Source organism: Lycorma delicatula, chromosome 3, assembly GCF_047948215.1.
Source record: "Lycorma delicatula isolate Av1 chromosome 3, ASM4794821v1, whole genome shotgun sequence".
Classification (NCBI taxonomy): domain Eukaryota; kingdom Metazoa; phylum Arthropoda; class Insecta; order Hemiptera; family Fulgoridae; genus Lycorma; species Lycorma delicatula.
The window spans coordinates 52,692,623-52,764,711 of NC_134457.1; positions in this window are offsets into that span (position 1 = coordinate 52,692,623).

The window sequence follows — 72,089 nt, forward strand, 5'->3', positions numbered from 1 at the left end:
GCTATATATAATTTTGAATCTTTAAGTGTGCAATTACATCTTTTCACCGATTCATCGACAACAATTTCAATTTTAAATATTTCTTTAAAAGTTATTGTTTAATTAAATTAAGTGTATTTTATGTATCCGAATAAAAATAAGAAAAACATAGAAGCACGAGAACCTTTATTGTAAGAATAAAACAAGATTTAAGGTGCTGATCTCACGTATAATAAGTTTATTTTGAATCGCAAGGTATAACTAACGTAAGTTTAAATTTTCTAAAGGTTAGGTTATGTTATAAATGGACTAATAGCCGGGTGAATGTAATTATTAGATTACAGTTTATTAGCTTATTTGAAGGTGATTAATCGCTTTTCTGTTGTTGCTGTTGTAAATGGATTGTGAAAAGGAAAGAACAGCTGTGATGTTGGCGGGTTATTTGGTTAGAAGTAAACGTTTCTTCACAGACGCAAAGTGGGAAATAATTTAGAAGCTGTAGGTGAGGGGTGAACCGGCGAAGAGGCAGGGGCGGGAAGACCGTAAATCTCTAACTCGCCTCGACTCAGCAAATTGTGTCCGGGACAAAGCAGCCGCCCGGTCAGGTGTGGATGCTGTCCGCTTGCTCGTACTCTCTCTACCTTTCTCCGTCTCTATCTTTCTTTCTCTCTCGATACAAATCTTATTTGTGGCTTTTTTAAATACACAATATATGTATAGTTTTTAAAAGGAATTTTAATGAGTTTCTTCCTAGTCATTTTACATGTCTTTCTAACACCATATAACTTAGACATGTCTGTCGGTATACGTTAGTCCAACTGCACTTAAAATATCGACAACAATTGCTGTAAAAATATTTTTGTTATTATATATATATATGAGACTATAAAGTTATTGTGTTCTCAAATATTATATTATAAGACAGTACAATTTTTACTGTGTTGCATTGTCGATCTTATGTAGAATTAATTACATATTAATTTTAATGTCTTGTTCAATAAATGTAGCTGTATTTATTGCTTAAAAATCAAGTATATTTAAATATTTAATAATTATCGAATAGTTTGTATTTGTTTGTTCTTATGTTATTACAGTCGAATGCTAATGTACCTTTCATATAAATTAAACTACAATATGAGAAAAACTAAATAGCTGCAGAAGAAACATAATTGGTAAAAGTATATTTTTGGTTTCCATCCCTTAAGATATAAAAATTCATTGCAAAACAATTTGTGTTGAGTATATAATTAATTATCTTTTATTTTAATATCGATAGTTCTTATTGTAGAATAAATATTGTAGAATAACTTATTGTAGGAAAGTATATACTGAAAAAATTACAGAAGAAAACCGAATTCATAGAAGATTAATGGAGGGATAAAAATGAAATATTTAAGTCATAAATAGTTTTAATAAAAATCTTATCAAATTTCTTTTTAGTCAATACTTTTATTAAAAATAATTATAAATGAATTGTTACATAAATGAATTATCTGATATGTAATTAAGTGTAAATGTGTAACATTTATTATCGTTACTGGATCTACTTATAATTTTCTTGTCGCATTAACTGATGGTATTTGATAGAGGAGTAACGCCATGTCATTCCACGGTCAGATCAGACAGCATGGCGCTCTTCATAATGGTCTACTAGTCGATCCTGTCCTTTTTTATGGTAGGCTCTTGCCAAGCTCTTCTTAATTAACTTTACATTATTGACACTGGCATCTCTCTGTCTACACTGAATCACTAACTGACCCTTTATTCTGCTACTTACTTATAAACTTATTTGTAATCATGTTGACTTCATTTTAACCTGTCATATTAATATATTCTTTGTGTTTGTGTGTGTGTGTGTGTGTGTGTATATATATATATATATATATATATATATATATATGTATTACCACAGTATGGATTTTATTACTTTTTTTTTAATATCTTATTACTTTATGCTCATTACCGTGTCTAATTAAAGTCGTCATAATTAATTTCATTTGATTTCATTTAACAGCGTGAACTCAGTTTTTTTTTGGAAGGTATCGAAATACATTTTTTTGATTTTATCGAAATAATAATTTTACATATGGTAATTAATTTATTTTTAAATATTAGCTTCATATCTTGTGAGAATCAAATCTAAACTGACCTTCACGTTTGAGAGAACTTTTTTTATAAAAATTAAGCTGTAAAATAAATGATTAAAGTAAATTAATTTTTGATAATCTTATTAATTACTTTTTTATTTTTGTTTTGTTTCGGTTAGTCGGAGGAACCCCATTTACAGGCAAAGTGTTGGACTATGTTCCGGCCCCGGTGCTGACGGACCACCACCCCCAATGAATTCAAGAACAGAGTAAAGTCCTCAACTCTGATGTTTGGGGAGTGTTAGCACGACACTACCAGATCCGCTCACATATACCCGTCACCAGAGCCACTACTGAACAACGGGTCCCCTGCAACCCGGGAAGCCGATAGCTGCCTTTATCCTATGATCTACCAACCACGACGTTCCGGCTACAGAGCTGCGTGCGGCTCAGACAGCAAGACGACTTGGACATCATCCCGGAGACCCACCTTCCAAACCAAGTCCGCCGATTGCCTGCACCTGTTACAATTCATTTGAAGAAACTTAATTGTTTTTTCCGCAATCAACAGTTCTATGGCCCTCCGCACCACATATAACACATGTTCTTGGATACGCACACTGCGCCCTTTGATGTTCAGGTCACCCGCAGTTGAAGCACATTTGGGTCCTGTCTGTGCCCTTACACACTACCGAGACATGTCCAGCGCCCCAACACCTGTAACATCGTTCTTCTGTCTCCCTAAGTTGGGTCTTGCAGTGCACCCAACCTACTCTGATACGCTGCTCAACCAGCTTCCTACTCGCATGCATGTTCGTGATCACCGTCGCATTCATTACTTGAACGTAATTAATTAATTATTACTTGAACATTCCAAAATTAATTTTACAACTTCTCAAGTTTGAAATGATTAATGACTGTTTGTTTGAACAAAATTTTATTGTGGAAATAGATACAAAAAAAATTAAAAATTTTTTTTTTTCATTTTAGATTTAAAGACGTAACCTAACCGCTCCATTGTCCCATTTTAGGAAATAGCGGTTTAATTAGTAACTATTTTTTTATCACTAAAGATTCCAAATGAAAAGATTTCTTTACATTTCTAACGAAAGAAGCCAAGATCTGCACAACTAACTTGAGAAGCAAGGTTTGTTGTTTCTTTCTTGTCATTGTACAAATTTTATCGTATAACCTTTATATTAATGACAAGCTTTAAATTGTTTAATTTAAAAATAATATCCTTATTATTCAAGGTTGCCTGAGCTTATTCAGCTTCATAAAACTTTTGTATATGAATCTTATTCTGTTCAAAATAAACTGAATTTTAATGAATCTAAATGCGGAGGGATGGGCAGGTATTACATTCTGTAGCTTCAGGAAGTTTTTGGATCCAAAAATCTTTTGTCTATCTACTTTTTGAAAACTAATTTACAAATCAATTTTAATCGAAATATTCTCAAGTTAAAAATTCTTTTCATAGCGTAACTTATAACTTCTTTTTACAAATTTCATTTCATTCATCGCTCTGATATACGTAACCTAATTTATTTGGTTAATTAAACTTTTAAATAATATAATATAATCTGATTTGATGTACTAATCAGCGTTTTAGCTTCTGAATCAGCTGCTGTTGAGTTCAATTTAGGTCTAGTAAAGACCGAAATTTTGTTACTTTTATATCGTCTTTATGTTATGAGCAGATATACTCGTATAGGTTATGATAGTATAAATATATAGTTGTTTTGTTTGGTTTTAAAAATAATGTTTGCAGAAATGTTCTACAATTTAAATCTTGTTATCGTTTAAGTTTTCTTTCCAAAATGTAAAATTAATTCAGAAAATTTCATTTATAGTTACGGATCACAAAATAATAGCATGCATTGAAGAAACATCGATCCACGGTACACACAAATTTCAGGTTCACATATTTAATTAATTTTCGAAAATGTGCTTTATTAATTTTTTATTAGAATATATTTTCTCTAGTGAACTCTTTATTTTAACGACCGTACTGTATTTTTAGTTTACGAACTCTGATTTGCGAATATCCCATTTCATTTCTCACTATTACTTTTCTCTAATAACCAAATTTTGGATGCTGATTCCACATTAAATTTATATAACAAGTGGTCTAGCGTTTTGTCTGACGTTACGTATTTCCACTTTTCTAATACATTAACGTCTGGTTAAATTAAATAATTACGAAAATTTACTTGTGAATAAAAAATAGATATGAAACAAAATCTTATTATAAATGGTGTTATGATCTGACTTTGGAGTCAGATAATAACAGGAGTTGAAAATCCACTGTACCAACAGGGAACGTACCAACGCTGTTCTTTACCTGTAAAATGATCTAGAGCATTACTGGCTCCACCATCTACTGAAAGTCCTTGAGGATTAGCCAGTTTTCAAGCGGAAGTAAATAGAAATGACACCGAGAGAAGATAAGACTGATAAAACAAGTTTGATGTAGTTACCAAATATACCTAAGGTGAATTTCTGTAGCAGTTCCTTGACATGTTTTCATTTGTAAAAGGTATTTTCAAATTCACCGGTAACATCAAAAATTCTTAATCACTGTTCCTACCGGTATGTATATTACACAGGAATAGTTCTTCCTGGGCTTTGAATCTTAGCTGTTTTTTACACCATTATACCGTACAGTTACCTATAAGACATCCTTACCTCTTTCACTCAGGTAATCGTTTTTCAAAATACTGTTATTTTTCAGCATCATCTGCCCTGACGAGTCACACGTATATAATTTTTATAAGGGTGTTTCTTGATGTAGGCAGAATACACTAACCTATTAATATAAAGTTATGCAGAGAACTGTCTATTAATTATTATTATTATTAAGTGGATAAACAAAGTTTAATATAAATAATATGTTATTTATTCTTAACACACTGGTTTACTAATTTAATTTCTAGCAAGTTGTATAAATTTATAATAAAAAGTGGGTTGATGTGAAGAATTATCACGAAATAAAAGCATTAAATGGGAATCAATGTCATTAGAAAATTACTAGGTATTACTAGGGTATGTGCGGATAGTGACCTCCAACATCAAATACACAGCTGAGCAGTTACGCCGGCAAATAATGGACAAAGTGGAGAGAACTACAGCTACGGCCGGTAGGGATGTTCGGCGAGTCCTTCTGTTGATTAAGGATGTCGACGCCCTTACTTCCGAGGAAGAACTTGTGCGTGATATGCGAAAGACGGCGGGGGAATCGGTCATGATTGATATCCTTTCCCTAAGGCCCTCGTTTCTGGATACAAAAGTGACGACGGTGGCGGTTCCTCCGCTGCTGGCCGACAAACTGCTGAAGGACGGCCGCATTCAATGCCATTAGAAAATTACTAGGTATTACTAGGGTATGTGCGGATAGAGACCTCCAACATCAAATACACAGCTGAGCAGTTACGCCGGCAAATAATGGACAAAGTGGAGGGAACTACAGCTACGGCCGGTAGGGATGTTCGGCGAGTCCTTCTGTTGATTAAGGATGTCGACGCCCTACTTCCGAGGAAGAACTTGTGCGTGATATGCGAAAGACGGCGGGGGAATCGGTCATGATTGATATCCTTTCCCTAAGGCCCTCGTTTCTGGATACAAAAGTGACGACGGTGGCGGTTCCTCCGCTGCTGGCCGACAAACTGCTGAAGGACGGCCGCATTCGCGTAGGGTGTGTGTCTTGCCGAGTTCTGAGGAGGTCCGCGGAAAAACGTTATTATCGATGCTGGGAGATCCGGACCGGGCTGGGTCTTGTAGCGGTCCCGATAAACGAGGTCATCGTTTCGATTGCGGGATTGCGGGTCATCTTCGAGCGAATTGTCCGACAGAGGCTAAGTGTAATGTTCGGGGTAACTCTTTGGGTTGACGTGGCTACAGGGCCAACTCCGGCAAATGAGACCCGTCGCCTGTGCCTTGGAGAAGAGCTGCGTAGTGACAGCCCTGTTTAGGAGGGGTGGGCCGCTTAGGTGTCCCACTGCCGATGATTGGGCTGACCCTCCTGTGGGATTCTGCTGGAAGTTCATATTGGGGAGGGTGGTAATTTAAGACCGTAGTCCCGGTGGGGATGCCTTTGGAGTTCCTTACGTGAGGCATGCGTAAAGATCGAGTCCCGGTAGAGGATACCTTTGGGATCCCCTCATTAGAGGCATGACGCATAACTTACTGACCGAGTCCCAGCTACCTGAGGCCAGCTATGGTTCTCGACGAGATAGCTGGAGGTGATGGCACCCCCTGCAGCTCTGTTAATGCTTAGGTGCTGTTCCGGCTCCAGGGGAGGGTCTAAAAAATGAATTCAAAAGAAAACACGAAATACGAAGAGGTGCATTTTCAAATTTTACTAATTATTATTTTAGTATAATTTGCAAATATTTGTTTTTTAAATTAATATTTTATTTTTTTAACAACTTTTCTAATTAATTTACTGTAATCTTGGAATCTGGAGTTTTTTATAATTTTATATTGTCTCAAATAAAATTAATCACTAGAATGATTCCTTATAGTAAATCTAACGGAACTGGTACAAATCGAATATTTAGTAATTCATCTGTTATCATTAGTTGTAGAATATAATAGGCCATGCGACAAAGAAGTTTTTTGTACGTAGAATTAAAAGTATTAAGGTAAGATATCAAGGAACGATTTTTTTGTTATTATTTCTCTGGCTATTATTATGTAAATATTATTTACAAGATTATAACTAAGCCTTTATAATATTTGCATTACAACATGAAAAAAATCATTTTCTTGTACTGTTTTTTTTTTGCATATTTACTTTAAAAATGTGGTTAAGGTAGGTTTAAATGTTATTAGTAGGTAATAGCTTACAACATTAACATCGGACACATTGATGTGATGACGTGATGTAACAACAAAACAAGACTGGTCTTATATACTAACTGGTTTTTTTTTTTGAATTGTACGTGTTGGAAATTGAAGGTAAATGATAGGAATTAAATACCACCATATAATTTAAACAAATATTATTTTAATAGCAGGTAAATACTAAAAAGTAATAATAATATTAATAATAACAATACTAATATTAAAGACGCCGGCACAACTGTTTAATTACCTGACCTTCCGACCGCTTTTCATATAAGCTAATATTTATTTTGCATTTTTAATGTATTAAGTTAAGAGACTGCTGGGATAATTACATAGGTTTGGTTAAATATAGGCAGAAAGGAACTAGTCAAACAACATTTCTTCTTCTTCTTCTTCTTCTATTTCTTCTTATTTTCTTAATATTGTTATGTTCTTCTTTTTGTGTTTCTGCCTTATCGTTATCATAGCGCCCTACCCAGAATACGTACATATTACGGGTTACGCATAAAATATACTAATATTGCATGCCTACAATAGATATTGTGTATTATTTAAATACAAGCTACCCTTAAGCTTTCTAGAATTGGTAGTCACGTCTATTTTCGGACTTCTATCAAAACCTAAATTACGAGTAAATTAAATATTTATTGTTACGGTTTTTTATTAGCACAGTAAGGTCTTTACACAATTAATTTATATACCTTGCGCGCGCGCGTGTGTTTGTAAGCGTACACAATGAGTTTTATTTTAATCTAAACATAAATATTGATTAGTTAAGACGATGCATTAAATATGGAAATACAAGGTATATCTAAATGCGATTATCTACATAGACTAATTTATTTTTTCTTTATTTAAATATTATGTAGGTATTAAAACAATATTAATTATTCATGCTATGAAATCATTAAATTTGTATACATTAAATAAGGAGTTGTATGTTATTTAAACTCGGTTCAACTAATTTTTTTTGACCGTCTATTAATTTAAAATATATTGTAGACAAGGTGATACCTGATTAATAAACTGTCAATTTGTATTAACTAATGGTATCCGTTTAATTAAATGTAGCTTATCTGTCTATTCTAAAAGAAAGAGGAAATTGGTTACCTATTTCAATGAATTCATGAACAACTTACACACTCCAGAGTTACCAGTTCAAGATATATATTTTTAATATAATGCGAGCGTGTGCCTATGTGTGAGTGATATGCACGTTTAGAAGCATACGTGTTCAGTTTTTTCTTTCACAGGTGTTCTTAATATTTCGATTACGATTATTTCTTACGGCGTTGTTTACTCTTTTACTAGCTTGCATGTAGTAAAACATGTATAATTAAGTATAGTATTACAATGCAGTAGAATGTTTAATATTTTATTACACTAGCTATATGCTTGGCTTCGCTTGGGTTATGCTTCATCAGCCAATAAAGAGGATGTCTGTTAAATTTTTTAAATAAAATTTTGCGAAAGTTTAAACTAGTATTACGGTATCTGCTGAACTGATGAAATTAATAACCGAAAAAATTTCTTTAGTAGAATTTGTCAAACTTCCAGTTAGAACTTCACAAGTAATTCGCCCGTAGACCCGTCCTAATAGGAGATTATAATTACATTAAACTGAAAGAAGACATCATGTACACAAATGTACTGTGGAATGTAAATATAAATATAAGAACTATGTGCTTTATGGAATAGGCCTAAGCGAAAAAAAAAAGTGTAGGGAAAATATAAACATATTTTTACCAAAAATCGGTTAAAAGAATTTAAGGAAAGAATCGTATTAGCAAGGTGGTGCTGAATGTATCAACAGTCTCGTAGCAACAAACGGATATATACATATTACGATTGAAAGAGAGTGAGTAAAGTATGACGAATGGTAGGGGAATAGATATAAAACTATATATACATTTTACACATCCTGTTAATGAAATCCAGAATACAGCAAAAAAAAAAAAGTTTTAATAAAGAAATGTAAAAAAGAAAACGACAGAAGAATATTTTTGACTAATGTAGAGCAACTTAGGATCTTTTCTTACCAGTATTGTACAAACTGATTTTATATTACTCAAACGAATTTCACTAAAACAGATCAACCGTTTAAGCGTGATGCCTTCACCTGTAGACTTTCTTTTTTACACATGTATACTCGTCTATATTATTATTCATAATAGATTACACCTCTTCATCAAGAATTCATAATTTTTAGACACGTCGCAAATTTTTTAGTTATTTTATAAATGTAACAACTTTTGAAGCTAGCTAGAACTTGTTGCTGCTAGTTATTTGTAATGAAAAAATCTGATATGGACACCACATGACTTCCTTGTACGTCTGTTAAACTACATATATACATTTTTTCTGCACTTCATTTAAAATTATTTCATTTGGAAGTGGGATACGAACCTCCAATTCTTTAATAAAAGTCGAGAGTTACACAATTGCTAAAATATCAGTTTTTATTAACATATTTATACAATTATTAATTCAGCAATCTTACCTGAAATATTAGGTTAGAGTAAAAGTCCCTTAATTACTCTTTAAATAAATTTTTTACTGAGTAATCCACCAATAAAAACTGATTATTCTATACCGTAAGGTCAAAATTAATATTTGTAACCAGTATATAGGAATTCACTAAACGGAATAGTTTAATTATTATTAACTTTTATTTATACAACATACCAGAAATCTGAAATGTACACCAAAAATCTTGTACACATTACGCACAAGTGAAAAAATTTTCAACAATCTCTTTAAATTGAATACATACATAAAATACATTTCAAAAATGTATTTTATTTTTCTGTCGAATAATTATATAAAATGTTTTCTTTTTTTAAAATAAATATACAATTTTTATAAGAATTTTCTAAGAAAACCCAAAAATAATACGATTCTAACTTATAATTTTCAATTAATATTAAATAATCAGATGTTTCACCAACTCTGTTACATATACATATATGTAATAATGTCTATTAAATTACATATACACGTTTTTAAAAGTGCATAAAATTTTATTTCACTAATAACTTCTGATTTTTTTCAATTTTTTTTTATTCTTATTGAATAATTGTTATAATTTTTTTTTACACTCAGGGGTTAATAATTATTAAAAAATCTATAAATTTAATTTTAAAAAAATGTTAAAAATAATAAATCAAAAAAAGGTTAAAAAAATAAAAAAGGAGAAGTCTGATTCGTACCGATGTGCCTTCCTTCCCTTGTAAGATCTAAATATTTCATTAATTAAACTTTTATTAGGCTATAACTCTGGAACTAATGAAAACAAGTACCACTTATGATAGGTCGCTGAAAAGCTCTCAATGAGGGCTTATTACTGAAGTTAAGAAAAAGTCCAAAATCCTAATTTTTTTTATTTTGATCGTAGTTGGACAATTTTGGTTCAGTTGATTGCAATCAAAAGGAGGAGGTGCACAACTAGATGTTACAACAGTGCAAAATCCAAAATTTCAACATCCTACAGCTTACCGTTTTTGAGTTATGCGAGATACAGATATACATACGTACAGATGTCACGCCGAAACTAGTCAAAATGGATTCAAGGATGGTCAAAACGGATATTTCCACTGAAAACTGAAAACCGAAATTTTTTGCGATCATAATACTTCCTTTACTTCGTACAAGGAAGTAAAAAGTAAAATCTTATTTACAGTTTCTAAAATTAGGAATCGAATAAAAGGGGTAGTTAAGTTGCTGACATTTTAAATTTTCATTTTAAGTTTCTCTTTTTAAATTCAATAATGCAAAAGAAGAAAATGTAAAAAAAGTACTTATTGTATTTTACCTCTAATGATTTACATTTGTTTCCGTTCTAAAATAACGATTAAAGAATCGACACGTTATGTTAAACAGTGATGAAAAATCGTCTCTATTTCTCGTTAAGTGCTTTACGTCTGAATGCTTATTTTTTTCACACCTCTACTTCACGCATGGGTGGTCTCTGCCCCGCCTTCTCGCCTAATTCCTAACCTCTGATATTGTCATTTATGTATGAATTATCGCTCATGTTGGAATGATATGCTATTAGGGAATTCTCTAATAATATATTTTATTTAATATTTTATCTGCAATTGATTGATTCATTAAAAAGGAAATTATTTTGGTCGACAAAATAATTATGCAACTTTTGAAAGATCCATTTTAATCTCAAAAATTATTCAGATTATTTTCGTTCGAAGTTCATTCATAATTTAATTTTATATAGTTAAAGATTGTTTCTAGGGATATGGTGATCGTTTTATATCCTGTTACAAAAAAAAGTCACAAGTATTTTTCAGTGAGATATATGTTGCAATTGCCAATAGCTGGTATTATTTTACTACTTGTATATTACTCGAAATGCAGCACAGTTTATCTTAATATTTATTGTATATCCTATTAAACCTTGTTATTGTAGATCTATAAATTTTATTATTGTATTGCCATTACCAACTTAAGTGCCATATCGCTAACGGCTCATGTTTATTCGTCGAAATACTTTTCCACTTAAATCTGTACTTCAGAGAAAAATTATGTTACTAAATTAATAATCAATTAATAAAATATGTTGGGAAATATGATAGACTTCGCTTTCAGAAGGAGGCTATTGATTTACTTTAGATATAAAGTTGGGTACTAATCGGTTGATAGTGGTTTCCCAAACATTTGTATTAAAAACGATTTATCATTAGCTAATCGATTACTCGTATGTTTTATACGATGAAATAACGGTTCGATAATGTTTTAGTCGTTACACAGTCTGCTTTAAATGAAGCAATTATCCGCTCTCTGATCCCATTATTGATCATATGCACCTAAACCCGTTAGCTTTGAGCTGTCAAGGTTTTTGTGGTATCGACTGATTCATTGTCGAAAAGGTCACGAGTATTGCTTATATGTAAGTATAAATAAACATGAATGTAAATGGAGCTTAGCTGATTCATCTGTTTAAAATATAATGGTTAAATAACGAATAAGGTTGTAAAGTACTACCGATTGTACAAGAATAGCTGAAATATTGCTTAAAAGTTTGAATATTAAGGTATTTAATAGTCTAGCTTATACACCATGTGTTCATATTTTAATGCACATTATTTAATTTTTTACATTAATGTTATGTGGCGTGTATATACAGGATGTCCCATATAAAACGCAACCCAACCTTATATTGGTAGGTATTGAAATAATAAAAAGGCATGTGTAAATGTAATTTTTATTATTACCATCCATTACCTTACATTTAGAGTAAATGTTGAAAGTGACCGCCATCTTCTTGAATACAAGCTTCAATTCTTTTTACAGCGTTTCTTGCAGCTTTTTTCAAAGTTTGTGGCTGGATATTTAATACAGCTTGTTCAATATTGACTTTCACTCGTTCAAGTGTTTGTGGTTTGTTGCTGTAGGCTTATTCTTTGAGGTAACCCCGTAGAAAAAACCCCCCGCAGTCAAATCTGGAGATCTTGGTGGCCACAAGCCTCGACCGATAACACGATTACCGAAGAATTCCTCGACGAAATCAGAAGTTGAACCCGCGTAGTGCGATCTCGCACCGTCATGTTGTAGCCAGCAGTGTGTCTGTCTTCCTCTTCCAAGAGCGCGATGAACTGAAATAAAATATCCTGATATCGTTCTGCATTAATGGTGTACTCGAAAAAAATAGGACCGATTATTTTCTTCCGTGATATCGCGCAAGGGTTATGGCTGTTTACGTAGCCATCCAAATGAAACCGTGTTTCATCTGTGAAAAATAACGAATCCATAACGTTAATTCCCTCACTCAGAAATCGACGGAACCGTTGACAATATTGTAGCCGTTTTTCTTTGTCGGGCTCAAGAAGTCGATGAACTTTTTGAATGCGATAAGGTCGTAATTTTAATCGTTTGGTCGCCCGATGAACAGTCGATTTAGACAAATTAATTTCAGCAGACAAACGTCTGATCGATTTATTTGGCGAGGCGAGTAATCGGTCTTTGATTTCAGTGACTGTATCTATATTCAACAGTGACGCAGATCTTTTGTGTTCCTTGTTATTAACAGAACCGGTCTCTCTAAATTTTGTGACTGACCTTAATACTGATGTTTTGTTAGGAGCTGGTTTATCTGGGTACTTATGGCGAAACAAATCCTGCACTGCAACCGCCGATTTCGTACTGAAGTACGACTCGACAATGAAAACACGTTCATCTTGTGAAAACACCATCTTGTGTCTAGCGATACACTGAACGTTATGATTGCATTGTTGTTACTATCGGTAGTGTTCTTCTGCGTCGCGCGATGCTCAGATGTTGAACGAGTCCATTTCAGTAACGAGTAGGGGAGTAAGCTTGAATTTTGAAATTTCATGGATGAGTGATTGATGGGTTGCGTTTTATATGGGACACTCTGTATATATACATACACGTTATACGTAATGTATATATACATAGTGTATTCTGTCATCTATCATATTTACAGCCTACAATTTACTTGGATTATCTCTACACATTTTTCATATATTCATTCATTTATGCTCCTTTTTATAGAAGTATTAACATTTTTTGTTAGATACCTCAAAATATATTTTATTCGGGATTTTATATATATTACATACATAAATTTAATTATTTTCCTTTTTTTATTATTCCAATGAAAATTAATTTCCTGCAAACGTTATCCTATGCTTAGAGAGGGAGAATGATAAAAGATAATATAAATTATTAATAATAATAAAAAAATAATAAAAATAATTTTAAAAATAATAAAAAAATAAGATTTAAGTATTAACCAACATAAATAAAAGACTATCTTTGCGTGTGTTCGAATAACTAAAAAACTACTTAACCGATTTCGCTGAAAATTTGACAATTTATTATTTGTCCCGGTATGTTTACTTGTTTTTAGTTCCATAATGTTTAATAATATAATAATTTAATATTTTAATTAAATAATTGTCTGAGGAAATCGATATTGAGATAGACAACGATCTATATAGGCAGTGACAATCAATATAGACGATATCTCTTGATATATACAACGACATTCATTTAGTAAAAGAAGATTCAAGTTATTTCTTTATACGTTTTTTTATGATTTATAAAGTAGTGAGATTGGTGAGGTTTGAACTGCGGTAAAATGTATGCTTTAAAAATGGGTCATATTCCAAAAATAAACAAAAATGCATGATCATTTAAAAAATTTTTTTTCGAAATAGGGAACCAGTATTTATCTGCCAGTGCGTACGTGCTAATTTGAAACAAACTGTACTGTAAAATCACTGTAGAAAATAAAAATTAAAAAAACATTGCCGAAAACACTGAAGCCCTTTATATATTAATTTAGTAAATATTTTAAAATCATGTTTACTATAATTAATTATTCCATCGATAGATCTAATTTTAATTTAAATAAATAAAAATAAAGTTATTATTTTTATAGTTTATTTTATTCCGTTTAACGTATTATTGTATTTATAAAAGTTTGTCGTTGTTAATGTTAAGCTTTCAGTTATTGCTGTAATTTAAATAATAAAACGTATCGATTTTTCTCTCGACCTTCGTTTAAAAGTAGAATTCTATTAATAAATACAATATTAAATACATGTTTCGGTAATGAAATTTTAAAATTTTTTCTTTGATAAAAGACCGTTGGGTGTAAATAGTTGACTGAGAGGAGAAGAGTAAAGTTAGAGTATTATTTATGAAGCGAGTGTTGTATTTAAGTGTTACAAGTGTAAGTTAAAGTGTGTGTAGCGGTGTGAAGAGGCGGGCTGTTGCAGCTAGAAGCGGAACATTTCAACCGGTCTGACAGAAGATTAGTATAATACAAGAGGTTATTAAAAACGTGGACAGGTTTGGGTAGGTCTTCACACGTATACATTCACACACATACGGATGTAGAGGCACGACACTAGAGCCCTACGGCGGCAGAACAATTGATTAGGACAAAGAAGTGGCCGGTGGCAGACAGAGGTCGAACTAGAAAGAAAGAGAAGGCCGGGTACAAACAAATAAATAGTTTCCAATTTGAGAATGCGTCAAAACCCACGCACTGTACCGGACACCGGTACGCGTATAATTACAGGGTAGTCAAACAAATCATTATTACTCTCCATCTACATATACCGATACGATACGATACGATGAGATGCTGGCTCGCTCTATATGTTATCAATCTAAATCGGGAAGCAAAGCGAATCACTGACTCTGGGACGAGCTTTAAGAGTACCATTTCACATGAAATTGATAGGTATCTGTCAGAAAACACCTGGCCTTAACTACCTATCATTAAAGTAACTAACTGTATACAACTGCCTTCTAGATTTATTGCTTACATTTATATTTATTTAACATAACATCATTTGGTGGTAGATTATTATTAATTTTTTGGCATTTTCTCTTTTAAAATTCATTAATATCGTCTGACATAAAGCTAATTGAATTACTAGAAGAAAAAAGAAACTCATCATCACCGGATATCACGAAACGAGAAAATATTTTTATACGTTTAATTTTTTGTTTTGTTTTATAAAAATTGTTATTTATCTCCTAAGGCGAAATGTTCTAAATTTACTGTAATTAATAATAAATTACGTATTAAAATTTTTAACCTCCCTGTGTTAGATTTATTATTTATAATAACCATTTTTAAAATAAAATATCGTTTTTAAAATTATCATTATTATATTTTTATACGTGAATGTTCCATTTTTGCTGTTTGACTCTGATTTTGAAATATTAACTAGAAATTCTAGTCGAGTTTCATATAACCATGACATCACAGGGGAAAATATGCTATAATGTGCAAATCTCCGTTTGGGAGAATGTGGAACATGTACAAAGGGATTATTTACCACAGACAATGGTACATTAATTTTTTGTTTTATAATATCTCATCTACCCAGTTTTCAATAGATATATCAAGAATGTAGGAGTGGCCCTAGTCGACGTTTTTTTTTTTGAGGGGAAAGATGTACACTACACAGCTAATCCAGGTGGTGAAAATAATGAAATTTTAATTGTATGAACAATTTTCATTCCTCATTTTCTCTTTTAATTCTGTCATATGATATTTGGTCTTAGGAATAGCTAAAAAGTTTTAGGAGGAACTTAAATTCATGTCGGGTCACCTGCAATCTTTCTAATTGTGTCAACAAACTTCAATAGACTAGGTCAAATATTTCTTTTTTAAGAGATACAGATCTCATCAAAACTAAACTTGCGTTGTAAAAAGTAGGCTGTTCATGATACTTGCTAGTGGGCAGTTCATACTTCAAGAAAATCTTTATAATACCTGAACTTTGTAAATAGAAGTACATATCTGCACACTATTTTAAAATCGGCCGAAATACTAATTTATTCTAATAATTCGAGCCCTGTTATAGTGAGCATATGCTGACTATAATAGTAGGTGTTCACATTCATTTGTTTTTTTTGTCCTCTTGCTTAAATGTAAAGATCTTCTTTCTTCTTATTTGCTAATGAACCAGCTAGTCTTAATCTTTGTTAGAATTACTAATTGTATGAATCTTTACTTTCCTTTATAATGTTGAAGAAATAACATTACTAAATTCTATATCTGTTCTAGCTAGACAACATATTTAATACATATTTAAAAATGTGAACTTAACTAAAAGTATGAAATTATTGCACAATAATGTAACGATTAATTCAATGTAAATTTAAAGTAAATAAAGGAAGGAAGTGTTTACACTACTAACGAATTACTCAGCGGCTGGAATTTTTGTACAGTAAGAAATCAGGAAAATGTTAAATGTTACTTCAAAATAAATATGTAATTGTTAAGCGCAGAATTCCACTATGTTTGTACTTGTAATTTAATTTAAATACTTATTATTCAAATCAAAAATAAAATGATCGCGTATTATTGTACAAAAGGCTATGATTTTTTTACACTTATTTCTAGACTTTTATATTTAATTATTGTGACCAAAATCTTTTCTTGAGTGTATTTCTCATAGTACCGTTTGTAAATCCGCTTTTTTTTTTAGAAAAACCTACTTATAACTAACCTGTTGAAGATATGAAACTGAGATCTTTTTTTAATCTCAATTTTTTTTTTTAGCTGGAAAATTATGTTAAAAAGTAAATTTGTAGAATTTGAAGCAGACACCTTTTATAAAAGTGTTTTGAATTGGTAATGAGCGCCAGTTTATTGTTTCTATTTATAAATTTAAACGCCCTTTGTAAATTAAATGAATCATATCGATCAATCCCAATCATTTTAGCCAAAGGCAAGAAATTTTATTCCGGTCAAGCCGCTGTTAACTTAAAAATCAAATTGTATTTAGTTTCGTTCATTCAATTTCGCTAGATATATTACCAAAAGCTTCAGTTCATTTCAGAACTTTATCTTTCGTTTAATCTCATTATTTTCTAAAAACAAGAAACAGTTCGGATTTTCCATGAATCAGAGGAAGACAAATTAGTTTTTGAATCAAACAACATTTTTACAATAATAAAAAAATAAAGAACTATTTCAATGTATACTTCTGATTTGTAAACAATTTTATAAGAAAAACGATACATGTTAAACAATATTAATAAACGAACAAAGTGTTTTAAACCCATAAAAACTGAAACTGTAAGGCAAAAGAATATGGACCAAACACGAGAAAGGATCCATGTTCCTTTCTCTGGGAGGATTATTCTATAGCCTGCAAACGATCCTCCTCCTATAAATAATAAACGAAATTACCGCCAACCTTTAGTAGAACTTAGTTTTATTTTCAGCTACGAGTTTTATTTCTAGTAAATAAATATATTCATGTAACTGAAATTCTGTTCAATCACATAATACGAGTATGTTGATGATATACGAACAGAATCGTATTCATTATATTGTCTCCTCTGCATTATGCTTATCCAGCTTTGTTACAATCCGCATTAGTACCTATATAAGAAATTCTTAACTAATCCGTCTTGAGTTTTACATCTCTTCCTGAATTCCTTTTTTAAACTAAAAACCAATTCTTTGAATGCTATTATCCGTAGGAATTAATTCACGCATAACTTTCGTCGCCATACATTCTTCATCATGCATTTAAAGAATCAGTTTATACATTAATCAAAAGGCTGTAAGATTAAGGTCATAATTGCAGGAACATTATTTATTGTCACCTGGTCAGATAAAGTCAAAAACCGCTCAAAATTAGCGTATTTGTTTAAGTTAGTGATTCTGTAGATCTCCGGACAAAATTACCTTTCCGATCCGAAACCAACGCTTATTTATTCAGACCATCATACAACTCCTCGTGAAAGTATTCTTTTCTTACGTTGAGTCTTTCACTTAAACTTAACAGACTTTGGTGCCGTATACTAACACCTTTAGAGTAACGGAACATCATTGCTTTATGAGCCTCGTAGTATGAATTTAAAAAAAATGAAATTTACTTTTTTACCATTCATATAAATACTTACACGAGCGTGTTAAAGGTTTAAAAAAAAATTTTCTGATTTTTTCTTCATCAAATAATTATGGTATAGTTGGATCTTAAAGATTCCACTGGAGTATTCAACTACACACTATAAAATTGGTTATTAGTTCAATTAAATTTAGGTTAATTAATTTAAAACAATTTAAAAACATGTATTAATTTAAGAATATAATTAAATTAAATGTTTTCTGTGAAGAAAAAATAATACAATATACCGATAGAAAATCTCTCACGTACTGTAGAGATAAATCAGTATGCTAATTGTTTATGGTAATGAAAGGTTTATTTCATGATGTTAATTAAAATTAAAGACTTAAGTAAATCGATGTAAAATATTTCCAGTGAAAGTATTCTACCTGCACAACCTAAGAATTAGCCACTGTAACACAATAGTTTATTTTATTAATTAAATAAGTAATCTCCTAAACGATAAAATTTCTTTAAATTTTATATATTGACATATAATTTAATAAAAATTGTTTCTTATAAGTTGTTAATTCAATAAATTCATTTATTACTAGCCGCAGTTCCCGGTTTCAGTCGAGTAATGCTCACTGTACCATTAAGCTCCTCTTACACGGAGGATGGTATAAAGTTAATCTCACAAAAAAATATTTAGATTCAAGTCGATTTAAGATACGTTTTACCATTTTGATTGTCCATATCAGATTTTTAAAATTAAAGAATTTAAATAAATTCTGAGATATGAATTTTCCATTTAATAACACTGATAGACAAAAAAAAATTAATGTTTCTCTAAGTGTGATACTATCTCTACAATTACTTTTTTGCGTGCATTACAGATCTATAAATACAATTTTTCTATAACCCTTAGTTTTAAATAAATTACGCTTCAAAAAAAAATTAAGGGAAAATATAGTTAAAATCTGTAAAATGTATAATTTTGCATGGCTATACCTCTGTTAGAATGATTTCGCTGATGCTTTTCTTTTATAAATAGCCTCAGGCCCATTCCGAATTAATATCTAAGAGTAATCGGCTAGCATGGTAGTATTCCATTTCCCTTTATAGCGGCTTTCCATCACCGAAATGTCTTGGTGGAAACGTTCACATTGTTCGTCACTTATGTCTCCGAGGTTGTCCGGGAAAAATCCAGATGTGAGTGGAGGAAATGTATTTTCAAAGACTTATTACATCCTATAGCTCTGTATTAAGTAAGAAGTTGATTAACAATGTCGCGGTAATTATCGGATTGTAGTTTGCAGATAACATTTTTGCAAACATCTTTAAATGAAGCCCAAGCTGCACTTTCTACATTATTTAACATTGAGTTAAATACATCATTTTTGACCAACTCTCTTATTTGAGGACCAACAAACAGTCCTTCTTTAATTTTTCCTTCACTTACATTTAGAAATTTCTACCTGATGTACAAAAATCTGGAACTTTCCTTCTTCGTTGCTTTAACAAAATTTTTCATTAGTCCTAGCTTGATATGGAGAGGCGTTAAACATTTTTTTTTTTTTGGGTTCGACTAAGGGCTCATTAATAATATTTTTCTCATTTGGAGTTAAGTTGTCTCGTTTCTTCCACACTTAGGTAACATAATGTTTATCTCTAGCTCGGCTGTTCCATTCGAAAAGATAACACATATACTTCGTATAGCCTAAATGCATATCTAACAAAATAGCTATAACTTTAAAATCACCACATATGTTCCAGCTATGTTTGATGTAATTTATTTTTTCAAGAACGTCTTTCATCATATCATATGTCTCTTTCAAATTAATACCAAACGATTGGTATTGAAGGATATTTGTTACCGTTGTGTAGTAGAACGACTTTTAAAATATACTTGGACGGATCTATGAAAAGGCGCCAGTCCTCAGATTTATGTATTTGACCTAAGTGCAACATAAGCTCATCAATATTTGTTCTATAAACCAAATTATTCTCATCAATAAATTACTGAGAAAGTTCTTTTTGACGGCTGCGAAAGCCCGAAATGTTTGTATTTTTTGAAGTAAATTCCAACCTTGCAGTCTTGATCCTAACAGTTCAGCGATTTTTTGATAAATTTAAATTCCTGACCAAGTCATTTAATTCACCTTGTGATATAAGATGTGGCTTATTGGAAGATAATTCAAAATCAAAATCATTGTTGTCTTCTTCCGTACTGCCTGATTCTTCATCGCTGCTTTCGAAACATACATTCACAGGTGGCTCAGGAACTGGAATAATTCCACTGTGAGGTACAGGGCTGATTGCAGATTGCAATGAAGGTTATTTTACAGTATGTTTAGAAATTCCAGACACACTTGTTAAACAAGAGTAACAGTCGGTTACATGATCCTTTGTTGGTTCCCGCCAAACCATAGAGACATATGTCATAATATGTGACTATGATATTATTTAATTCTTTGTTTAATATTGTTTATTTGTAGCTTACAAATTATGTTAACAAATGAGCTAACAGAATACAATATAGGAGCTTAAAATGCTAACTATACGTTGAAAAATTAATAAAAAATCCTTTAATTAAAATTGAAAAGTTTTCAAAAATGGTGGGTGACAGAAAGATTCTGAGTTCATTTTCGTTTTCAGCATCAAAAAAAAAAAGATTAAAATCAGGTATCGCATATTAGGAAACAAAAATTATGTTTATCAGTAATAATTAAAGGTTTATTAGTTAAATAATACCTTACTCAGGACGGTACATAATTTTATTCACTTTATATAACACATTTTAGTGGATAGGAGTGCTACTTCAGAGAAATTAAATTGAGTTTCCTAGCATTTGCATGAGAAGATGAAGGTAAATCGCGAAAAACCTTGATCAGACCATCAAAAAATGCAAAATAAAAAAAAACTTGTTTAAAGATATTAATACTTAAATAAGATAATACTCTCTGAAGTAGCAATGACGAAATTTTTTTCAAATTATAAATAGATTTAATCTGTATACAATAAAATTTCAAATTCGAAGATTTTAAATGAAATATTTTAAATACATGTTACAGAATGGAGCAAAACAATCATAATATTTAATTGTTAATATTTAAGAATTCATTAACATAGATTTTATTTTTTGGAAGATGAAGCAACTTAATCTCTCTCAAAAGTAATTCGTTGAAAAGTTTTTTATATCGATATCTAACAACAAGGCTTATACTATACCTTTTAGGCATAAGTATTATGCTTTGTAACAGAAATTGTTCTGCGTGTGTAGAGTTGTGGATTGTTACATTTTTGAGAATCAGTCATTAATTAATATAGTAGATTTCATTCCCAATTAAAAATTGTAGATTAAGCTTTAAATGTGGTGGGGTGGAAGGAATTCTAATTATTTTTCAACACAATCACCGTTAAGATTAAACCGCCCTATATTACGCTAAACCTGATGCGATCCGTTTTGAATCAGAGGTTTAAATGGAAATACACTAATAGTTAATACAATGTGAGCATTGAACATTAATATACGGCGTGTCCGAAAAAGATTGTACCCTTTTCTTTATTTTTTCTAGGTGCGCAGTGTGTAGAGAGAGGTGTATGGTACACTGATTGTTATTAGGTACTCTAAGTTTTGATTCAAATACCCGCCGTTTTCATGAGCAAAAACTTTTCAAAATGGCGCCCACGAAACAACAAAAGGCATTTTGTGCTGTGGAATACGCAAAGACAACGTCTGTTATCTAAGTTCAACGCAACATTTAGCGACAGTTTGGGGTTGATCCACCTGAAAAGAACTCCATTAAGCGTTAGCATACACAATTCATGAAGACAGGTTGCCTATGTAAAGGCAAAAGCATTGGCCGTCTTTCGCATTTACTGGAAACAGTGGGTAGAGTTCGGCGATACTTCCAACGCAGCCTCATGAAGTCAGTTCAGAAAGTGAGTTGTCACACTCAATTGCCCCACTCAACAGTTTGGAATTTTTTTCGTAAGCGTTTGAAATTCAAGGCTTACAAGCTGAAACTTTTGCAGGCACTCATTGAAAATGACAAACAACTTCGCATTGTCTTCAGTGTAGGCATGTTGGGATTCCTGGAAAATGATAATTTTGGGAACAGGGTAGTCTTCAGTGATGAAGCGATCTTCCATATCAACGGCAAAGTCAAGAGGCATAAAGTACGAATCTGTGGTTCAGAACACCCTCGGTGAATCATTGAGCATGTCAGAGATTCTCCAATGTTGAACGTTTTTGCTACATGCAGAAGGAAGCTTTACGGGCCATTTTTCTTTGTAAAAAGAACTTTAAAATAACACTCGTATCTTGACATGTACTAGATTTGGTTGATGCCACAACCTGAAGATGACTCCCAAGGTTTCATTTACCAAAAGGGGTGTAAAGCTAGTTCGCCTCCACGTGGTGCATCCTGGGTAATGCTAAATGAGCTAGCAGATACTGGCGGTCAGACAAACCAACAAGATAGGTTCTCCTGACCACGCAGACACAACAGTATTACGAACTGCAAGCCATGTCGCTAGATATACCCAACAGTCCTTTTTAGGACTTGCCGACAAGAAATCTCGGACCTTCGGTCCGAATTTTCCAAATAAACATGGAAAGCATAAGTTATTCTAAGAGCCAGTGTTTATCGAAACTACTGAAGAACGATAATGTTCATCTGGTCGCAATCCAGGAAACACATTGTAACACTGAAGAACAATTGCGGAAAAGGAGCAAAATACCTGGATACGAATTACTTGGTGCCACATACCATGATGCATACGGCGTCGCTACTTACGTTAGATATGATTTAGAAAACGCCACTCTCGTCTCTACTTCTATGGGCAATGAAATTCATAATGTTGTAATTAAAATCGGAGGTATAACAGTGTCCAATATCTATAAATCACCATCTGTCTCGTGGCCAACCTCAGTAATCCAAATACAACCTCACCCTGTGGTCTACTTGGGTGATTTTAATAGCCACCACGAGCAGAGGAAACATAAGGATTGTGATGCTAACGGTGAGGCTCTGGTGAGATGGGCTGAGGATGAAAATCTTAGTTTTGTCTTTGATGCTAAAGACAGATTCACTTTTATATCAGCGGCTTGAAAGCGGGAATATAACTCGGATCTATGTTTTACTGACAGCAAAACTGACAGCAAAAGCCGGCTGCTGCTAGTCACCCGAAATGTTCTCTGCGACTTTCCCGACAGCCAGCACCGTCCAGTTATTGCAGAGGCAGGTAGCCAAATTTCACTGGTGACCGCTCTACCCCGACCTAGATGGAACTTCAAAGAGGCTAATTGGGAAAGTTTTTCTAGGGATCTGGATAAATGCCTAGGCTGGATACCACCAATCAGCAAAAAATATAGCAGATTTATTGATGCAGTAACAAGACCGCTAAAAAGTGCTTCTCTAGAGGGTTTCGCAGGGAATATATCCCAGGTTGATTCCAAAAAAGCGAAGTTCTCTACCGAAACTTTCTTGAGACGGGCGATAAAGAGCTGGCAGACGAGATTCTCCGTAGCCTCGATCCTGCAAGACAACAGAAATGGCCAGAAACGGTGAAAAGCCTGAACTTTCAGACCTTGAGTAGTCATGCATGGATTCTGCTAAGAAAATTAGGAAGCGGAGCCCCTATTCAGAAACAAAAAGCAAATGTCTCCCCAAAAACCGTAGCGTCCCACATAGTGGCAACGTCCACAGCACCAAGAGACAGGACGCACACAATTGAGATAAAACGCGAACTAAGAAACTTGAGGAAAGAGGCGGAAGAGACTAAGTACGCTCACCCTTTTACACTTGAAGAGATTGAGTCGGCGTTCGAAAATGTCGCTCCAGGGAAAGCACTAGGGTTCGAAGGCATCAATCCGGAATTCTTATTAAACTGCGGAAAATACGCAAAATTTTGGCCTTGCCAGATTCTTCACTGACATGATGCAGACCGGTAACATACCCAGAGAGGTCAAGCAATCGAAGGCAATAGCCATCTTAAAACCAGCAAACATACCTAAGAGCTATATAGCGTTGCTATCAGTGACATATAAAATTACTAGAAAGGCTTATCTACAACAGAATCTGTCAGAGAATATTTGATGTTATACTAATTGAACAAACAGGCTTTAGGCCAAAACGAAGTTGCACCGACCAAGTTCTCTCGCCCACAACGTACATTGAAGCGGGGTTCCAAAGAAATCTTAAAACCTCTGCTGCATTTATTGGTTTATCAGCCGCTTACAACACTGTCTGGAGAGAAGGCATGATTTGTAAGGTCCTCCGTGTAATCCCATGTAAACTAACAGCTCGCCTCCTTAATAACATGTTGAACGACAGAATGTTCCAAGTTATCATGAGATGCGATATAAGCTCACCAAGGAAACTCAAGAATGACCTGCCACAAGGGTCACTACTTGCGCCTCTCCTTTTCAGCCTGTATGTTGCAGACATGCCAGAGACAAGATCTAAAAAGCATGACTACGCCGATGACTGGGTGTTAACAACAAAGTGTCGAAGGAGGTCCTGCTGGCCGATCTGGGGAAACTGGGAAGGTACTTCCGATGATGGCGCCTCCAACCAAAAGCTAGTAAAACAGAAGTGTCTTGCTTCCATCTTAGTAACAAGTTCGCTAAATACAGAGCTTAAAATTCTATTCGAGAATATATTGCTCTTTCACAATAAGACACTAAAATACCTAGGCGTGATACTTGATATAACGCTTTCATTTAAGGAGTACCTAATGAAAACTGTAGAGAAATTGAAAGTGAGAAACCACATTATACATAAGCTCTGTGGAACAACGTGGAGAGCATTAGCTTCCACTTTGGACATATCGGCTCTGAACCTCGTCTTCTCAGCTGCAGAATATTGTGTGCCAGTGTGGCTTAGCCTTATGTTCATAGAATTGATGCTTAACTTAATAATACTGTGAGAATGATTGCCGGGGTTATCAGATCTACTCCTGTGGAATGACTCCCAGGATTGAGCTACATACCACCCCCAAACCTGCGCCGTATGAACGCTCTTATAAGAGAATACAAGAAGATTTTGGACAATCGAAACCTACCAATACATGAGGACATTGAAGATGCCAATCATGGCCTTCTTTGATCTAGAAAACCACCTATCAAAACAGCAATTGCTGCTACAGAGAAAGGATTAAACCTGACGCCTGGCGTCAAGAATGGACCACAAAGCAGAATAACCAAATCCCATGTATTACTCAAAAGCCGCCGGGTTTTGACTTGCCACGTATCACATGGTCAATGCTAAACAGAGAACTCAGCATGGTATGTGCGCCTATTTCCTGTATAAATGGGGTAAATCACCGACGCTCCTTTGTGAGAGTGGTGAAAATCTAACTGTTAAACACGTCACAGACGTTTGCGCTAGGACAGCTTATGAAGGGAATCCTGAAGATTTCTAGATAGTGACTCCAGAATCAGTAGCTTATATTAATTTGTTAAATGTTTGTTTGTAATTTTTGACTGTAATTGGTGTTGTGTTTTGGTGCCATACGCTAAATAAATAAATTTTCCAACAGGATGGAGCTTCACTCCACTTCCATAATGAAGATAGAAGGTATCTGAGTGAACATCTCCCACAGTGTTGGATAGGTCACACTGGTCCTGTTGATGAAACGTTGCTGAGATGGCTCCCGAGGTCTCCGGACACGACACCATGAAACTTCTTTTTGCGGAGCTTTGTCAAAGATAGTATCTTTGTCCCACCATTTCCTCGAGATCTGATGGAGCTGCAAGAGCGGATCTATTGTTTTGAAATATAAAATCATTGAACTGGTAGAACATTAATTCTAACAAAAAACATCCCTAAGGATTTTGTAAAAGCAAAATTGAAGAAAAATTAAATGATAGCATTGAATGAAAAGTCCGGTCAAATGATTCTGTTAGTAGTGTAATAAAAGCAATGTGCTATGTTTGTCAACTCAGGACGAAGATCTTACAGTTGAGGTAAGAATAAAAGGGCAAAATGTCACCATTCCTTCAATTATAAATGATTACAACATTTAAATTTGGGGGGGGGGGGAGATGATAAAATAGATCCTATTCTGATAGACAGTTACTTAAGTAATCATTGTAGGTGTGAGGGGGGGGAATGTTAGTTGTAATCTGAGATACTGAAGAGTGAATATCTGTTGTCATTGGTTTAATTTTTATCAACTTTCCTATTTTGACACATAGTTACTTAAGTAATCACTTAGGGCGGTGAATGTTAGCCTTCGCTGCCGTTACAAGATACATGTTGATTCGAATTTGGGAGGAAATGGACTATCGACTAGAATCTGTCGTGTCACGAAGGACGCCCATATTGAATCTTTGCAAGGTAGAAAAATATCTTTGATATATTACGTTACTTTCTGTATATAAAGGATCCTAATATTACATCAGGGGGCCAAGGATATTTTTTTGAGAAGGTAGATTCTTTTTCGGAAAACTGAATTATGTCAATTTTATATCAGTTTAAGGATATACCAAAGAATCGTAGTTAATTATTTTTTAAATTTTAGCTGCTGCTGAATTTTTAGGCTTAACATTGTTAAAGACGTTTACCTTTTTTTTCATACACTTTTACGCAGTGAGAACAATTTGTGTGTCACACAAGATCTCCTGCATCAGCGAAAGAAAAAAATTAAAAGTGTGAAATTTCGTAATGTAGAGTAAGGTTACATGATAATAGAAGGTTTTTCTAACGACACGTCACCATAAAGTCATATAAGCTTATGACTACGACGAATCTTGATTTCCTTCCAGAAAAATATTGCTAGCTAATTTTTTGAACCGCTTATCAATTTTCTGGGTCAGGAAATGAAGCGTTCAACTCTTAAGTAAACAAGAGTAGGAGTAGTACAGTTATTAATTTGTAGAAAAGTAGGAGTGTGTGTGAGTGAAGACATATCTACATTACCAGGTAACCGAATAGGCAGAAAAACAAATCCTCTCCATTAAACCAATATTAATATAAAATTCTCAAAGATAACGTTAACGTACTAATATCAAATCAGTATTACATTTGCATAAAATGCATAAAGTTTGCACAAAACAAGCCAGCAAAATGAGCCCACCGGGCTGGTCTAGTGGTTAACTCGTCATCGCAAATCAGCTGATTTCGAAGTCAAGAGTTCTAAAGGTCAAATCCTAGTAAAGGTTAAGATTTTACGGATTTGAATACTACATCATGGACACCGATGTTCTTTGGTGGTTGGGTTTCAATTAACCACACTTCTCAGGAGTAGTCGACCTGAGAATGTACAAGACTACACTTCATTCACAGTCACATATATCATCCTCATTTATCCTCTAAATACCTTACGGTGGTTCCGGAGGCTAAACAGAATAAGTCACTAAAATGAAAAAAGAAATTCGAATTTCAAATTTTTAATAATCGAAACGTATTTTTTTAAATAAAGTCACCAAAATAATTTAATACCCCTCCCCTAATGGAGAAGCTCCCAAATTAAAAAAATCTAAAGATCGTTTAAAAAATGTCGATTTTAATTTATTTAAAATCAACTTAATGAATATTTTAGTGAATAAAAAGCCCCCCGATTCATAAGTCCACAAACTTAAAAAAAACGAAACATTTTTTTTAAAAGTAAATAATGCTAATATTAAAAAGTTTGGTTATTGCTTTATTTTCATGTAGAACTTGACTTCAAAAATTGAAAAAACTCTCTGACTACGCCAGCAATGAATTTCAGTCGTTTTTATTTAGTAAAAATAAAAAAAAATTAGAGTGCGTCAAAGCACAAAGAAATTCCTAAAAAAATTTATTTTTAACTGGTCGACCCCGGCAGTGCTTTGTTATTGCTATTGTATGAATTAAATAAAATTAATGTATATTATTTAACGTATGAATTAAATAAATTTTGTTTTATATTTGACAAATTATATTAAGAAAATATAAAATGCATAATATTAATTCACTATTAATTTTCTTTCTTCTTATGACCCCCGGAATATTTACCGCAGTTCAACCTTACCAATCTCACTACTATATAAATCATAAAAAAATTTGATGTCGACACCACAAAACTTCTTTGTACGCCTATTAAATTACATATACACATTTTTTCTGCACTTCATTTAAACTTATTTCATTTGAAAGTGAGATACGATCCTCCAATTCTTTAATAAAGTGGACAGTTACACAATTGCATTGTGGAGGGGCTTCACATTGCATCACAGTTTTGTGGTGTCCGTATCAGGATTTTATATTAGTTTATATATAATTTTTTTTCTCGTCGTTCAAGTAGTTATGTGGTGTAAGTAAGTTCTTGTCGAATTCTTAACCATGCAGACATCGGTTTGAATCCGATTTCATGTACATATATATATATATATATATTTTTTTTTTTTTTAAATTTAAATTATTGATTTATTAATAATTATTAATCTCTTTATAAGATTTTTGAATTAAAATCAAAAGTTCATCAAATTTTATTTCACTAGTAACTTCCGACTTTTTTTTAATATTTTTTTTAGGTAGATTTCATAAGAAAGCTGCTTATTGTAATGGATACCATGATTCGACTTCTGGAAAATGTCGACATATCTTCGCGTTTCACATCTCCCAGACCCAAAAACCACAGTCAATTCAAGATTATATATACATTTCACTTTCTTGTGGACACGATAACTGCTGTAATTTTGCGTCATTCACTTTCAAATCGATACATAAAATATAACGACCCAAAATCTCGGTCGAGTTCGTTAATGGGAAAAATCGGACCATGAGGGTGGAAATGGGGGAACTTTTTCGAAAAAACAAAATATCGCTATAACTTTCTTATTAAGTAAAATATAAAATTCTTTTACAGTCCACTATTCTTTGGATAAGGGCCCAAAACTTATCTAAGTAAAGACTTTTGATATCATCAACCATTGGCCCATGGGGTAGCAAAAATGGGGTTTCACAGACAAAAAAAAAAATCATACCTCCCTTGATAGGCACAGTGTCGAATCCGTTTAAAGTGGTTGTTAATCCTCTAAACATTACCTAAAACTTTTGTCTGAAACAAATTTTAATATGACCAACCCTTAGGGCAAGGGAAGATCAAAATATTGCTGGAATTGTAAGAAGATATGTCTTGTCGTATGTTAAACTTTTTTTCACATGCAGCCATTATCGTATTGAGTAAATTTGAAGGTTTTCTATACTTTAAGGTGGAAATCTTTTTTATCCCCTGCTTAGCACCGGTGAAATCTACCTCCGCCTTCCGGCGTGCCGAAAGGTTTTTTTATTGTTATTATTGAATTATTATTTATTGTAAAACGCTTTTTACAATCAGAGGTTAATAATTATTAACAATTCAATATATTTAAATTAAACAAAAAAAAACCGTAAAAAGAAAATATATGGATAAGTATATGTGACTACATATACTGGATTCGAACCGCGATGTGCTTTCTTGTAAGATCCAAATATTTTATTAGTTAAAATTCTATTTGTCTATACATCTGAAACCAATGAAAGTAAGTACCACTTATGATATGTCATTGAAAGTATCTCAATGAGGGTTTGTTATTACAGTTAAGAAAAAGTCCAAAATCTAATTTTTTTGGGTTTTGGGCTTTTTTGGATACTTTTGATTTGATAAGATTGCAATCAAAAGGGGAGGTGCACAACTACATGTTACAATAGTCCGTAATCCAAAATTTCAACATTCTACGGCTAATCGTTTTTGAGTTATGCGTGATACATACGTAAGTACGTCAGGCGTCACCCCGAAACTAGTCAAAGTACATTCAGGGATGGTCAAAATGGATATCTCCGTTGAAATCTGAAAACCGAAATTTTTCACAACCACAATACTTCCTTTACTTCGTACAAGGAAGTAAAGAAAGTATAAATAAATTACCATAACCACCGGGTTAGGCTAGTGGTGAACGTGTCTTTTGGATACTTTTGATTTGATAAGATTGCAATCAAAAGGGGAGGTGCACAACTACATGTTACAATAGTCCGTAATCCAAAATTTCAACATTCTACGGCTAATCGTTTTTGAGTTATGCGTGATACATACGTAAGTACGTCAGGCGTCACCCCGAAACTAGTCAAAGTACATTCAGGGATGGTCAAAATGGATATCTCCGTTGAAATCTGAAAACCGAAATTTTTCACAACCACAATACTTCCTTTACTTCGTACAAGGAAGTAAAGAAAGTATAAATAAATTACCATAACCACCGGGTTAGGCTAGTGGTGAACGTGTCTTTTGGATACTTTTGATTTGATAAGATTGCAATCAAAAGGGGAGGTGCACAACTACATGTTACAATAGTCCGTAATCCAAAATTTCAACATTCTACGGCTAATCGTTTTTGAGTTATGCGTGATACATACGTACGTACGTCAGGCGTCACCCCGAAACTAGTCAAAGTACATTCAGGGATGGTCAAAATGGATATCTCCGTTGAAATCTGAAAACCGAAATTTTTCACAACCACAATACTTCCTTTACTTCGTACAAGGAAGTAAAGAAAGTATAAATAAATTACCATAACCACCGGGTTAGGCTAGTGGTGAACGTGTCTTCCCAAATCAGCTGATTTGGAAGTCGAGAGTTCCAGCGTTCAAGTCCTTGTAAAACCAGATATTTTTACACGGATTTGAATATAGATCGTGGATACCGGTGTTCTTTGGTGGTTGGGTATCAATTAACCACACATCTCAGGAATGGTCGAACTGAGAATGTACAAGACTACACTTCATTTACACTCATACATATCATCCTCATTCATCCTCTGAAGAATTATCTTAACGGTAGTTACCGGAGGCTAAACAGGAAAAAAATAAAAATAAATAAATAAATTACCTAAATTTCTTTTACTAAATTTAATGTCGTATATATCGAAAGATTACGTTTATATCGATTGTTATTGTCTATATCGATCTTGTCTGTGTCAATATCGACTTCCTTAGACAATTTAATTTAAATATTAAATGATTATATTATTAAGTATTATGGAACTAATAACATGTAAACACTTTCGGGAAAAATAATAATAAATTGTGAAATTTTCAGTGAAATCGGTTAAGTAGTTTTTGTGTTATTAGGATACACATAAAACGAAGATTGTTTTTTATTTATCTAATTTAATGTTTAGGGCTTAATGTTCTAGGACTGATTTCCCACAAAAAAAAAATAGAATAAAAATAATATCCCTTCGATTCTAAATATATATCTATATTTTATATCCTATAAAATATTACAATTGCTAAAAACATATCTAAATTATAATAAATTTGAAAGAGGTTTTTATATTATGAATAATTATTTTTTTTGGAAGGAGAAAGAGGTTCAATGAGGTTGTTGCCCTTATCATATTCTACCCTTCTAATTTTATTGATTTTGAACTGAGAAAAAGATTTGAAAATATAAACTGTTTCGGTAAAGAGTAAAGAGTATTGAATTGCATCAAACAATAATTTCGAACTGTGAATATTAAAATAACCACATGAACTGTTTTTAATATTGCCCACTAATTAAATGAATAAAATTGAAAGAATTTTTTTAATTTATTTGCAGTGCAATAATTTTTTTTCGCTAATGTCTTTTCGTGTAGAAGATGAATTTTTCACATATTTTTAATTGATTTCATTTCATAATATAAGGTAAAGAAAAAATTCAATTAGCTAAAAATTTATTCATAATTTAAAAACAAAAAAGTAATGGAATCTGATTATAAAATTTAGAATAATTATTTGGCAGATTCATTTTTGTTACAATAAGCATACGTATAACCTGTACTTTTTTATTATTCACGTTTATAATTTACATACCATATATTTTTCAGCGTCTTTTTCAAGCCGTCACCGCATATTTTTCATGACATCATTGCGTTACGTGATTATATCTGTGTGAGTAATTTATAATATGATAAGTCGGGACGTGTATGTGAAGTGCAAATCAGTTTACACATTTAACCCGATATATAGTTAGTTACTCATTGTGATGTCGTTTTCACCCGATGCAATAAAATATTTATGTATATGCATGTATGTAATGCGTGTTTGTGTGTGTGTGTGTTTGTGTTTATACATAGTACATGAATCCTATATAGGCTATGTAATGTACTCCGCCTTTTAAAAGAGTACAGTCGGTGTAATAAATATTTTATTATAAGTTAAGGCTCTGTGTTGTCTGTACAAATACTTAATGTGAGAACATTCAATAAATCTATTGCCAGATATGAAATAACAGGTGAGATATGAATAACTGCAGCATAGAGTCGTATGAACACCTGGTGGTGTCGCACCTCTTAAAACATGTTTTATCCCAATACGTTTAATTATTTTCTTTAAGTTTTTACTGCTTTAAAATTCCACAAATAATTTAATTTCTTTTCTACATATGTATATATATTTTTTTTTTGTTGAAGATAAATGTTTTATGATGTTAATATTACGAACGTTGTAAATATTATTAAAAGTAACAGGCTATTTTGATTTATATTAAATCATTTTAATTTATATAATACCTAATAAAAATACGTATTAATTGTTGATTCCATTTAGATTTGGAACTGAGTGAAATACAGTTATAACTGTTATTGGCATACCCTTGAGGTGACAGAAAATACTTAACGCTGGTCACCCCAGTATTTTAAAAATATAAATATAAATATTAAACTGTTCATTTATAAATTTATTATTATTGTTTTTTCTTATCCCTGCTGATTCTTAGTTGTGGAGTAACAATTTTACTCTCCCTACCTTGCGCTTTAACGGTTTATTTACATTGATTCCAAAGATAAGTGAAATTAATTATATCTCAAAAACAATATATCCCTAAATTAGATAAGGGAATGGAGTTAAATTAAATTTATAACTACATATTAATATAAATTAGACTAATCCGCCGAGTTAGTCTAGTAGTTGAAACTCGTCATCGCAAAATAAGTTGATTTTTGAAGTCGAAGTTTTAAGGTTAAAGTACCCTTGTAAAGGCATTTTAATGCTAAACTGTAGATATCGGTGTTCTTTGGTAGTTGGGTTTCAATTAACCATACGTCTCTGGAATGATAAATCTGAGTCTGTTCCAGATACACGTTTAGCGGTACATTTACACTTGCATTGTACTATATCTGCACCTACGTCAGGCCGGGTAGCAGTACTTCCATTTGTCTCTACACACACATCCAGACCCGACAGTAGCTGGTTGGAAAATATGTAAATTTTTTATTAATATAGTCGATAAGAAGTAAAACACAATAAAAAATCTTCATTCGTTTAAAATTATTTCATTTGAAAGTGAGATACCTTCCTCCAATTCTTTAATAAAGTGGGCAGTTACACAATTGCATTGTGGTGGGACACACATTGCATCACGTTTTTCTGGTGTCCGTATCAGCATTTTATATTAGTTTATGTATTAATTTTGTTTCTCTCGTAGTTACTTGGTGTAAGTGAGAACATGTCGGTTCCGTAACTATGCATACATCGGTTCGAATCCGACTTCATATACACACACACACACACACACACACACACACACACATATATATATATATATATATATATTTTAAATTAAAATATATCGATTTATTAATAATTATTAACGTTTTTAAAAATTAAAATTACATAAACTTTTATTTCACTAATAACTTCTGTTTTTTTTTTTGTTTTTTTTTCAATCAGAGGTTAATTATTAATAAATCAATATATTAATTTAAAAAAATTAAAAAAAAAAAGGAAATGAAGTCGGATTCGAACCGATGCCGCGATGTGCCTTCTTGTAAAATCCAAATATTTTATTAATTAAAATTTTATTTGGCTATAATCTGCAATCAATGAAAATGAGTACCACTTATGACATGTCGTTGAAAATCTCTCAATGAGGACTTATTACTGCAGTTAAGAAAAAGTCCAAAATTCAATTTTTTTTGGACTTTGGACTTTTTTGGACACTATTGGTCCAGCCGATTGCAATAAAAAGGGGAGGTGTACAACTCTAAATGTTACAACAGTCCTAAATCCATAATTTCAACATTTTTAAGCTGATCGTTTTTGAGTTATGCGAGATACATACGTACGTTCGTACAGATATCACGTCGAGACTAGTCAAAATGGATATTTTCGTTGAAATCTGAAAATTGAAATTTCTCGCGATTTCAATACTAAGAAGTAAAACTTAACTATATTTTATTCTGAATAAATTAAAAATATTCTTCGTAATTAAATTAGAATTACTTGTAATAAATATGTACCTTTTATAAATAAATAATTTTTTTTATCGGTACATAGTATTACTTCGGATAGATCGCGTCAGGAATGGATAGATATGCATTCCCAGGATAAAAGGAATTACCCTAACAATTGCCGGGATGGATCAAGCAAGGAAAACCAAGACATATTAGATATTTAATGTATCATTTAGTCGGCGCTAATGAAAATTATTTGAGCACATATTTAAGAAACTTTAAACGAAAACCCAGAAAAAAAAATTCCGGTTTTTTTATTTTATAATTTAAAAAAAAAAAATTTTATTTATAGTCGCATCAACAGTTAGTCATTAGCGATTTATAAGTGTCATTACACTTATAAATTTACTGATACATTTATCAGTAAATGTGAAGTCTTGAAAACACTCAGGCCGACCTTTCCTGAAACGTGTGGTTAATTGGAAACCAACCACCAAAGAACACCGTTATCCACGATCTAATATTCAAATACAAGTAAAAGCAAGTACCTTTATTAGGATTTGAACCTTAGAATTCTCGACTTCGAAATCAGCTGATTTACGACGACGAGTTTACCACTCAGACCATTGGCGGGTTCATTATCTTTTAATTACTATTATTTAACTCTTTTAATTTGTATTATTTAAAATAATAATTTTACGCTTTAAAAGAATAACTTTATTTCTGTAAAATACTTATTTAATTTTATTTTGAATAAATTACAGGAAACTTTTTTTTCTGTAATTAGCAAGGAAGTTTTCAAAGTTGATTTGAGTGTTATTTTCTGCCTTTCCTATTTAATTAATTAAATATTAATTGTAATTTTGAAAACATATTTAATATTATGGTATAGTATGGAAATATTATTATGAAATAATAATATCATTAATACAATAATATTAATAATATTCTACGCATTCGCCTTAAGTTTTGCTTTTCCATTGTTGATTTTCGAATTAATGATTTTCAGGATCTTATTTTGAAAGTACAACAATTCCTAAATTGCTACTATGACATTAAAAAAAATGAGTTTTATATTCATTGTTGCGGAGGCAAAACAAAGGAATATCCTGAAAAATTTGTTCAAACGGGTCTTTGTCGATGTTCGTTGGCACCACATAAATTCGCATAAATAGACAGTCTAAATACAAATAGATAGTCTAGTGTACTAATAGATAATCTACAAATGATAGTCTAGTGTAAATTACGATGTATCATAGTCCTTGCGGTTCCATCTTTTCGCTGCTCTCAAAACTCTCTACTATATTTTTAATCGCCGCGGTAAATGGATCACGAAAGTTAATCGAGTGATTAACAGTTTTATATGTAAAATTGTAACCTTTTAGATCAGATATGTCATCGAAACTACACCAAAATGAAAATAAAGGGTGGTAAAGTCCGCTTTTGAAATAATACCCGATTTTAGAAAAACATTTCAGGTAGTTATTCTGTAAATATTCTGTTTCTGAAGGAAACTACGTGGAGTTATATTATTAATTTCTCTTTTATTATTTATTTTTTCCGTTGTGAAATTCAAAATAATTATACATATAGTTTTATAGTAAGTATAAAAAGAAGTTAAAAATGAAGAAAAATAATTATTTTTAACCAAAAAATTCAAATTAAGATTTGAATATTAATTTTAATAATTATTTTATTATTATTATTATTATTATTATTATTTGAATATTAAATAATTAGTTTAATTATTACAAACAATTCAATGATGTCAAAAAATTATTTTTTTTCTAGATCAATTTTTTAAAAAAAGTCAATCGCTTGAAAACTAAAATTATTACTATAAATATTTTAAAAATGAACATTTATTGACATAACAAAAAAATTATTAAGAAGTTGCTGAGATAAAAGATAATTTATATTATACTTATTTTTCTCTATTAGTTTTTTTCTTATCCAATGCACGTCTTACTTAATTTTATATTTATAAATATATCTTGATATTTATTTATTTTTTTGACTGATGTAATTAATTCACCACAAAAGTTTACAAAGAATTTTGTACGTAAGAATATGAAACTGGAAATTTGTTTGCTAACATTAAATTAAGACAAAATTATTAGTTTTAATATAGGAAAACTGAAGAAAAAGAAAAGTGAGTTAATATTTTTTTTTACAAGGAAAATATTCACCAATTTCTCATATTCTGGATGGATTATTTTTTAACATCTCTATGAAAAGTGTTTCCAAAAATGTTTAAACTGAGCATTATGATTATCAACCTTACTTTAATTTCAACAAATTGATGGCGTTCAGTACAATAAAACAAATACAGATTTAAATTTAACTTATTCACCTTTTATATTAATTTTCAATGAGAAACGTTGATGTTATTTAATAATAAAAATCCTGATTACACGATTCTTGTGAAAGATAAAGGAATCCTTAGTTTCAAAGGGTTATCGTAATAAAAATTGTAGAACTTAGGCCTTAGTTTATCTCATCGAATCTTTGCTTTCAGCTCAATAATCCTTAAATTTCGTAGTTACTGATGAATTTATATTATTTTTCTTTTTCGGTTTTAAGAAAAAGTTATTTTATTATCTATTCAAGCTTTAGTTTTCAAAATTACAGAATCACCCGCGAAATATCTTATATTTATGACCGATAAAAGTTTTATTGAATTATTGACACTAAACTAAATTTAGAAAATTTTTCGCCACTGATTGAATTTTTCACCATTTTTTTTTACTGACGGTAATACTGTTAAGCATGCGATAAGTTACAAGAAATAGAAATCCTTTATTAGAATTTTAAACCGAGATCAGTTTGATTGAGAACTCAGTTTTCCACCTGTTACGCCAAACTTAGTTAATCTTAGTTTATGCTTCGACCTTTTATAAAATTATTAAGATTTTTTATTCTTATGCATCTGGAATACATAATCCTATTTCCTGTTTGTTGAAAGGATTATAAATGTATGAATGTATAAACAGTATAATTTATTTCTTAATCACAAATTTTACTGTTACTATATATAAGATACATTCAACCAGAAATTATAAATCTTGCACTCTTGCCGCTTTACACGATATATCTTGGAATTAAAGCGTTATGGTGGTTAAATTGTTTATGCCTTAAATTTTATCAGATTAAGCGATTTGTGTATTCACTGTAAAAAGTTAGCTTCGTTTCTTTTTCTAAGAAAAAACTACCGTTCATCAATAGTCTACAGGCAAAGTTGGTAAATTGATTTTTACACCTTTATAATTTCTGACACCGTAGGATAATGATTGTTGGTGATTAAAGAATGTTAACCGTAAAATTAAGGATAATCTGTTTAAAAATATATTCGAAAAACCCGTTTAACAAAATGGATTTTTTTACGAACAATTATTAAAATTGTAGATAAATGGTTAAATGCTTATATGTATGTTATTCCAGATTAGTTTATAATTGAGTTTAATATTATTTTATAAAATTAAATATAATTTTTTTTTTTTGTTTATAAATTTCGCTAACGTTGTTTTGTACTCTGTTATTGATTTTATGAATGCTATAACAGCTAATATTTTGTCTCTGTTTTTTCTCTGCCTCTCCTTCAATATATATATATATATATATATAATAGAGAGCGAGTACAAAACATAGCATACATTTATTTTTGAAACAGTACAAGCTGCAGAGCGAGTCTACTGCACGTCTCCGCAGCGAGGCCCTCCGGGCGGGTTGCCCTGACAGGCGGCGTCTCGAAATGGGATTATTAGGTGCCCAAAATTGTTTAACTCTTGTATAAAGAATTTTTTTTGAAAGATGAAAATTGAAATAACGAAAGTTAAATTAGAAATTAATACTAACGAATCGGGATTTTCCGCTAGTGATCGGTACATTCCGGTACCTGCTTTTTGGTTACAGTTCATTACTTTGTGAAGAAAAACAATCACAAATAAATAAAAAATATGTTTAAAAAAAATTTTAAATACCACTCTTAAATTAAACGCAATTAAAGGTAAAAAGTAATTTTAGGACGGTATCTGAGAATGTATTTGATATATATATATATATATATATATATATAATAGAGAGAGCGTACAAAACATAGCATACATGGAATGTGTTTATATCTCACCCTTTAGGCCATTCATCACGCATAAGAAAAAATTGGCACAAACATCAAATTTCTAATTTGAAGCTGTGACTTTAATAATCTTAAAAATCACCGTCAAAGCTTATTGTTAATCCATTCTGAGATACCGTCCTAAAATTATTTTTTACTGTTTAGTGCGTTTAATTTAAGAGTAGTATTTAAATTTTTTTTTACGAATTTTTTATTTTCTACTTTTTACTGCTTTTCATATAAGAGAGGTTTTTAGGAAGTTTTTTTTTAATATATTTTTTTATTTTCTAATTTTTAGTCTTCATAAGTTTACACTTTACAACCGCGCTAGTGCACAGGTTTTAGTGCATTTAGCGAAAGTTCGGATCGTTAGGATTTACAGTGGGTGAGTGCAATCAAAACATAGGGCTAAACGATTTAATTTCCGGGTAACCAAGATCCAGTCGATCAAGAGTGTACCCGATGCGTTAAAAGGTTAGCGCACGACCGCTGATGCATACGCCGTTTGAATCGTGAAAATCGGACGAGCGGTTGCCGAGATATTACGGTGGCACTCCATCGCACCCCTTCCCGAATTTTTGAACGGCGCCCCGGAGGTACTTGAAAGTAATGTCATTGGACGGGTACCACTGGGAGCGATTCGATTATCGATGAGGGGGTTCGAAAAAATATTTCAGAACGCTAGGACCGACCGTTTTGTGATATTTACGATTTTCGTCCGAAAATTCGGATCCGGTTAAAAAGTAGTAAATTTCCCAAAACTTCGATGTATATATTTCGCATATACACCGATATATATGCAGTATAACTATATATAATAATATAACCTGGACCACCACGAGACATGCGCTAACGAATCGGGATTTTCCGCTAGTGATCGGTACATTCCGGTACTAAGCTAAGGGAGACGCGCACCCAGACACATATAGAAATGCCGTTTGGTAGGGAAGGATTTTATCCTATATTAGCCGGCATATCGTAAAATTAAATTAATGAAAATTCAGTTTATCATCGCACAGACCAGTAGTTCTGAAAGTGTGCGCCTTAGTGCCCTGAAAAGCCGCGACTTCGTCATAAGGACGCTGCAAAATATTACATAGTTTTCATATTTTTATTTTTTATCAATTCAATGACATAGGAAGCAACTTGTGGAGGTCAAAATATTTAGTTACTGTTGCTGAAGCATCTACAAATCGTTTCTAGCCGACACGACACTAATCATTTGATTGTTTTAGTTGTTTCTCGAATATTCTGGTATTTTGTTATCGTATTTAAATAAATATCGGTTTCGTATAGTTTTAGGTTGAATTAGTTTTTTGGAAATTGAATCGGTTGAATCTTGTTGTGATGGGCGTTTGCTGAGCACCCAGAAAAATAATGGATGCGAATATAAGATCCATTATTAAGTTGTAAACCTTAGAAAATTTTAATTCCACTCACTACTTCTTATTTGTTCGAAGCTGGGTTTTTAGCAGTTGCTATGATAAACGTATTAAAAAAGGAAATGAGGGTGGTTGCATCTGGTTTAATTACACGATTTGAAAAATGTGCTGTGATCAAGAAGCTCATTTATTCCAGTAATTATTATAATTCGTTGAATTTTTTCAATTATATTTTTTGTGATCTAAAATGTGTTTTACTTATTTTTATCTAATCCTTGCAAAAAATTATTGGCTATTTCACAAAGTTTACTTGTTAGAATTTGACATAGGACGCCTTGGTAAAATCTAGATTCACCAAGGGCGCCGAGAATCGAAAACGTTTGGGAAATGGCATAGACTAAGTGACAGAACTATTTATACATATATTCTACTTTTGGCAATCAAAATTTGTCTCATTAAATTTTGTTCATTGCTAAAAACATGGAAAAACACTTCATTTGGATGGTGTACAAGATTTTTCATTAAGTGGGTAGAAAAATCATATTCTAATTTATTACGACAGTAAATAAATAAGAACGTTAAATAAATTTATATTTTCTGAACCGCCTACTACCTGTGTGTAAGATATCCGGTTTAGCTTTAATTGCGATAATAGGTTGTAACAAACTGGTAGCTGTTAGGATAGAATTGTAATTTAAGAAGTCAAAGTAACGTAATTTATTTCTGCATTACAAATTATTTGAAAAATATATGAAAAAGTATTTGAAAAATAAAAATAATTTCTTATTTAAAATAATAATTTTGAAAAATAAAATTAATTATCTCATTAAAATGAAATATATTTATACATCTGTGAAAATGTAAACAGATCTGAAAAATTAGGAAGGTGGAATTAGTGTCTAATTACTTTAAACAGCATTTCGATTTGAATCTGTAGTCAGAATATCTTTGTTTCCCTATAAGGCTGCTAGAGGACCCTTTTTCTACTATCTTTAAAAAAAACCTAAATTTTTCTCGTTTGGTGGTAGGACGCATATGTAAATTGACGGCGATCGAACTCCTCATTGATAATTAACTGATAGAGTTGAAGACCTTTGAATGCGTAAAGTATTTTAACAGGATTAAAACTTTGTGTTTCTGATTTAAAAACAAATAGGTACTAACATCTAATCAATTTTTAATCAGACATTATTACCATAATTAAGATATTGATATGACTATTAATATTAGCTAATGACAGAGCTATTAATAGAATTAAGCTATTAAGACCTTTGTTTAATTAGTTATAAGCAAAATTTAGTTAATCACTTATTTCTTCTGTAGAGTCTCCTCTTAGCCCCATTCGCATAGTTTCCAGACATGGTTTTTCCTCCTTTGTTAAAATCTTCTGATTCTTTTCTTTCTGTTAGTTACGAGTATTAAATGAGAAAATATTCAGAGGCATGAGATCTCAATTTTTATATAGACTTCTGCGTTTACAGATAAGCGAGTGTGTGTGAAAATGCTTGTATATGTTTGTGTGCGTGTGTGTGTGTGTGTGTGTGTGTGTATTTTTAATTTAAAGGATTGTTTTTGTCGAGTTGCCGGCCCTTAATATGACAATGGTTTATGAATACGGTAAGAGTGGGCGACTTAAACGTTATTTCATTAGTTTTACAATCGAGCGGCTGCGGCCATCGCCACAACAACGAAGCACTAGCAAGCATCGCATCGGTTGAATAAATTAAAAGCTAATTTATATCGTCCGTGTCAAATACGAAATTAACAGTTTTAATAATGCAAATCGTTTTCACAACCGATTTAAGATCAAGCACGTTTGATAATAAATCTATACCGGTTGTGTAATCACCGCGCGTAATTGTGTTTATATTACGAGGCGTCGCGTACCCTTTCAATTTCAATGTCTTGTCTCGGTTTGTCCTATCTTACCCCGTCTTATTTACAAGGTCCGGCTATCCGTTATTTTTTTCCTTATTTATTTTCTTATTCGTCTTGTTCTTCATCGTAGTCATCATCATTTACTTTTTTCCATCTTCGTTTTATACTTCTTCTTCCCGACCTTCTTCAAGTACTCCGTATTTTATTGGCTAATAGCTTTACTCCGATGATTTTTAATGATAGACCATGTCATGAAGTTAAGCCGATGTATTTTATTTATAATTAAATATAAAAATAAGAAAGCCACTCCTCTGTTTCTATTTCTTCATTCTTTATTTCTTTCTTCACTGATTCTTCTTTATTACATATAATTTTTTTATGGATTTTTCTTCGTAGAACTTTTCTCCACTCCTTCAATAACGGATGTACAAAACAGTTTCATCTACATAATAATTGCTTTCAGTTACTGCTGTTTATTTCGCTCTATTAGTAAGTTAGATATACATTAATATCTACAGATCCAATTTTTGATTACGCCTTAGTTCAGTGTATATAATATATATATATATAGAATATTAATATAAGCTGTTGGAAATATCATCTATCATCTATGATAATATTAATCGTGGTGTGATCATTTATATGTTTTAAATAAAATAAATAACCATTGTTCATGAATAATTATTTGTATCTACCTGTGTTTAGTTTTTCTAAAATTGTTAACACCATAGAAACTTAACTCTTTTGTAAAAAGAAATTTATTTTTTATACTTTTTTCCAAATACAAGTACAATTATTATGTTAAATTATTAAAAATTGTGTGCACAGGTTCTGAATGAAAAAAAATAAATTTTCTCATAATTTTATATCATAATATATTTCATAGGAAAAAAATAAATAAAGCAAAACTTGTAGACTCCTACTATTAATATTATATTTTTTCTATTACCCTAGTTAATTAAAAGTTGTTAGGTATGTTTTTAATGTCTAAACAACACTTTTCCAACTGGATCTAGATGTCGTTACAGAGTTTATTCTATAAAAAAATTGTTGATAACAAAATATATTTTGCTAAACAATGGAAAGTTTAAGTGACATTTAAAGCTAATAATAATAAGGTAAATTTCAAACAGATCAATTTATTCAGGTACTCAAATGAAACATGATACAACTCTATAAATGAAAAATCTCATTTAGAGTTATTCGAAATTATTATTAAAATCCTAATTTATTTTTAAATAATGAATTAGATTTGAATAGTTCACCGTTCTTGAACTTATGGATGTGAAGTTTTATCTTTTTACAAATACCGCCTCTTTTTCTGAATTGATCAATAATATTTAGTGTTAAATTTACTTATTACTGATAAATTTGTACACTACTTATTTTTGCTCTCTGTCTTTAAGTATTTTATCTCTTTTAGTTTTGTATTTTTTTTCTGTAATGTACTTTTTTACTTTATTATTTTGTTCGTAACATCTGAGGAGAAGGTACTATGTTCATTGAAATAATATTGTGGTTTTTTAAATAAGTTTGTGACGAACCAATACATATTCTTATTCGATTTATTTTCTTTTGTTAATCTCTGTTCTTTATTTCATTAATTTGTACTTTTGCATTTTCGTAGGTTTTATATTCTTCATGAACTAAATCGAGGAATTTATAAAATTTAATTAAATATTTTATTCAATAGTTTTTTAAAACTTTGAACAATATCGCTATTCTCTATGAAAAAATATTAGCTGTTTATACTTAGATAAATATTTGAATATTTTCATCGACGGTATATTTGTGTTTAATCTTTTAATAGACTAATTTTTTTTCTAAGTATTTAAAATAAAGTTCTGTGTGAGCTATCGCTACTAATTGTAGTATAATTTTGAGATAAGATTATGATATATATAAAAAAAATTTAATGTCCTATCTGTACGTAATGAAAATTGATTCGTTTACGAAATAGCAGTACGGCAGGAGATTCTTTCAAGAAATGATCCTTGAGGATGTAGGTTTAATATCTTGTGGACCACTTCGTAGTAAAGATTCGACATGACTTTGGAGTCTAAAATCTGCTTATTTTTTATATTGATCAAAGTAATACAGAAATTAATATATATATATATATATATATATATATATATATATATATATAAGATTTAATTTCAGGTTACACAAAATTTTTGAAACTCATAAAGATTATTAGAGTAATAAAAAGCGAGCTAGTATTAAACCTGCCCTATTCGTCAAGATGTTCCTATTTTATAACGCATACAATAACCTATCTAGTAAAAAATAAAGAATAAGTCTCTTACTAATATTTCGAGCTTATTCGCTCAAAAATTGAAATTTATTGGATTCATTTGTAATCTGGTTTAAGCCCCCTTTTGAAAAACGGCGTTTGTTCTTTTAAGAAATAAAGATATAAAAAATTAAATATATCAAATTAAAAAATGTTCCATTTTTAATCTTCATCTAATTTGTCATAAATCATCATCAATAAACGTAAAGTAATTACATTTTCGATATATTTTCTTAATATAAGTTTTCTTAAAATATTTACTTGGTGAAATAAGAAAATAAAGTGCATTGTGTTAAGAAAACACTCAATATCATTTCATTTAAGAAAAAAAAAACTTAAATTTTTATTTTTGCAATACCTTCACAAAGTATATATGATTTTATAATAATTCCTTCACCATTCTTTAATTTCTCCTTCACATCAAAAACATATTTTGTTTTTGATGTGCGAATCGTTTCGCACATCAAATGTCTGCAAAAAAAATCATCCAAAATTTGTGTACTAATTTTATTAATTTCTATAATTCAGACAGATGAATCTTTTGGAAAACGTATATTGACCATAAGTCTTGTTTTTCCAATAATAAGAGGGTTTCTAATTATGTCTATCATTCTATTGAGAAAAATCATTTTTTAATGGGAATTTCAAAGTACCTCATGTTGAAAACAAAGGTTTGAGGCTGAACCTTTTTTGGCTATTGGAGATTAATAAACTTAAAAATTCTAATTTACTTTTATATGAGCAATTAGACTTCAGTAGTTCGCCGTTCTGAAACTTATGGTTGTGAGATAGGCTTTTTATCTTTTTGTAAATACCGGCCCTTTTTTGAATTGACTTTTCCTGAATCGAATAGTAAATACTACTGTATTTACTATTAGATTTATATATTATTGATACATGTGTACATTCCCTATTTTTTCTATCTATCTTTATGTATTTCATCTCTTTTGTTTGGCAGTGTGCTTTTAGATTTATTATTCTGTTCGTAACATCTGAGGAAGGTATTGTGTGTACTGTAATAAATATTACGATTTTTTAAATAAGTTTTGTGAAAAAATAATACATATTCTTATTCTATTTATTTTCTTTTGTTAATCTCTGTTCCTTATTTCATTAATTTGTACTTTTGTATTCTCATACATTTTAAATTCTTCGTGAACTAAATGAAGGAATTTACAAAATTTAATTAAATTTTTTATTTAATAGTTTGTTTGAAACTTTGAACAATATTACTATTTTCTATGAGGAAATATTCGCTCTTTATTTTTAGAGAAATTATTTGAACATTTTCGATGACGACATGTTTGTGCAGTGGCGGCTGGCGTAGGTGCTGTGGAACAGCAGCACCACCTATTTCCCATTTTATATTATCGGTAACATTTAATATAATGAGTCCTTTTTTCTTTAATTCTTTCTTTATACTTGTACAATATATAATCCTTAATCTTAATGTCAGTAGCCATCCCCCAATTTATATAAAGATAAAAAAATCTTTGTATGAAACTGCGCGTTTCACAGTTCCAGCGGGGTGGTGTTTGGCTGTTATGCGCATACGCATATCGCATATAGGAAGCTGCACGTGTGACTGCGAGGGAGAGAGAAAGAGTGAAAGAGAAAGAGCACTGTCCCTCCCACAGTGCCAACCCTGACTTGCTGGTGGAAGGTATTTTTTTTTACTCCGCGCGCGCGCGCGCGCGTGTGTGTGTGGAGCATTCCTTGTTCGTTCCCTTTTCTAGTTTAGTCGGTGGAAGGATTATGAAAGTGGTTTAGTTGTTTTTTCAGTAGTGATGAGAAGATGGCGGAATGCAAGGGCTCTTTGATTCCCAAATCTGTCCAAAAACACTCTGGAAGGGCGAAAGAGAAGGTAATTAGTAAAAACAAATTATGTATTTGTTTCTGTGTACATAGAAGTTTAAATTAAGCACCACTGGATTGTAGTGTTTTTAAGCGGACATGTGCTTTATTTATTATCTAATAATATCAAAATATATTATCTGTATTGACATTTTATTATCTATTCGGTTAAACCGAATACGGTTTTTAAGCACATTCTGCTTAAAAACCGTGTACTAGATTCTTGAATGTGATAGAGAGCAGAATTACATTATCCTGCTTCCAGCTATTGTATTTGATTAATTTTTTCGGTTCTTTTATTTCATAGAAAACTTTAACCGTGGCCTTGAAAAGGTCCAGAAAAAATTTTCTGGAGCAACACCACTAATTTTAGCTACGAGCCGCCACTGTGCTTGTGTTTAACCTTTTATTATTATTTTACTTTTTCAAGGTGTTTAAAATAAATTTGCGTGTAGGCTATCGCTACTAATTGTAATAAAATTTTGTGATAAATGATATTAAAAAAAGAAAAAAATGAGTTTATATTTGAAGTTACATGCAAATATGTAATCTTTCATATGTAATCACGGGAATAATTATGTTCTATGTTGATAAAGATAATTACATTTGTTTTTTTTTATAGATTAGTTAAAAAAACTAACACAATTATAAAAATTTGTGTAAGTGAATGTAGTCTATTTCTTATTTATATACTATAAATTTAATCTGTGTCATTTAAATTTTTTATTTCAACTAAAAATTCCAATTTTTTATAACTGAAAAGTAACACAACATTTGTATTTTATCCTAGTATTTGATTTATTGTAACACTGATATAAATTGAGCCTATCAAACTGTAAAACAATGGCCAGACCTTATTTTTGTTTCAGTGTTTTAACATCTTGTTAATTAATTTTACTTTAAAAATTATTAAGAAAAAATTGTACAGAGATCAACCTCTGATAATTTTAAGAGCTCTATCTGTATACTTCAAAATCCCTCTAATTAGGAATTGCTATATTTTTTTAAATAATAGGATCGGGAAAGAAAATATTATTTAATATCAAAACAATATTACGCATATAAAGTATGTTAATAATCGTTTTGGACATCAAACACTATAAATATTGCTTTGGACATTGAATTCTAACATCAACTAATCCTTGTAAATCGATCCTAGACCGAATTTAATTTGATACTCTACAGGTATAGGTTTGGGGGAAAATCTCTTCTCGTTTTTATTCCCTTTGGAAGTTCATAAAAAGTTTAAGAACCCAAACTTTTATCTCTAGTATTTGAAGATTATTTCAGTTTAGGCAGTGGACGGTAATTTTGAGTCAGCTGTACAGTTTAAAATGTATTCGATGATTTAGTGATGACTGTCAGAAAGCATGACAGATAAGTCATGCTTAATTCTTCGTCTGATTTAGGTTAATATCTACAAACATTAAAACTAATAATACATATATATATATATATATATATATATATATATATATATATCTTTTTAACTTTTTTCAGTTTAAAATTGGAATTATTCTATTTTCAAAGTACCGGTCAGGTAGAATACTGGTCAGCTAGTTCTAAATCCCTGCGTTTGATTCCCAGCAAATTCTGGCATCAAATAATTTGTTACACGTTTGTAAAAAACAATTATGAGGTTACAATTATAGAAATATAACAAAAATAATAATAATTGTAATAATAAAACAGATTTAAAAATTGTACTAATTCTCTTTTTAGTTACAGGTCTACTGAAAAATACAGACACTGAACCTGTAGTTCTTGCCTGATAATTGCAAGTTGAAGATGGATCTACTTGATGTAAGGTTTCGATTTCTCTTAATTTAGTTAATTAATTCTCATATTATTTTTATTCATAACGAAATTATTTAAAATTATGATAAGTATTAATAATTACGTTGTAATTTAAAAGAATATTTTATTATATGAATGAAACATCTATTCATTTAATGTGTGTTGTTAAATATTTACCTCGATGACATTCATTGTTTTAACAAAATATTACTTTTTAGTAATTAAGGTTTAATTGAGTTTTTTTTTTATCACCTTTAGAGGGAATGATTTGTAGTTAACAAACGAGACTAACTAATAATAACGAATTCGTAACAGTCATTCTCTTCTACCATCATCGGGAAGGTCCCGATTTCACGCGGAAAATTCCGATCGTTCATGATCATCTCTCACCTCTTGCTTCAAATTTGCATAGGTTTGCCTACTGTTACCGTATACTGATTTGAAGTGAATATTTTTAGTAACTAGTTGTAATAGAATAAACTTATTTGATAAAACAAAAACAAAATCAACAGTTGTCAGTATTTTTTTAAAGTAATTTATTTATTTGATTTTTTATAGAAAAAAATGAGCTGTCAGAGATGTTGATTATTTGCCAAAGAATTACTTGCTCCAGGTTAAAATTTGGAAAATAACCAAATATAGCATGTGGAGGTTTTCTAGTGACTGTCCGTCTTGTATCCATCTATTTCTTTTAGTCTCTTTGTTTTCTTTTTTTTATGTTTGTGATAATTTTAAGGTTTGTATGTAGCAAAACTTAATGTATTCAAAACTTTAAAAATAGATTACAATACGCAGATGATTCAATTCTCTTTTGGGACCCATCAAATTAAATGAGCGATCAAGTACATTTGAAAGGTAGCTAATTGTAATTTATGCGTGATTTGAATCTGATATCTACGATTTCGCAGAATTAGTATAACAGCTAATTATATCAATAAATTAAATGGTTATTTAAAAAATTTATTCTGTATTTGTTACTGTTTCAATTCGGTTGAATGATGCTTCTATTGAACGAAATGTAATAAATGTAATATGCGTAGTAAAATATTTATTTGAAATATATATATATAAATTTGGCTAATCCGATTCTGCTAATTATTTTGTAGGGTGTATTCAATATAAGAGTGAAACCATGGAATGTGGAGAAGTCTGACAAAGTAAATTACATATTAAAATTATGTTGCATGAAACAGAACGAGATAGGCTACAAATATTCAGACTTATCTATGAATTAAAAGATGTACTAAAGCATAAATTTCTTGAAGTTTCTGGTTGTCAAAAAATTATTTAAAAAAAAAAACTGATGTGGACCCCACATGACTTCCTTGTACGCGTATTAAATTACATATACACATTTTTTGCGGTACTTCATTTAAATTTATTTCATTCGAAAGTGAGATACGATCCACCAATCTTTAATAAGGTGGAATTATACAATTGCATTGTGGTGGACACCACATTGCATCACTCTTTTTGTGGTGTCCGTATAAGAATTTTATATTGGTTTATATATTAATTTTGTTTCACGTCGCTCAAGTAGTTATGTGGTGTAAGTGAGAACGTGTCGGATCCGTAACCATGGACACATAGGTTTGAATCTGACTTCATATACGTATATTTTCTTAATTTAAATATATTTATCTATTAATAATTAATTATTAACCTCTGTAAATAATTTTTGAATTAAAATAAAAATATATAAAATTTTATTTCACTAATAACTTCTGATTTTTTTTCATATATTTTTTTATTATTATTATATTATTATTTATTGTAATTTTTTTTTACAATTACCAGAGGTTAATAATTATTAATAAATAATATATTTAAATTTAAAAAAAAATAATAATAATAAAAAAAGTAAATGAAGTCGGATTCGAACCGATGTGCCTTCCCCTTGTAAGGCCAAATATTTCAGTAATTAAAATTCTATTTGGCTATAACTCTGGAACTGATGAAAATAATGACTACTTATGATATATCGTTGAAAAGCTCACAATGAGGGTTTATTACTGCAGTTAAGAAAAAATTCAAAATCCAGATTTTTGAGGTTTTGGGATTTTTTGAACATTTTTGGTCCAGTCGATTGCAATCAAAAGGGGAGGTGCGTAACTGGATGTTACAACAGTCCTAAATTCAAAATTTCAACCGTCTACGCTAATCGTTTTTGAGTTATGCGAGATACATACGTACGTACGTACAGACGTCACGCCGAAACTAGTCACAATGGATTTAGGGATGGTGAAAATGAATATTTCCGTTGAAATCTGAAAAGCGAAATTTTTCGCGATCACAATACTTCCTTTACTTCGTACAAGGAAGTAAAAAGGAAGAGCATGATTGGTGAGTTACAGTGTTGTTCAGATTTAAGATGTTTTTGATATATTTATTGAAAACCATTAAACAACTGGGTAGGGAAGCCGTGATGAAATTATGTATACTTAAGTACTACGTATGTTATTCTTCGTATTTCTGTAGAAAATATTGCCTCATTATCTATATTTACAATAATAAAAAAATTGCGATACTTTTGTTTTAAAACCAATAACATGAAACGGTCTTCACGTTAGTCCATTTTTCTTCAATCTTTTTTACAATTTCTTGCAATTTGTTTACAAATTTTTGCAAGTAAATTTGACTGATTTACAATCTTGTAGTTTCTTTAGTCTACAAAATCTTCAGAACTGGCTTTTGAATTATTTAAAATATTTTTTGATCACATTAAATTATTTAATATGTTACTTAATTTTCTGAAATGGTGGGAACAGATACTAAACACCTAAAGCTAACTTACCTACAAAATAAGTAGCAGAAGCTACTTGTCAACAGTTAGGTTAGTCAGATATTTAATATGACCAGACAAATAGCTCGTTCTTAAGAAATACGGTAGAGTACTATTTTCCTAGCCAGGTAGTATTCGTTGCCGGCCTCCGTAGTAGCGTCCCGGCCTTTCATCTGGAGGTCCCGGGTTCGAATCCCGGTCAGGCACGCTACAAAACATTCATCTCATCCTCTGAAGCAATACCTAACGGTGGCCCCGGAGGTTAGAAAAATAAAAAAGGTAGTATTTGATGAATAACTTTTGTCTGTGTGACACACACACACACACACACACACACACACATATATATATATATATATATATATATATATATATAAAATTTGTTTTTCTTACTCCCTGATCTGTTGGTGGCGATAAAAATAATTATAAAGGTTTACCATGTATATGAGTTCTCTGTTTTAAAATTAATGTTTACATTCTTTCATGTACAAACGTTTTTGCGTTATGAGTAGAGATTAATTTTCTTTTGAAACGAGTATAAAAAAAGAGAAACATTTTTTGTAGTAGTATTATTAGTGATAATTGAAATTGTTTTGAGAATAATTTTACTAATATCAGAATCAGGGATTTTTCCTTGACAAAGAACCATCCTACCAATAACATGTGAAACACGTAACTATAAACAATAGCGTCTGTCTGTAACAATATGACCTTGAGACATGAACTACTCTATGATTTAGGATAGAGTGTCCTATACTATCTAATCTATTCATCAATTCACTTACAATTATAACCGTTAGTAAAGTAAATATACGTTTATAATTCTTATTATGAATGATTATTTATTAAGCTATTTTATTATTAAAGACCATTATATTCATAACTTATCATTTTTTAATTTAAATATATTCGTTACTGTAATAAAATAAGGTTAGCAGACAACATTAAAAACATAATATAAGGATCTTGAAATAAGTTTTAAAACTATCAAACATTTTACAAATTGTACTATAAATATATATTAATTAAAATAGACTATTAAAAAATGAATGTATAAAAATGCGGTTAAAAAATGTTGATATGTATAATAAAAGCATTTATTAATGTTCTTGTACCGCTATTCATTAAATTAACTTTTTTAGAAATGCTTTTTTAAAAACCACATATATCTATGGCTGTTATAAAAGGATGAAATTAATCCCTTGTAATAAAATTTGAAAAAATTGTATACTTTTAAATATTAAAATTGATCAGTCTGTTGTTTAGTTCTTTCCGTCTACATTTAATAATTAAATGTAAATAAAAAATATAAATATAAATGGATTAAAAACAGTTATAATTTTTTTTTAAATTGTTATGTATGTATTTTGTTATCAGCAATATTAGTATTAAAATTTCTACAAGAGTGTGAAAGATTGTTACAATCTTTCATTAAAAATCTTTAAAAAAAATAAAATATAGATTTAGCATCTACCTTTCTACCTGAAATTACATGTGGTCCGTTATTAAAACTCGAAGAATAAGAAAAGGTAAATTTTTAAGATTTTATGATATGACCGTTGTAGGATGTTACGGTCAACAAAATAAAAAATCGACCACTCATAATACATGAAATGTATTATAGACGAAATAAAGTATATCTTTAGTAAATTACACAAATAAAATAAAATCATTAGCAAGTAATATAAATTATTTATTATGAACGAAGAAATAATTTTTGATTTCTTATAATGAAATTTTCTTTTTACATATTAAATCACAAAATCAACTTTGCGAATATTAAATAATTTTTTAAATGTTTTTCGAAGGAAAACTTGTGAAAATTTTAAGTGTCCAGAGAGCCGTAGAACTACGGATTGTTCTAGAATGAACAAAAAAGAGAGGAAGCAGAGGTAAAGATCACAGTATATTATGAAGATTGCTAATCCATTACAGAATCGCGAGAAATAAGCCACGTTAGATTTGGGCAATGCCAACTTCCCTACGTTAGGTTAAGAAATAACTAAGAATTTGTACAATCATTCTAACATTAGTCCAAGAAAACATGCTGGGACTGTTGAGCGCACTGTCTGCGATGCTGCTGAGAACAAACTGGAGAAGGTAACATCTAATATAGAATTCCTTGTACAGAAAATAGGTTACTTAATAAGCCTACTCTCACGGTGATTGCAAAATCCGTTGATGGTTAGATTCATCAGGATTGCTATCTTTCTTTTTCCTGTTTAGTCTCCGGTAATTACCGTTTAGATAATACTTCAGATGAAATGTATGAATGTGAATGAAGTGTGTAGTCTTGTACAGTATCAGTTCGACCATTCCTGAGATGTGTGGTTAATTGAAACCCAACCACCAAAGAACACCGGTATCCACGATCTAGTATTCAATTCGGTGTAAAAATAACTGACTTTACTAGGACTTGAACGCTGGAACTCTCGACTTCCAAATCAGCTGATTTGGGAAGACGCGTTCATCACTAGATCAACCCGGTGGGTTAGGATTGCTACCTGGAAGTTGAATAGCCTCACTTATCGACATCAGGAACGAGAAACATTGGTGTTTACCGAATCATTGGATGCTACATTGATCTCCAAAGCGCTCTTACTAACCACAATTATTTCCATCTCTGGGGATTCTCGGTTTACAAGACTAATCACCCACATGGTAAGGTCCATACTGGTACTTCAACAGTAGTCAAAAATATTATAAAGTATCATTTACTACCGGAGTACAGGGCCGACTCCGTACAAGCAACTTCAAATGAGATCCTTGAATGGACTGGACCTTTAAGATTATTTGCGGTCTACTATCCTTCCCGTCATGTGATTAGGGATTGCTTTTTCTCTGAATTTATTTCGACGCTGGGTACCATTTTTATAACAGGAGGTGATTGGAATGCAACGTATTCTCTCTGATTCCCGGCTCATTACTACTCGGGGGACAGTTTTAAAGAGATTGCGTTACCAAAGTGTACGTGAATGTCATTTCTGGGGTACTATCCACATAATGGCCGTCGGTTCCGACGAGTCCCAGACTTATTAGACTTTTGTCACACCAGTTATTTCGCCAATTTACACTGAAGTTAGGAGGAGCTTTGATTCGATCATTTGATCATTCAACCGTACTTCTTACCGTAAGCACGGTAGTGGTAAAAAGACCACTACCGTGCGTAGGACCGCCTGTCCTATGCAATAACAGAACCGACTGAGGCTACTATTAGAGCTGGATTCAGGACAAGCTAAGTTTGCCTGTTTGGTTGAAAAGTAATGCTGATATGGTTAATGCGACGTATTACTTGATCGCAGTCCTGCAGGAGGCAGTTCGACGGTTGACACCAGAGTACAGATTTGGATGACAGAAAGGCACGAGCTACCCGAAAGGGGATATGGATCTTATTTTTGTCAAGGGGAGATTTAGAAGGAGGTGACAATATTACAGAAAGCTTGCGGATAGAACATCTTTGAGCAGGGCTGTTCGCGGATTAAAACGGCTGCTGAGGTCAATTAAAAATGTGACGTTTAGAAACTACCTTGAATACCACTTCCCTTTGCAAAAGAATATTTACTCTCTATGAAAGGCCACGATTTCATAGACCTGCACTATCATTCTCGCCTTTGAAAACGTCTGGATGGGTCGTGGACTCGAAGCAACGTGAGAAAGCAGACGTATTCGCAAGACACCATGAGAAGTTACTTCAACCTTTTGGCATACGAGGGCCTCGTGAGGAAGAAATAATCGAATTCCTGAGTCTCTATTCCTACGAGTCATCCTGTGAAATCTGTTTTGTCAGAAGAGGTTCTGCGAGTAATCAGGAGAGGAGGGAATTCAAAGGACAAAAACTTAATATGTAATAAAATGTTTTTTATGCTTCCACTCAAGTCCATCTAGTACATAACACATCTCTTTAAGGAATTTTCGAACTACGAGTTTTCCGACGGAATGAAAAGTGTCGCAGGTGGTAATGGTCCCGAAACCTGGTAAGCCGACCCATGATGTAGCTTCATACAGGTCGATAACCCTGATACCTCTTCTATCTAAGGTATTTGATAGAATGCTTTTTGTGAGGCTATGGCTAATTTTGGAGGAAGGGCATGTTATTCCTGACCATCAGTTCGGCTTGAGACGTGGTCATTCAACAATTGAACAAACACACAGGATTTTTAACATTATCAAGTGCCTAGAAGAGAAAATGTATTGCTCGGTTTTTTTTATATCCAGCAGGCTTCGTTATGGTATGGCTTTCCGGCCTACTTTATAAATTGAAAAGGACCATATTCTGATCATATTACCAACCATATTACTTGATCCTACACAGCTATCTGGAAAGACGTTTTTCCCAGGTGAAGTACATTCAAGATTTGTCTGAATTTTTTAATACTAGGTCGAATGTTCCTCCGGACGGAGATCTGAGGCCGGTACTATACTCAGTCTTCACTGCTGACCTCCCGTCTCCAGAGAACATCATATTTACATTGTTTGCGGATGACACGTCGATTCTGGCTGTTGATACAGACCCTACCGTAGATTCTGCTAAACTGCAAACTGTATTGAATTTAATTAACGAACGGCAAGCTGAATGGAAGATGAAGGTTATTACGGCTATGTCTACGCATGTTACGTTTGTGATAAGGAGGGGTGACTGCTCGCGAACTCAACTTAATGGCTTTTTATCCCGCATTCTAATAGCAACGATACCTAGAACTGTATCTGGATCGCCGTCTGACGTGGAGGATTCATGTTAGGGAGAAAAGGACGCAGCTTAACATTAAGTTCAGAGAGATATACTGATTGTTAAGCAGGGGATCACAAATATCATTACCTAACAAGCAGTTGCTGTATTCAGCGGTTCTAAAACCGATTTAGATCTACGCACTCCAACTATGGAGCATGACAAATGAGAGTACCATCGAAATTGTACAGCGATTCCAGAACAAACAATTGAGAAATATAACAGAAGTGTCATGGTTGGCGAAAAATACTGAAATGCACGATTATCGCCAACCGTTCGAGAGAAGATTCGGCGATTCTGTACAAGATACAAAATGAGGCTGAACAAACATATAAACTAGTTAGCTGTTAATCTCCTGGTTAACAGCGCTTGTTTTTTCTTTGTTTTGTTTCACTGTTTTTTTGTCTGATTAGTTATTCTTTGTGTGATAAATACGATTATTTTGTGGTGTTTTCTTTGTTTTTTATGTTCTAAACTTTATTAGTGTTTTTAAACTCATGTTTGTATGTACTTATTTATATTTATTATATATTTATGTATACTGTATCGGTTTTTTGAGGAATTTCAATGGAAACACCTCTGCATGTCATTTTTTTGTATCCAAATTTACTATGGCTCTGGTAATTTGGAATCGGTTGTAAATTAAACGCTTTTGCAAAAAAAAGACTTGTTTTTGAAAATACATTATTGCTTATCTTTTTTATTCATTATGTAAAAATTTTAATAACTCACCACCGAAGTGGTAGTAGTGTATCAATTAAGACCCTTAAACCTATATCTAATTTTTAAAAAAGGCCTATCGTGAAAAGGTTTTGTAATTGTAATACTCAATTTGAAAATAACGACATCTTCCGGTTGTTATGTTATTTTGTGTTTTTTTTTTTTTTTTTAAATAATGATTACAAGTTATATCTCAAATCAATTACGCAATTTAGATGATCTGTTCGAAAATTTCATTTCACCGACAGAATGTTACAATCACAGTCAGTATATTCATAAATAATATGTACAATATTAACAAAAAAAAAAATCCTTTCTTTATTTTTGAGTCAATTCTTTAGATGAAGCAGATATATTTAAATCTTTTTACACCTTAGAAATTTTAAATAATTTAACTAAATAGTCTAACTGTAAGTAGTAATTTATAATCTTTAAATTAAGCTCTTTCGTTTGATTCGGGATTAATATTTGCAAAATATCTTTTTAGAAAATTATAATATAAATGGAAAAAAAGAAGAAATTTGCAAATGTAATATTTTTTCTGTGTTGATACCAAGTGTATGTGGCTATAAACATAGCAGATGATAAAAATATCACCAAATATATTTCAACGAGCCCTAAAAACCGAGGTACTGTGACCGTATAGCATAGTTGTATTATAATAATATAATTTAGGGTAAGATTTTTATTTCAGGACAGTTTCTTTAGTAATTTCATTCTTCAAATTACATTAAACACGTGCCTCCCTGCTATTTACCGATAAAAGACACGTATGTAGGTTCTTATTCATGCTGATGATAATTAGGGACCGACACATTATTAAATGTATGTGTGTTTAAAAGTGATATTATTTGTTATTTGGTTTATGTTAAGGTTAAATACGGTGTTGAAATATAAAATAGTATTTAAGTTATAGCATAAAGTGGGACAACGACTGCATTATTATAATTGTTGTCGGTTGGCATAGCCGGCGTCGTTTTATAAGAGTCGATAAGAAATTAACATAATAACACCTCGGTAGAATTATCTTATGTATCCATCTGAATCTATAGATTATTAACCATGAAACTAGCCTTTAGTCTGAATAAATTAAAAACAATATTATTATAAGTTTAAGGGCCATAAAATAATCGTGTAATATTTTAATGAAACTTTATACAAATAAAATAATAATATCAAGCTATAAGGTAATACATAAATTAAAATACAAGCTGTACGGATTTTATACGTGTAGTATTATGTAATAAATTAGTAAACATATTATGTAAATATTTAAAATATATATTTATGTAAATATTATCTTTTCTTTTTTTTATACTTTTAATTCCCGAATTTTTTTTTAAAAGGAATAAACGCGTTATATTTTTATAAAAAAAGAAAAAGGATTTATTTTTTATTTTTCCGTTGTAGACTATTAGTGATTTATGTAACGTTAAGTTAGGAATGTATCAATGTGTATTTTAGGCAATGAATTATATTCATTAGGCACAGCAGGTTATAAATTTATTCATAATAATATTATTATTATTCATTTTCTTATTTACACAAAATAAATATTTGGAGGTTAACAGGTTTGCAAGACTATAAATTCTTTTTAAGGACTGACTATTAAACCGTACTGGCATATTTGCAAAAAATCAGATTAGACATATTTTTAATACTGTTTAATCTTTAATAAATCTTGTTAGATATTAAAGAAAAACCCTTCCGCGTTTATACCGATCAAGTCATACAATACTTTTAAAAATTACCCAAATTAGGCAGAAAACAAGAAAAGAATATATATTTTTATAGAGATGGGAAATAAATTTTGAGAAAACTTTTTCTGAAAATATTCATATATAAGTTAAGCTTAACAAATTTCCATAACCAAAGTTTTCTCTAAATCTAAAATCCCCTTCAAAAAGGCTAAAATAAGAAAAATAATAATAATCTGCATTTTAGGACCGGGGTCAATAATTTAAAAAAAAAAATTGTGGAAATGTCTCTTGACACTTCTACTCGTATGTATGAAGTATACATTTTTTTAAAAGACATTTAAATCGAAGGGAGGTAGAGAAAAAGGACAAACAAACATATTTTTCGATTTTAAAAGTTGGGATTGATTTTCTGGAAATTTTATTTTGGAATTATTTATGTATGCATTGCAGGTAACACATTTTCTTTAATAAAGTTTTCTCTAAAATGCCTTTGAAGAAAATCGAAATTGTTTTTTTTGCAATATTTCCCTACCCCCTTAAAGAATTTTGATATGTATGAAGTGTAATCTTGTACTGTCTCAGATCAACCATGATCTAGTATTCAAATCCGTATAAAAATACGGATTTCGTTCCGTATAAAAATACGGAAACCTTTACTAGGATTTGAACCTTAGAACTACTTTTACTAGGATATGTGACATAAATACCTACATACGTGTACATATGTTTTTTTTGGGGGGGGGTCTAGATGAACTAGTTGGACCCTAAAACATAAAAATTTTTAAAAAGCATTTACCGGTATCCCATTATTACACGATTTCCTCTTTAATATATCTGTATTCTCGGGAAAGTAAAAACCTATCTGAAAAATTCACTTCATGGATTCATCAAATAGTTGTCCACCTCGTAATTTTCACAAAGTAGGAATAGTTTTATTATGGTGAGAAAGCACACAATATTCGCATTAAATCAAGTCCAACTTAGGATGACTTGAACTAGTAATTTAGTCACTGTTTTCCCTCCCCCTATCAGTAATTAAATCCTAATAACAGGAAAGTGTTACAAAATTGTACCTATTCCGCTAAGTTCCAATACTTATAATTAATTTATTTTATTTGGTAATTATTACACCGTATCATATTAAAAAAAAATTGCATAACTTTTCAATGTAGTAATTGTATTCTCCAGTTTTATCTTAATCTTATATCAACAATAGATAGCTAATTAATCAAAATGATAAACATAACATAGTGCTCCGCGATCCTGCGGAGTGCCACTGCAACTTGTTCGAGAATATAATATGTCAGGTTGTTGAAGTTTTCGTCAACTCATTACTGACCGATTGGTAAACGTTCATCTGTATTCCGTTTTGAAATTAAAAGAAAAAAATGCTGTAGAATGATCTCGTGTGGTTGGATTTCAAATTGACCGAAATCGATTGGAATAGTTTTATTGCAAACTTTAATCAACGCTAATTAATTTATTTACTTCTAGCGTTTGCAACCGTAATAAAAATATTTGTGCAAATGCAGGAGGAGTAAGAACAATAATAGAAAAGTTTTCTCTAATGAAACGAAATAAATTGGTGGATTGTATATTAAGATACCCAGATTTACTTATTTGGTGATGGAGATGTTTAGAAGTTGTAGAGAAAGACAAATTCTGAAATTAATGAAACAGTTAAGTGAGGTTGTAGGATTTATAAATACATTGAGATTAAAAGATAAGCACAGAACAGAAAGGAATGGATAACAGCATTAAACCCGTCAATTGATTGATGACAATAAAAAAACTGTACGGTAATAAACAAAAAAAAAAAACATTAAGTCATCTTAAATTATCTGTTTGAAATGTATCAATAAGAAAATATTAAGAACAATAATTTACTTTGTATTTTGGTGGTTTAACCTTTATCAGAAATAAACTCACAAATATATGTTAATATGTATAAAATAAATATTATTATATTTTATATATATATATATATATATATATATATATATTTCCCCCAGATGCACCCTTTATATTTAGCCTAAATATAGGATGCGTAATAAGTTGTATCTATTTTATATATTTTATTGAGTTATTTCAGAATATACATATATATAGATTTCCTTGATTTTTTTAAAATTGAAATTCGGTTTATATATCGCATGAGGATTATTCAAGTTGTGTGACCCTATTATTTTCTGCTCTTTTAATTATAGCATCACTTTATTGAGAGGAGACCGGGCATGTAATACTACTGTTCTTGCATTACGTTAGTTTTTTTACTCTGTCCCAGTCTGTCAGGCATCTTCGATACAAGTAAAAGTAATAAGATCTGCTTTTTCTGAAGGCACTGATATTCATGACATATCCAATCTTTATAATTCTCCTTCTTGTTTGGGATTTACCCAAAAAACATTACATCAAAGTCAGGCATATTTTTGAGGACTTTGCATATTAGCGCGCAAAAGTATATTAAATTGAGTGAAAAAGACAACGTATACCCATTTCAGTCTCGCTTTCTCTGGCGAGCCTGTTTCTCGCGACGGCAAGCCTGTCCCGGAATGCTTAATATTCATGTTAATTGCTTTTTCACTATCACGAGTGACTTTTAACTGATTAAATGAATTGTCAGTTAAGCATTTAGTTCCTGGTAGTTGAACCCTCATATTTATTTACTTATTCGTTCACGAAGCTCAGTAGATCGTAACACTACTAACACAGACTTTATAATGTATGTTAGTTAAAAAATAATTACTTACGGTCATTATATGTAATTACAAAATAATTTCTACCTTTTAATAATGCGAAACTACCTAAGATATCTATATAAGCCTTTATAGCGATTATAAAAAAATAAATGAAATTGTAAATATACTATCGCATCATCGCATAATTATTAATTACGTGTTTTCATTGTTATTTTTTTGCAAGTATGTGTTTAAAATTATTACTGTAAACTATTATAATAGCATGTGACGTATTCAAGAACAAATACTAGAAGGAAATACGTTAATTAGCGATAGAGTGACAAAGATACCGTGTGTGTTTATTTCAGAGTAATTTTAGGAACGACCACACGTAGGAAAACCTGACGTGGGTATTCTCAGTTAATTATTATTATTATTTTTTTTTTATTAATTAAAGAGCAAACAATGCTTTAAATATTGCCAAGCCGTGTTGGTTTATCTTTTTAGAGGTTATGAACATACATGACAATATACTTCCCACTGGTTTGTTATTAGTGAGTGAAAATAATTCTCGGAAGATTGTAGATAATATTTTATGTCTAACTTATAACTAACATTGTAGGAAAATGTCATTTTTTCTATTTATTTTTATTAAAATATTAAAGCTTATTCCTCGTCTGTAATGAGAGCTCAACCAACATATAATTTCCGTATTTAAGTCAAATTGTACTTCTGTGCTCTTTAAACTGAGTATTAGTTTTTTTTTTAATGTAAATTCAGTATTTTTAAAGATCATTTTTTTATGCTTAGTGTAAAATTAATTCAAAACCAATTTATATAAAATTAATAGGTAGAGGATAACAATTTTATTGAAGTGTAATCAGTCTCAAATCTTTTTAAGTAATTAATAATCTTTTTTTTTTCACGTTTTAATTAAACATTTGAGTATTCTTTATTTTTCTTGTGCTATATTAGTGTAATTTTTTATTTACAAAGATTCATTATTTTAATTAATTTACATAGTTTATGTTAACCTAGCCACATTTAATTTACATTAATTTTGAAATTTAGATAAAAGACGTTATTCTACGTATAAGAATGATGGAAGAAGGTCAATTTTTTCTTTCAGGGTATTTATTTCAAACTTTATGTACGGAAGTGTTCGATGTTGACATGGGGAACAACGTATTACGTTTCTTTAATATGGCAGTCTTTTTTATTCCAGCGCCTCTCCTACTTAACACTTTTTAACTTTCAGGATAACTTAGGAAAGTAAGAGGGAACATACAGTATTTATATTGAAACCAACATTTTTTCACTGATTCCGTTTGTTTGTAAATAAAATCAATGGTTCAGTGCAATTTATTTAATTATTCCAAATGTAGCTGTATTTAACAACTACGGAACTTTAAAAATGTTTGACAACCAATCGATTTCGAATGATTGAGGCTTAAATTTTGTGTTTTAGAATATAAAGCATAAAATAATATAACAAAAGCGTAATATTTTTTATTTTTTTTTTCATAAATATGTTAAATTGCAGCCTTTCAGATGTATAACCAGTTCTATCTATTCCTATCTGTTCATTAAATTTATATAACATGATCTCATAAATGATTACTGATTTTTCCAAGATAAAACAAACTTATTGAACATTTCAACTAATGGAGTGTTCGCTTCAAAACAGGGAGATCAGATTTTTAAAATAAAATATTTGTTCATTAATTTACAAAAATACTTATTTAAATAATTTTAAAAATGTTTCTTAATTTTTACAACAAAATTTGAACGTTAAGTATATAAAATACTACGTTAATTTTATCAACTGTGGGTTTTTTCAGCAATTAAGAAAAGTCGTTATGGATGAATTAAATTAATAAGCACGTCATATTGTATGCATCAGTATATTCGGATCTGCTTCATTTTATTAAATTTCTCTCAAGTTGTTCATTGTCAAGCCTTCCACTCGGTGCAAATCGTCACGATTTCTAGATTAGATTCTCTTTTTGTAGTATTACTTTTAAAACTATATCAATTTTTTAGATAATAAATTCTACCGGTTTCTTGGTTTTTTGTTTTTGAGCACAGTTTCGATAAAAGATGCACTGAGTAATGGTTTTTGTTATTACTGTATTCATGTTAACCGAGTAAAGATGTATTGCTGAATATTCCTCGCATTCTGTGCTTAGCTAACTTATGTTAAACAATAATTTTTATACGGATCAGTAAAACAGGCATCGGTAAACCACTTTACTAAGGAGTAAAGGAAAAATAAGGAGTTTTCCTATTAAGGAGTGCTATACTTGAAAAACATAGTAATTTTTTGGATGATCATATCAAGTCGCCTACAAACACACCTAACATGTATATATATATATATATACATTATACGAATGAGTTAAAATGTACATGAATTTCAATTTATTGTTTTTTTTTAATTTTTTAACAGAATGAAAATTATTTTATCCTTTTTTTTACATTACAGTTTATTTTATTAAGAATAAACAAAAAAAAAAATTGTCTTTTAAGTAAAATAATGAGTTAATAATAATGAAAAATTATTTGTATTTTTTTTACAAAAAATATTGTAAAATAAACTACATTAAATCTAACAAGGAAATTGTTTAAAAAAAAAAATTATCCTTTATTATTACTTTTTTGTTGTAATATAAAATTAATATAGATTCTAACCTAATACGTAGGATGTACTTTTCACTATATACACTATATACTTCGGTATCCTATTATTATGTTAATCAATTATTTTGTTATTATTTATCATAAATTTATGGAGATGTTTTAAAATGAATATTTACAACTTACCACTTACGTGGAACAATTGGATTTTATTATGTAAATTCCTTGTTTTTTTTTCTTTTTTAAAAATATTTACCTTATGTATGTTAATAAATCATGTTAACATTTTAAAGCTTTTTTTATAATTCATTTGCTGCCAGTTTACTTCTCATTGAATTCAAAATACATGGGGGTATGTCGTACTTGCACACAAGTACATTTGTATTACTTCTTGAATAATTTATTACGCCTTTGCAAATACAGTAGGAAAATAATCAAATATTATTCTTAGTGTAAGCTATATAAAGGTTTTTATTATTCCCTGCTTACTTTTTATGACGGCTAAAAGATTATTTTTTAAAGTAATTTAAATAATACAATAAAACGAGCAGTTAAGAATTATTATATAATGCTTTACTTGAATATAAAACACTACTTCAGATTTAAATAAATATTTAAGCTATTTACGTGTTACTCTTATGTTAAATTCTCTATATTTATATATACATTTCATAATAATGCTCTAAATTTATTTAGGGTATAAATATTTGAAAGACCGTGGATAATATGACTTGAGTAATTTTAATATTTACTGTAGAGTATTTTTGATAACATAGCTTCACTTTTCAATGGATTCTTTGTTCAGACAAATCATTACTATTTTTTTATTTTAAGAAATTCAGACATTCTTCGCCTTCCGAAAAAGGAATCGTACATAAAGATACAATATCAACTGAAGGACACGACTTAAATCTAGTACAATTTTCAATCAAACTTCAAAGTTCATCTTCCAAATCCGATAAAACCCGGCTGCTATAGCTATCATTTAAATTTTATTGTGTTTAGATTAATAAGGTAAGATTCTGATAAAAGATATATAATAGAAAACGTTGTAAATACTGAATTTTATGCGTAACAATATAGCTGTAAAGTAAAGGAACAACGGTGCCCTATGATTCTTGTCACTAATGTTTGCTGTCCCTTTTCCTAAATTCTTAAAAAGTTGCAACATTGATAAGAACCGTGGTTCTATTCATATGAAACCTTTTTAGTATTATTTTGTCAGAGCGCATTCCGAAATTAAACGTAAATAAAGAAGGCTTTGATATATTAAGTAATTTTTGATATTACAGCATCCTAGGATTCGTTAATTATACGTTCTGATATGAACAACACATATTTTACTTACCATACTATCGGCTGGATTTTAATATTGTTTTATAAAAATAACAAGGTTGATCATATATTATATGATTTAAATTGGTGACGGTTTATCGATGAGAAGTTGTGACTGTTGATATTAAATTTGGTTCAACGTGTTTGTTAATGTTTTCAATTCATTTGACACTTCATTACAGAAAATTATTTTTACTTCTGTGTAATATTGAAGAAAAATAGGTGTATTATACTGTAATCTGGCTTTTGGAAGTGCGGATAATTAAAATCTGACGTTATGTTAGTTTGTAAACAATGCTTCTTCTAAGATATAAAGAAATATTTTATTTCGATATTTGAAGAATGAAAGTTGATGTTTATTTTTATTTTTTAAATTAGACAGATCTATGTTAAATACACAATTTTTTTTTATATACGTACTTTATAAGTTCATGAATAATTTCACGAATGAAGCTCATTTAATTTTAATGTTTTTATAAATAATTGCTGGTTGTAATAAAAATTATACATCAACTTTGTAAATCAAACTTTTGAAAATATTAAGCTTCAAAATTATCATTCTTTCTTTCTTCATTTTGTAAAAATCCGATAATTTTAATTTTTATAGCGGAGGAAAATTTTTAAACGTGTCTTCAGAAATTTATCTAGTTTTGTTAAACGCGGTAAAACATTTAATTTATATTTTATTTAATGAAATATTATCTAATTTAGACTTTTTTTCACATTTTTATTGTTAATTTATAAAAATTTGTTTTTGCTATTACTATTATTTTATATTTCTACAACGGTCGCTGTAGGACTCCATAGAATAGTTAACTTCTGACTAGTTTTTTAGCTCTTCAATATTCCTTCATTCTTTAATTGTGCCGCTTCCTCTATTTCGGACTGGTTAACACATTCTTTCTTCTCCTTCTGGATCACTTTGAATTCTAAGATTCTTTTCTTATTCACCTTTTTGTCTTTTAAATCCGTCACGTTTATGATTGCTACCCTTAAGTTCTCTTTAACTTGCTTGAAACATTTAACGTTCGTCTTTTCACCATTAAACTAGTCAAAAATTCTCTTCGTAAACATGTTTAAATCCGTTCTTGTTAAATGAAGTGATCGGGGGGGGGGCATGGCCCCCAAAGACCCGAAGGCGTTGCATTTTGAAAACCCAGTTGAAAAGAATTTACACTTTTTACCAATATTATATTGTCAAAATAATCAGTTACTACTCTGTAATTAAGGTGAATATATCTTTTTCCTTTCTTGTACGTACAAGGAAGTATTGTAATCGCGAAAAATTTCGGTTTTCAGATTTCAACGCATTATTTATTTTCACCATCCCTGAATCCATTTTAACTAGTTTCGGAGTGACGTCTCTAGGTACGTATGTATCTTAAAAACGATTAGCCGTAGGATGTTGAAATATTGGATTTAGGAATGTTGTATCTTCCAGTTGTGCACCTCCTCTTTTGTTTACAATCGACTGAACCAAAAGTGTCCAAAAAAGCCCAAAATCCAAAAAAAATTGGAATTTGGACTTTTTCTTAACTGTAGTAATAAAACCTCATTGAGAGCGTTTCAATGATATATCGTCATAAGTGGTACTTATTTTCATTGGTTCCAGAGTTAAAGCCAAATAAAATTTTAATTAAAGAAATATTTGGATCTTATAAGGGGAAGACAAATCGGTTCGAATCAGAACTCATATGCTTTTTTTACCTTTTTTTATTTAAATATATTGATTTATTAATAATTATTAACCTCTGATTGTAAAAAAATTTTTATAATGAATAATAATCAATAACAAAAGAAAAGAAAAAAATATCAGAAGTTATTAATGAAATAAAATGTTATGTACTTTTCATTAAAAAAATGTGTATATGTAATTTAATAGGCATACAAGGAAGTCATGTAGTGTCCACATCAGATTTTTTCTTAATATTTAATTAAAAGAGGCTGACCCCACTTGGTTAAATGCATATTCATAACGACATGCAAATTGATGTAGATTGCGTTATCGATCGGTATGGTAAGATGGGTAATCATCGAGATGAATTTATTTTGTAAATAAATTATTGTATTATTATTATTATTATTGTTTGAAATCTGAAAATTTTAGATTGTAATGGATTAATTGTAAATACTGAAGTGAATGAACAAGTAAAAATCAGCTTAATTTAAATCTTCATCTTATTTTTTATCCCATGTTATATATTTATATAATTTTGATTGTTTGCATGATGGCAGCCTTCTGGTTAAAGTTAATTTAGCTTCTTCAGTCCCCATGACGGCCATTTCGACTAACTTACAGCTTAATTTTTGTAAATCAAAATAAAATTAAAGAAGTTAAAAAATTAAGAAGTTTTTTGGTTTTGCCGAATTCGTTCCTCTTTGTCTCTTTTATAGCAACAATTGTTTAAACGATTTTCTGTGTTTAAAAATAGTTCAGAATATAGTATGTATATAGTAAAAGTATATGAAAAATTACATACCCAACCCAGTTAGAAGGGAGTAGAAAAATGCGACCCCTTGACACCGATGGCCTCCGCAAATTAAGCTGCTGGATCCACCCCTGGTCAGAAGTCCGTAGAATGCCAATCTTCGCTTTAGTATTGCTCCTCTGATTCTAACTCCCATTAAATCTTCTCATTCTTAATTAATTTCCAACCGTCGTTAGTTTTTCAGGGCCCTAGGATTTTCCTTATTATCCATCTTTCAGCAAGTTCCAGTTTATCTATTTTCCCTTGGTTCAGAGCTACGCATCCTGGCACGTATAAAACTCCTGGTCGTTGTATAATGCCCATATCTTATATTTTGCTCATCCATTTCTTATCGTACACGTCCTTCGTTAGACCGCAGGACTTTAGAATCTTACTGATCCTAACGATGTTTGCTTCCTTATCCATTCCATTTGGTTGGATAATTTCACCCGAGTACCTAAATTTACTCGTCTTTTTAATTCTTCGGAGCTCTGTCCTTAACAATTTTGGCGCGTTTGTCATACCTCTGTATTTCTATGGAAATTTGTTAGCCTCCCTTTTTGGCCATTCCGAGTAGAAAATTTAGTTTTTCTGCCGTTTCTATATCTTCTACCAAGTGGGCGTGATCATCTGAAAATGTCAGACAATGAAGGTTCAGATTCTTCCTCGCATATCCCAATTTGACTTGCTTCAGGAATTTATCTTGGCAAGCCTTTCCTCTCTATTCTCTTATTATCTTTTCCAAGAATACACTAAAGAAAAGACAGACTGACCGTCCCCGTGCCTGACGCCTGTCTTAATGAACTGTGTTGGTTAATTTCTGTATGGCTAATAAAACAGTTTAAGGATTTTATTTCTTATAATAAATAATTTAATTTAAATAATTCATAATTTACATTTAAATGGTACCAAAATAATAATTCCATTTTTTTTCGTAGTAGATAAGTAATTAGACAAGAAAATAATTAATTTTATTTCAGTGACTGTGATAAAAAGATTGTTTATACCGTAGTTTTAAAATTTATCAGTTTTTTTATTAATTTATCATTATTAAATCGACCGCTTGGAGAAACCACGGAATTTAACGAAAATAGTCGACGGAGAATAAAGAAAAAAACCATTTCATAAATTTTTTAATAATTTCAATAAAATAATTCATTTTATTTAAATACTTACATAAGTTATCTTGTATTTTTATAATTACTTGAATTATTAATTGGGGGTGACGGCGAATTTTATGTAGTAATTACTGTAGTTGAATAATAGTATTACTTCTAATTACTTGGGTGTTTTTGCTGATATTCCATGTAAATTGTGTTCTAAGAAATCAAAGAAAAGTAAGACTGCTATTTAAAGGGTTCATCTTGAATTAAAATTTCCTCGTGAGTATAAATATTCTCTCTCGAGGACGCTAAATATTTTTTTGTTAATGTGATTTGACCCTTCAGTTTATTGCGGTTTAATAATATTTATTATTAAATAAATATATCAAAAATTAAAATATAATTTTCTGTACGTTGTCAGTTTTGTTTAAATTTAAATAAGATTAATTTTTCATTTTGTTTATTTAGTTGCACGCGCTATATATTTTTAAAATAGGCTTACCAAAGCTAATAAAGATAAAAAGTAAACTGGTAGCCGGTGATCTTCTCTCGTGAGCTACAGATTATAACAGCTCAAGCAAGTCGTATTCACTACTACATTGCGCTGTCACAATCCTTCATTCCCCTTGAAAAATAAACTTACAATAATAAAATATACTCACATTTTAAATCTCTTGTCATTCAGACATAACGAAACATAATTTCTTTTCACTAAAAATTCACTGACGTCATTCTGAATATATTTTTATTTTCATATTATTACTTCATTTCTTAAACCCAAGAAATAATTCTTACGTTAACTTTTTCTTTTTTTTTTAAATTTAATTTCTTTTGTAAATCTAAGAATGTTATAATCGGCTCAATAAAAGTTATATGTCAAGTAAAAATATCAGATTTATATTAAATAAAATAAAACCGTAATATGATTTTGTTTTCTTTTTATAGTATTTTACTTATTATTTTAAAGATTTATATGTTAGATTGGTTATTTGCCCTTGCATTTATCAAAATAATAATTACATCTCTAAAATTATAGGTATTTATTGTACAAATTCTTTAAAATTATAGGTACCTATTGTACAGGTAAACAATTCTTGAATAATTATAACAAATACAACGCCATCTATTGTTTTCCTTTGAGTACTACGTTATTGTAAGCTCTAACAAAGTAACGCAATTTTGTAACTGCGCTACAAATAAAACAAACAAAAGTATCTTCTTACATTTTTATACCACTCATCAGTTTAAGATTGGTTTTTATTCATTACATAGTTTAAATTTTAGTGATTAATTTACTGTGATTTTGTAAAAAGACAACGTTAAATATTGAATTCTGAAACTTATATGTACATGGATATTAGTTTTTTATATTTATACAACTTCAGTTCTACGAAAAGAAAGTGTAATTATAAGTTATATTTTCAGAAATTTCACTTATTAAATAGTCCCATAAAAAAAAATTGGCTTTAATAGCACGGGCGGAAAAGAACACATGGGTTTAAGGAAATCAAGGACTGCTTATTTAAAACATTACTTCTGAACCTAATAGAATATTTTGTGGGTGACGTGTTTTGTAGTATTATTATAAAAGTTATACTTAGATTGTTGACATTTTTAAATGTTATTAGTAAATATTAACTATCTGGTAGAACCATTTTACTAACCAGTAAAACAGTAGAGATATATCAACTTTATCTTCTATGTTTATCCTCTATCAACGATTAGCATGGTTTCGTTATCTTAGATAAATTTTTATCACCTTTTCAATGTTGTCTGAGCTTTATAAATCACCTGGTGCGTACTTCTCAAAGGTATTTAGCCAAAGGTCTTTTTGTGAGCATCTCTTCATTTAATGAGGAGATAACGAGATGATGAGATTTAATGAAGATTTTTGTAAAGAAAGTTACAAATAATATTAAACATATTGATATTAATATAGTGGAGGGAGTTAGGGTTTTAGGGTTTGGAGTGGATTAGGGTTGTGCAATCATAATACTAAATTAGTGGTATCTATTTCATTATGTTAATTGAAGCTATACCGTTGCTTAATAGAATTTAATTGTAATTTTTGAATTGTTGAACTGTTAATAAGAAACAAACTAACTGTAATTTAATTTCTGAAGGTATAAAAGAACCGTTGTTATTGATATTATATACAAATAAATATATATATAAATTAGTCCCTGCAAGATAATTTTCTTTAAAAGTCTTTTAAAACGTAGTTTGTTTTTATGTCTTTTATACTTCGTCCAGTCTTCGTAGATTTATTGACTAAATAAAAGAAATTCTTCAATTTCTGGTATATTACTATTTCTCCTGTCTTAATATTTAACTCACCATTATTTTCATTTCTGTCCTATTTCAGTACTTTTATTTTATCACTATTTATTTTTAAATTTAATTGCTTTCCTAGCAATAAGTTTATGCCGTTCAATATAACTCGGTTTTAGTTACAATCTAAATAACATCATCAACAAATCTTAAAATTTTTATTTTCTTTATTTGAGATTTTAATTCGCTTTTGATGATTTCCCACTTCCTTATTGATTCTTCTTTGTTCAAATTAAAAGGAACTAACTATACTGTTTTCTTCTCTTAAACTTCTACAGAAGTGTTCGACTGCAAAAACTATTTTTTATAGATAACCGATTTTATCGCATTTAAAGTAACTAGATTTAATCTACTTTGTTTATATTAACCTTTAAAAATTGTAATCCTATTGTTGCAGTTTAAATTCTGTTTCAAAAATTTATCAACATCCCGTTTCTTATATCATAAAAAAGAAAAATATTAATGATGAAGTTAAATTATTACACAGTATTTTGATTGTATATCAAATATGCTTTCTAAAAGAAAAATAAATTTGTAGGTAATTGGAAAAATGAAATACGTCAAAGATATATTTTCATTTTACTATTATTTTTTGAAGTAATTGGCTAAATTCTTTGCTGTTTTATTCTCTCCTTAAAGAACTTATTACTTCCAAGATTCAAGTAATAATTTTCATATTTTCTGTAAATTTGGATCCAAATTTACAGCTATTCATTAAATTTATGATTATAAATGTTAATTTATTCTTATGAACATGTAATCTTGTGAATCGTTAATTAAGGCTTAATCTTCTGGTAGTGTACTTTCTTGTTTCGACAACCTTTATGGATTTAATTTACGTTTTAATTTGTAATACAATATTTTTTTTTATAGTTTCTTAAATTTTTTTATATATGGTTATGAAACTTATACATAGAGAAAATTCTTTTTACACTTCAGTAAAGAAAATCTTACGGCTCCAGAAATATGAATATTATACAGTAATGTGACAAATGTATAATACACAAAGTTGTTTGTTGTTAAAAAGAATTGCGCAGTGTAGAATAATTTTGATTTTCAAATCTATAAGCTATCTAAATAAATAAAAAAATTATCCATGTCTTGTAATAAATTCTACCGCTTAATTCTTTTTTGTGGCATTTAGTACTATATACAATGATTTTTTGTCTCTTTATGCTTGTATGAAACTAGAAATGTACTGTCTGTCGATTTATTTTTCTGTTTTATATTCACTCCATATTCGAAAAATACTGTTTTAATTTTGATTTCTTCTCATAACAATGGATTACGTGTCTACAAATGTTAACTTAACTCCAAGTTGTTACAAATATTTCAGAATACGACGGGGTTAAATTTTTAAAAAAGTGAAATAAATTTCTGTTTATTGTCCGTATGTACCGAGAGATTAGTGAGGGGTAGATCATCTAATGAGGTATATGGTTAAAGAAACTCCAAAAAGGATTTTGTTTAATACAAATGGTTAAAGAAAAGGAGAGAGGGTCTGAAGATAGGATTGAAGTCTTGAACAATTTTTTATTATTATTAAACCTTACTTGCTAGGATGATATTGTTGACGATTGTTATATTTCCTGATAGGATTAACGTTTTTCCGGTCTCCGTGACGCGAGTGATAACGTATCGACTTTCAGCCGGAGGTCTTTCATTTGGATCAGGCATGGTATTTTCACTCGCTACAAAAATTGTCATTCATTTCATCCTCTGAAGCAATACCTCTAACGGTGGTCCCGGATGTCAAAAAAAAAGAAAAAATCATATTTTATCATATTCTTTCATTTCTAAATTAACTAGTCCGAAGTGCCGTAACGTATGACCCGCCAACTCAATTCTTCTCCTTGCGAAA